This window comes from Malurus melanocephalus, unplaced genomic scaffold, assembly GCF_030028575.1.
Source record: "Malurus melanocephalus ecotype Western Australia unplaced genomic scaffold, MMel_1.1 scaffold_264, whole genome shotgun sequence".
Classification (NCBI taxonomy): domain Eukaryota; kingdom Metazoa; phylum Chordata; class Aves; order Passeriformes; family Maluridae; genus Malurus; species Malurus melanocephalus.
The window spans coordinates 413545-477046 of record NW_026623496.1 but is presented as its reverse complement, the minus strand read 5'-3'; the positions used below and the strand labels follow the sequence as shown (position 1 = coordinate 477046).

The 63502-nt window shown below is 38.2% G+C and overlaps 3 protein-coding genes across 4 annotated transcripts; all 3 read right to left on the bottom strand.

The window, feature by feature from the left end:
- Positions 1-17931: 17931 nt before the first annotated feature.
- On the bottom strand, positions 17932-35105 carry LOC130579257 (coiled-coil domain-containing protein 170-like). The gene is made up of 8 exons (XM_057375909.1): positions 35007-35105; positions 34426-34611; positions 27685-28002; positions 24760-24960; positions 23821-23994; positions 22820-23062; positions 21691-21927; positions 17932-18150 (listed from the first exon to the last, which is right to left on the bottom strand). Exons 1-8 carry the CDS (start codon positions 35103-35105, stop codon positions 17932-17934), a joined length of 1677 nt encoding a protein of 558 aa, XP_057231892.1.
- Positions 35106-36263: 1158 nt separating this feature from the next.
- Positions 36264-43435, bottom strand: LOC130579270 (coiled-coil domain-containing protein 170-like). The gene is made up of 3 exons (XM_057375929.1): positions 43309-43435; positions 40129-40385; positions 36264-36462 (listed from the first exon to the last, which is right to left on the bottom strand). Exons 1-3 carry the CDS (start codon positions 43390-43392, stop codon positions 36306-36308), a joined length of 498 nt encoding a protein of 165 aa, XP_057231912.1. The 5' UTR covers positions 43393-43435; the 3' UTR covers positions 36264-36305.
- Positions 43436-53482: 10047 nt separating this feature from the next.
- ARMT1 (acidic residue methyltransferase 1) lies at positions 53483-63399 on the bottom strand. 2 transcript variants are annotated; one of them, XM_057375927.1, is made up of 5 exons: positions 63316-63399; positions 61906-62011; positions 61129-61370; positions 59562-59727; positions 53483-58517 (listed from the first exon to the last, which is right to left on the bottom strand). In XM_057375927.1, the coding sequence occupies exons 1-5, from the start codon at positions 63363-63365 to the stop codon at positions 57753-57755; spliced, it is 1329 nt and encodes a 442-aa protein (XP_057231910.1). In that variant the 5' UTR covers positions 63366-63399; the 3' UTR covers positions 53483-57752. The 2 variants fall into 2 exon arrangements, with proteins under 2 accessions (XP_057231910.1, XP_057231911.1); XM_057375928.1 differs by lacking the exon at positions 63316-63399 and adding an exon at positions 62329-63152.
- Positions 63400-63502: the final 103 nt, after the last annotated feature.

The window sequence follows — 63502 nt, the reverse complement described above, 5'->3', positions numbered from 1 at the left end:
TCAGCACAAGGAGAAGTCAGATTTCAACTCAGGCAGTTATAGTTTGAGTACATAATAATCATCTGAAAACAAAGTCTGTAATGGGAAGTGTCAGACAACTTTAATAGGTGGGGCTGATACAGCCACCTTATCATAGGGAAACACACTACACATGCAGGGAGATCAGCCATAAAATAACCTCCTTCCCGTTATTGCCCTGCAGGTCCAGTAGCTCTCACACTTCAAGCCACTTGAATTTTGGCAGCCCAGTGACTAACAGCCAGAAGCACAATTTCAAGCTGRTGATAAAACACGGACCTCTCAAAACAACTCATAACGGCTTTTCCAGCTCGCAGTTTTCAGTGGGGGAAATTAACAGGAGTTGTACACTTGCTGCTACACTGTATGTTCTAAGTCATCAGTACTTTCTGGAAATTTCCCCAAATGCACACCTGTAGCTGATAGTTCACGATAYAATCAATAACCACACTGAACCTAAGACAACATTTATCACATATTACTGAGGGTAAGGTTATTTCACAGGTACCTCCCCAGCCCAGTGCACACTGTAAAAAACTGCTTTGGTGCCAATGGGTATTCCTGCATTTCTGCAACCTGGAACTTTACAGGGAGCTGCACACAATGTATTTTGCTTGGAGTACAGTAGATAAGCTGTCATTGCTGCTTTGGGAAAAGGGCACCCCACATCTCACTGATTATTGCTCCAAAAGCCAATTCTCCCAAAAGCAGGCTGAGACAGAGTCCTGCTCTCATAGTCTAGAACACAGAAATGCACAACAGGTATAGCACAGAAAAACCTACATTGACTTACTGTACATATAAATAKAGACATGCAATTAAGTCACAACAGATATAAATCAAAACAGAARCAAACAAAAAAAAATCATTAATTACCTACTTTGACAGATTCATACCTGCAGTCTTCTCATTCTAAAGCAAAGAGCCAGGAGAGAGAATATTCAAATTTCTTGTCCATTTGGGTGGCTTCTTTGCACATGTTCCTGAATTTTCAGCTATGATGAGATCCGCTCATTGGCAGTCACCAAGAGGCTGATATGACCATGAAATGAGGAAACACAGGGAATGAAAAATAAGGTACTAGCACCACCGTTTGCTGAGGGCTGGAAAAACTAGCAAAAACTTTCAGAGACCCTGTAGACCTATTTCTATAGTGCTAGCTGCTTTTCACTCACTTACCATTGCTGCTATTGGAGATGCTTGATCAAAACATGCTTTCAGCATTAATTACTTGCCAGGAAAATCTTAATGAAATCCAGACGATGACTTTTATTCCCAGCACTATAAATCTTTAGATGTAGACACAGTTTCAGACAGGGGGTTATTTTAGCAATTTGAGTTAAACAAAAACATAATTGAGAGCTAACCATATATTGGAAGTGAACACAAAGTGGCTGGCAGAGGTGGGCTGAGACAGTTCAGGACAATTACTTTTCCCCTGGTAAATACATATTTTATTGTCGCTCCTTTTCATTCCAACACTAAGAAATATGGGGTTTCTGCAAAGTGACCCTGGAAAGGATGAGCTCTCCTCRGCCAGTGGGGCCCTTCCCCACTGTCACATGGTGTTTTCATTTCTGCCTCCTGTTTCCTGAAGCAATTTAAGTTCACTTCTAAGAAAGAGGAGGTGTGTGAAGCAGAAAAGTAGTACGAATCTAATTTAAGCAATTTAAAGGTGCACAGTCTCATTTTAAAATAACACKGGTTAAGAAATAGATTTTAACACCTGCATTGCAAAGTGTAAATGAGATTCAGATAGACTTTTAAAAWCTAATTTGCTTCTGGCTTCTCTGCTGTCTTCTAGCTTCATTTTGTTCCTCTTGAGCTACAGATGTATACTTTACAAATGAGAACCATCAAATCAGTTCATAAAAATGGATGTATTACATTTTCCACAGTTTCAAAGAAAGTCTGATGTGGAGAAGGGATGCTTTAATGTGCAGCAAAAATAGCTCTASAATTGCTATTAAAAATAGATTTAAYACAAACATTTCTATTGCACTAACATGTTGACAAACTTTTCTGTTATCAAGACATTATTGTTAGTCCCAATTACCTAATACACATCCCTTTTACAAAGCTTTTTAAGTCATGTGTTGAATTCCTTGCTCTGATTTGTTGCTCCTTATTTAAAAAAAAAAAAATCTGTAGATTAAATTCTGTGAAAAACAAAGAGCAAGAAATAGCTATTCCATGTCATAATGATAGTATCTGATATTTGCCCGATGCAAGGTAAGTTCAGAAGGGGGTGAGGAAGAAAAGCTGAAGTGTACCTTCCTCCTCTTTTAACTCTTTCTTGAAAACTGTTTAGACTCAGCTCACCACTTTAAGATTATAATTGAAAATCTGTCATTTAGTGCAGCAGCCATCATCACTCTTAAGCATACTTGCTCAGAAGGAATTTGGAAATCAGGTTACAAATTGCATCATTAGGAGCTTCTGTGCAGTTGCTGGTTTTTCCTTTCTCACTTCAGTGTTTTTGGAGAGKCCATGTGTTCCTGAGCCTCTGGGATCAGTGAGGAAGATGCAATTGGACAGGTTCATTAGTCTCAGGAGCCAGCTTGTCAGTGGATCATGGYGAACAAGCCCTTCCCACACAGCCACTGGGGGTGAGTCCTCATGGGACAGAAACCAGGGTGCCAACATTCAGCTTCTCTCCCATACCCTTCAAAGCAGGGAGAGCAAGGAAGAATGATGGCACAAACCCCCAAAGGTCTGTCAGACAGAGGGAAGCCAGGGGAAGGCGAACTGCCAAACAAACATCCTCCAGGGACATTGAAATAAAGAGATTGATGTGATAGCTAAAGCTCTAGGCTTCGGGCTCCAAAACACTGCCACCTTGATTCGTTTCAAGCTACTGTAGAGCAGACAACATCTCCTTAGATAAGGCTGTAGCTTCACACYCACACATYYCAGTGCCACACAAATGCACWCAGGTACTGCCAATATCTGCTCWCGTGCTCCTCYAAGCACTCACAGCACAGTGGCACYRTGTAAACTGGGGGGAAATACCCTCTTGCTTGTGTGCAGCCCACAGGTATCAGCCCCTTCTCTACAGCAATACTGACATTAGTGATGATTCTGCTCAAACAAACACACAAACCGGAAATACTTCTGCTCGTCTACAGCTTAATGAGGGAACAGAAGTAGACAATAACACAAGGAGAAAATCAGGATTTAACAAACAACTATAAATTTGTGTTTTCAAGCTTCTGAAACTGGCACCATTTGAGAAACAGAAGAATTAGAAGCCATTTTCAGTATTCATTTATTTACTGGAATCATGTGAGCAGATATATTCAGCATATTGTAGAGGATTTCTGGRCAGTGCTTTCACACAGCACTTAGGTAATTTATTCTGAAACAAGCTATTCCCATCTCTATTAAGAAATTATTATATCCTACATTCAAGTCAGAGTAAATCTTAATTCCTTTAAGATTCCTTTTGTTTGAACACGGAGAACACGGATGTAAAAAACTATCATCCTTATAAAAGAAGTGACTGCAAACAACAAATGCCAGAATTGAAGCAAGTGAGACGACAAAAGAGCTAAGTGACTGAGACACGTGCAGCTTAGCAGGGGGAGCAGCTTCCCTCTTTCAAATAAAAAATGTACATGTCTGGTACTTTAGAAAAGAAAAAGGGATGTTAAAAAAATAAGTACATAATTTACCTATAAAGACAGAAGATCTAATTTGCATGATAGTTTTACTGGGAGATGTGAATTCCTGAAATATCTACCAAACCAAAAGGTACCTACACCTTGAAATGCTATTTGTTCCCTGGCATAAGGAATGCTGCAGCACTCAAAATACTCCCTTCGGGCAGACATGGCAGGRAGAGATTTAGATCAGTGTGGTGATGCAACTATTCAAGCTGCCTCCAAAATTAAACATGTGTCCAGCCAATAGTCTCGGAGGCAACTACATTTAGAGGATGACATCTTTTTTATCCTTTTCTCAGAAGGGATATAAGCAACATTGCAATAAATAAGTCAAGTCCTAACAAAGAACATAAGGGAATTTCTTTGTAGTGACTGATAAACTTTTCCAGTGTAAACTTCTTTGCATAGGAAAGTTGCTCTACAAGTGTTCCCTGTCTGTGGTGCCCAATCCTGGCCCTTTCCTTCAGTGACCATCAGCCATGAGAGCATCCATCGGTTCCATCGATGAGCCCACAGACACATTAGCCAGGTCAGCACTCTCTATAGAGTGCTACTAGAATATATAGAGAGTTAAACCTGCTGAAAATATTTTCATTCATTGTTAGGTAATTTGAAAAGAGGTAAACAACAGTTAAAGTTTTATTCTACAATTTAAAATGTAACTCTACCTAAAATAATTTTCTGTCTTAAGTATGGTGTCCATATTCCTCTTTTCTACCCCTGCCAGTTTTATTCTGTTTAACTGTTGGAAAGAGCTGTTTGACTAAATTAAAATTAAACCACATTTTAAAGTACTTARAACATATCATTTTATTTAAACCAAGTTTGTGTTGTCAAGATACCCAAAGAAGTCTCAGTGAACAAGGAGTATAATTAGGAAASTTGATAGTATTATTTGCACCATAAAATTTCATTAAAGGATTAGTAATTGATGCAAAACAGATGCATCTATGACAATAGTGTACTTTTCTTTCAAAACAACAAATGAACTCCTGACTGCCCAGGTCACTTAGTTTGTGTACTGACAGACTGGGTTTTCAGTAGTTGACCTTTATCAGATTGGCTGACTGACAGCAATTTGGTCGGTCATTCTGTTAAAGGCAAATGTGTATTTCTTGGCCCCAGAATAAAAAGGTTAATTGGCTAAWAGAATATCAAGCCCTATTTCATTTTTATACTCTTTTGTTGTTGTGATGTTGTTTGGCTCAAGTCTCTTTATCTTGCTATGTAGCTAAATCACTAGCAATCAAATGAAAGAAAATTTAGATCAATAGCTGTGTTCAGAAAATTTGTACTAAAGCTATAAATAGAGCCCAGTTCTATGATTGCTTCCAAGAGGGACTAAAGCTTGCAGGACACTCAAAGAAAATTTCTACTCCATTAATAACGGCTTTTCTTGTAAATGGCCACATTTTCTTAGCACAAGGAACAAGATTCCACCACTGGACTCTTTTTGATGCTTATATTAATGTGTAACACARTATAATGTTTTTGACAGGCTAAACTCACCTGGGCAGGGCAAATTCTGATCCTCTTGAGACTGACTGTGTTCAGCTCTTCAGGATATTGGTTTCCACAGGTACTTGCACTGAGCATGCAGCAACTGCTGGCTAACAACGCTGGACTCACTTCTTTGCATCTGACAGGTGACCTAAACCAAATGACATTGGAAGAGGCAGCTACCTGATATGCCATGTGAAATATGTTGATTCTTTAGTTCTGTGATAGTGACCAACTGACTGAATGAGTTTGTCAACCTTCTGAAGCCCTGACAGAGCATCCTCGTGAGTGCTGACATGAGAGTGCTCGGCAACAGCCTCCAAGTCTCGCTGCGTGACAGCAACAGCACTGGTGGCATTTTGCCTCCCGACTCTTTTCCATGTTTCTACAGTCAATATTTTCCCAGCAGTTTTTCTGAATTTGCATTCTGCCACTGACAATTTCTGCCTGCTTCCCAAAGAAAAGCATTACACTGACTTTCCCCTGTTAGCTAGGGCTTCTGAGTTGCAAATTGCCACAAATGTGTGCATCATCTCTGAAAATGTATCAGGTAAGAGTTCTCAGGCTTTTTCCTACAAAGYCAGCTTCTAAGTTGTATTATGCACTGGCATTCATCTTTCTTCATTATTTCTTACCTTGGTAACATTTGCCTGCTTCACAATAACTCTCCACATTAGCCTAGCCAGTAAAATACAATATCTGCAGTAAGTACCCATTTTCCTTCCTGCTAGTAATTAGTAATAGACTAAAACATACAAGTAGACATATAATATAATGTGTTAAAAAAACTGCWCTTGAGATTTTAAGCCATTTTTAAAATTCCACTTAATTTGGACTACTTAGGCTTCTGAAGACATGCAAGGGCATTTAGAAGCAGTTAAATAAGACATTCCACAGTAGCCAAAGTAGTTGACTTACTGACAGAATATAATTTCCTTAATTTTTACTTTGTCAGTCTCTTTTGTTGCTCTTTAAAAAGCTGCAGTGTTACTCTGTTATGGATAGACCTTTAAAAACAATTATAAATAAAATACTTAACTATAGCTTCTAACTGCAAAGCCGAGGACAGAAACAGTGTAGCAAAATAYTGCTGTAGCTATTTATATTGTTGAAAATATTACCAACCTTGGACAGATCTCTGATACATAATTATGTACTTCTGGACGGAAAAATAAACCCTGAAATCCATCTATTCCAATCCCTTTCTTGTTGCAGGAGTGATCAGATTCTCTCCAGGCTTGTGCMCATACGATTGTCCCAATGATAGTCCTGTCAAATCTGGACCACAGCTACTGCCACAGGTTTATGACAGATTTTCTCAACGTAATGACCTTATTTACCTTATTTCAKCAAATAAGCCCCTCCTTTTCTGCCTGTGTGTTACTGACCTACCCATGTGCTCTTTACCAATCTTTTTGCAAGCTCTTTTTACCATTGCTCTACCAGTGGACMAACAGGAACTGAGCCTTACTGAATGAATTGCCTTCAGTGGTGGGATGAAGCTCTACAAAGAACCACAATACACTGAAAAAAWTTCATTTGTTTCAAGCAGGCATTTTATCTGGATTTCAAGAATAATAAAACGCCATGAAACTGGCCTTACATGTGAACTGCCTATGAGTGATTCAATGTGGCAAACAKCACCTTATCCTATTTGATGAACACGCACCACAGACTTATGGCTGGGAATTGCTACATGCTGGAAAACAAAGATCATCATGTGCCTGGAATTATATAAGGCATATACATTATACCCACATGGACATCTCAGGGTGATTTGGGTGATTGTTCTACACCAGCATCACTTTATTCTACACCAGAAGCTCTTTACCAGTTTTCTATCTGGTCCCATTGCTTCATTGCACACCTCTGAGCCAACAGCATCCTGATCCCTCAGACCAATCATTTYCACCATTCCACAGCACTTATTAGAGGAATCAGTATCCACTTGGCTCCTGCTGACTGATACTTTGGGGCTACTACAACTCTTCTTTTTTTTATGGGGGATATTTTGATGTGGAAAAGGTATCCTCTCCTTTAAATTGAAGCTAAAAGTTTTGCAACTTATTTTTAGAGCTCATGTTGTTTGTCATGTGGAAGTAAAACAAACCTGTCTGCCTGGAAAATTATGGTAAACTTCCAGGAGAGGCAAAACCAAATAGATTCTGKAGCAATTAAAATATCTGGGATTTTAATATTTTGACTACTCTTAATCATAATTTCAAAGTCTCCTGATGTGAGTAATAAAATAGTACTCCAGATAGGACCATCCCACACCGGGGAGTTTACTCTTTGTTGTCACTTCCTGATTTTATTTCTAATTTCTCTGAGCCTACTGATGTCAAAAAGCACCATACATTTATCATTATTTAGAAATATTTGTGACAATGATACTCAGATATTTTACAAGGGAGTGTGAAAGCAATCTTAAAATTGCTAAATGTGATTCCTGCATGATTCCAACCCCCTTTCCATATGGTTATCAAACAGACTGARTTTAAGTGGTGGCATTCAAACTATAACTGAGCTGAGCTGCTTTTCATATGTTTTCTTCTTGTTTCAGAGAAGCAAACTTAGTTCCTTTAGAAAATGCTAAATTGGAGGGTTCTGTGTACTACAGGAAGATCCATATTTTGTCAGGAAATGCAGCTGAGAAATGAGYTCAGGAAAAGCAGGGAAGTATCAGGTCCAGCTGCAGCACAGATGTGCGGCTTGGCGCCAGGGCAGAATGAGAGGATGCAGTGATCCTTCTGCCTTGCWCTTTGCTGCATTTTTCAGCAAGTTATTTGTCTTTATTCTAGTTTCTCCCTATGCAGTGATGTTAACAAGAGGTCAGAAGCCCTTTGTCAGGCTTCTTTCTCTGTGTGAGATCTTACCATAGAAAGCATTATGCTGGAGCACAGTCTTATTAATAATAATAAATAAATAATATGTAATTATTAATTTTAATTGGGTGGTATTTAATGTAGTCGAATTGTATTTTTAGTTATTAATAATTTATTGGTTAAATACTTACAAAGAAATGTGTTCATTAGAAATAAGTCAGCATTATTATTTTGTTATCATCATCAGTATGACTATTATTAGGTGGCCAACACTGTTGTTTTCTGTTCAACATATCATAGCATTTTTGTATTCTGACACTTTTCTTTACAACCTCAATWTAATTTAACCTTAATTCAATTTAAGATCTACAAGACAGGCACTGATTAAGAATTTGACAGCATGATGTTCATYGGTCAGAGAATTGCTCTTCCCAGCAGGCTCTCAAAAAGTGATTKCTGTGGTTAAAAGGAAAATATTGTCATACCTGAGTCCCTTGAAAACCTTAATTTCTTTTCCAGAGGCAAAATTCCAGCTTCCCAAAGCACAAGAAGGAATRTCAGAAGTTTGGGCAATTGCACCACTGCTGCAATTTTTCACTCACGTAACACAATATGGACCCATCTTATCATGTGTTTTAGTCACATTAAAAAATGTGAATGTTATCATGAGAAAGCTTTTTCTGTTTAACACAGAATGACAAAGCCACCAACCTGTGCCCAGCTAAGAAACAGCAGAGTGGTAAAGCCAAAGAAGRGTTAATTCCTGACTACAACCCTAAGGCAAGCAGTCTCATATGGGAAATATTTATTCAAAGGGTAATAGGTTGAGGAATTTATTGTACAAGGTAGCTCTATTTGCCACTGAAAGAATGAGGCCAAAAGTCTCTATAAGAGACTCTGTAAGAGACTTTTCAAGATCACTTATTCGAGGATTCTTTAACATTACCAGATTGTACTTTTGGGGATGTGAAATTTACAATCCATCTAAGAAATAAATACCATTACAGTTCATTTTAAGCTAAATGAAAACCTGAAAGGAAATAACATAGAATGATATTTCCATTTTTTTCTAAAGAAAAAGTTYAACACATTATAGGGAGCCTTTTATGCAACCAAATATGAAATCATTACACTCTTGTGCTTCATCAATGGAAATTTTAAAGAACTTTCTTGAGGTGGATGAGCAACTGTAGTTATCTTCCTTTTAAACAGAATAAAAACATTAGTKTTTAACCTTTGTGAAACTGAAGTCTTGGATCAAAGAACAGAAAGGAACTTTCTTCTATTATAAAAATAACATTTTTCACTGGCAAAAAATATAGCTTKCAAATGTATTTTGGTTGTTTAACTATGAAAGAGACAAAGGCTAATGTATTTTTTAAAAGTTTTTGCACATTCTGAAATTCAAAATAATTCTGRTGTTCACAGGATTTTGCAGAATGTGATTTATGCAAGTGCTAATCAGCCATAAAACATAGCAATCTTGTAGGTTTTGGGATGGCAAAGGAGTTGTGTTTATTTGCTGCAACACTGGGGTTTGAAAACGGAACAATACATTACTAAATATTCATAAAATTTTCCTTTTCAAAACAGAGGTGCAAACAGTAATTGCATATTGAGAGAACTACACCTTTGATACTGTTAAGGATACATGGTAATCACCACCAATTTTTTCTTCATGTAAAAAGCACTGATTTACATTTACTAGTTTGTTTTTTTGAGTAAAGTCTTTGTACTGGCATAACTATAATTATCTTTCATTGATTTTGAACACATTCATTGAATACATACAGAAAAGGCATTTTAAATTTCTTTTTATTTAGAAACTAAAAACCAAATTTCTCTACCAGAGCAGACATGGGATTTCAGCTGCTATCCAAACCTCCAGGCTTATGGGTTTCACAACATAAAAATGGAGATSCCTTGGAGATCCCATCCAGTCAAAGCCAAACAAATTCACCAAGACACCAGCCACAAGCCCAGAGTGACATCTTTGCACTCTTCCTTCTTGACAACTTCTCCTACCACTGGAAATTGGAAGGGTCGGGAACTCTACCAGTGGGAAGAGAGACTTTTATTCATTGGCACTGTTTTTCATGGAAAAGGCCACCTTCTGAACATTTTGCAGTTTCCCAAATAGATTCACCAGTATTTTGGCTCCTGGGGAGGCTCCTCCCCTGCAAGGCCAAGCAGTGGAAGGCAGGGATGGATCAGAAGCATTGCTGGGGGAGAGTCAGACCACAGTGCCCTCCTACCATAAAGTGAAATTGTAGCTTAACCACCTTCTGAGGATTAATGGGTGAAAGACTCCTGATGGTGGTAGTGAGAAACGGGAGGGATTCCCAATGATTTCTCACTTTCTCAAAATCAAACAGCATTTGCCATTACAGTAAGCAAGAAGATGAAAAGTGTTAACGTGAGAAAAAAAAAGAATTGTCTTAGAATTCATACACTTCAAAAACTTATTTTCTTCTTTATATTTAGAACATTTTCAAACCAACTTTTTCTTCATACTTCYTTTTCCCCTTATTTTGACAGTATTGCTGAAGTCTCCCAGAGGCAAGCAGCAAGGCTAGTTTAGTTTTGATTGTATCTTTTTTCRAAATCCTKYCCYKRMMKTTWRRMMAWWWTYMMCYTYMWWACTCCAWTTTTTTTTTWAAGACATTCTGAGTTCTCCAAAAAGGAAATATGAATACCCTTCCCTACACAGAATGCATGTACCTAAACACAATGGAAGAAGTTCACAAAGACTKCACATCCCATCTCCTGCTGGCATGAAATGCTGGGAATATTTTGCACACTGATTCCATCCTGTGTTACCTTTCTTCCTCCCACTCTTCCTGCTTCATCTGGAGATGCAAGTGCTGATTTCTCATACTGCTCCTGGTCTTCCCATTACTGCACCCAACAGATTTAACCTCAGTCTCTCGCCCTTGGCTTCCCCCCTSTCCTTAATCCTGGTCTATGACCAGGAAGTTCTAAAACACTCCCATTCTCAACCTTATCCACTGCTCACTTCCCAATCTACAGGTCTCCCAAACACTTGTTCCCAAATCCCTACTCAACTGCTCACACCTCTCCCTTTTCTTTTTTTGTCTTACAGCCCACCTTTACCATAGCTCTCCCATTAAACTTCCTTTGTCTTCCCTTCCCTGTGAAACCTGCCATAACCAGCTCCTTCCTGGGTCTGTCCCTTTTCCTTATGGCTTGGAGATGGACCATTCCTTCCACTCCTGCTTGCTCCTAATGAAAAGAGCACTGGGAGTAATGAGGTGTCTTTTGTTCTGGCCCAGGGCAAGCCAGGAATGCTTGTTAAAAAGAAACTTAAGTTCTCACCCTGTCCTGAAGGACTCCAAATTGCCACATTTTTGTTTATGGATATAGGCGAATTATAGGTTTTCCATTRGTCTTGTTCTTAGGAAGGACTGAATCATTTTGGCTTGAATTTTCAAATAAATAAATTCTGCCATCTGGCATGGAAGATTTCACTCTTCCTGTAAATAAAAGCAAAGCATCGCATTGCATTACAGGGAACAATACTACTGCTACAGACACATATGAAAACTGAACTTCCAAACCAGTCTCGTCAAGAAGTTCTTAGGAAAACCACAGAGAGAACATTTTTTGAGAAATACAACCTCTTCTTTGACTAGGCCAGGAAGTCACCATAAAGAACTATGAAGTATTTGAACAAGTACTATTTAAGAATAAAAGAGTTGTTGTGAAAAACCATTATCCTGACTGGGGGGATTTTGGATCTCTGTCACTTGCTGGTACAAACATTGTCAGTTGTAGAGTTTTGTGAGACTGAAAGGAAGCTTACCTACCTTGATTCAAAAACCAGCTGGGCAGCAGTCCTCAGGCACTTAGCCAGTYTTTCCTCCTCTTCCAGCTTCCTTTTTTCCCTCTACATCACAGGCAGATTTCCAAGGGCGACTAGCTCCTCTTGTTTCTCTCCTGAAGTTCACCCACAAGTCAGGAGAAGTTTACAAAGCCTTGCAGCTAAGATTTATCACCAGAGGATTAGTCTGTGCAGCTCTGAACCCATGASATTATTTTCTGTTTAGGTCATTAGTCTAAATCCCTGTCTGTTTACTGGTTGCTTTTTCAAATATTTATTCTTTTTGATTCCTATACTCTCCATGGCCTCCCGTCTCAAACTGTTGAGATGAATAGTTGCTAACAGTAAATATGGGAAAATGTCTTCAGGCTTATTTTTAGCCACTTGAATCAATTCATTTTAGCTCCATGACTTTGCAAGATGCATCTCAGACACTCTCTGTTCCCAGCTCCTTCCACAAAMCCTCAGGCAGCTAAATGTCATCAATCAATGCTGAGATTTAGAKCCCTACATGTCATATGAGCCACACCACTTCTCCTCTCCTGCTGGACACACCCAGTTCTGTTGTCTGTCCTCTGTACAGCTGTTCCCAATCCATATTCTCAAAGGCAGCCAGGACTACATCGCGGTGTCACACGCTCGAGCGACACCACAGAAGTATTATTCTAAATTTCTCTAACACCAAACAATATAAAAAAAACATTAGACATCGATGTTGCTATGATTATCTCAGCRCTATCCTAGCAGTTTTCTGCACAGCCTGGTTTGGACCGGTCTCTAAGGAAAGCTCTAAGGGACTTTTATCCCATAATCTGCAGAATTCCATCCATCTACACTGATGACCATAGTGCTTCTGATATAAAAACCATTGCAGTCTGCTTCACAAGAATCTGCACCTGCCCTGCTTTCCCCGCTGCCATCATTTAACCCTGGTGTTGTTTCTCCCTCTCAGCTCCACCTCCCCTGCAGACCCCACAGTACATATCTGTCCCCTTGTGGCCGTATGCCCGACACAGCCTCGCTGCTTCCYAGGATCCTTCGGGCTGACCAAAGCCTTTCAGCTCCTTCTCCCACCCACACAAGTGCTTACTGACTGCCCCCATCTCAGCAGCTCCAGAAAACCACCTAAAAGGGGTAGGAAACATCTAAAAGGCTCTGAGGGATGGAAAGYGGCAGCAGAGCAAGAGTGGACAGATTTCTCCACCATCCTACACAACTCAGCTGACACTGGATCCTTGCAAGGCATGGAYGTGAAACCCTTCTGGATGAAGAATRGGGCTGACCACAGAGACTTTGCTGCAGGCCACTGATCTGTGAAAGATCAAGGTGAGAAAGTTATTGTGAAAGGCAACAAATCTAATGCAGCATGTAGAAACTAAGAAWAGAAAATGTCTTCAGATAAAGGTCGGCAAACTGTTGCCAGTTGGGTTTTTCTGCTAGTCCTGTGGGATCCCTGTTGGTTTAACCATGAGTCTCTGACCTTTTYCAAGGGCAAGAAGTCAGCCAGAGTGGTTGACCATATCAATTCATACTGCTGCTTCATAATTTATACTGCTTATTTTTACATTGTTCCAGAAGAAGGACAGAATGAAGGACACACAGAAGAAATGCTTTGAGTGAAATAGTCTCAGTGCTAGAAATCATCTTTGTGCTCCTTACTCCACGCCAGCTTGAGCCCAAGCTATCGATCAAAGCACAGGCTGCAGACACTCAATGTTGGGACCAGAGGTGGCTTTTTGCTGTGCCCAAATTTACATCCCCGTGTTCAAGGCTCCCCTTAATACCCTGCCAGAGCCCCCAGAGCCGCTGTRGCCGTGCTCTTCCTCTCAGCACAAAAATATGGCCAGGAGAGGAAAGGGCTGAGTCAGCTCTGCTGGAGTGTTGCTGCCATCAGAGCAGCCCTGGGGAAACTCTTCCAGCATTCCATGGGTACCATCCCATGTTTGTTTTGTTATCAGAGCTCCCAATGTTTTGTGGACAAGAATTTTTTTTTTTTTCAAATTAAATCACATTCATTGGCCTATTTAAAATTAATAGAAAATAGTATTACATATTAGATAATATAAATATTAGATAATAGAAATAGTATTAATAGAAAATTAAATATTTGGTTTATAACCAAGCACTCAAACACCAATTTATAACATAAACCTTGAAAGGTAACAAAACCTGGAGCCATAGCCTATCCAGTTCCCAGTTTGGTGAGACTTCCTGYTCTCCAGTGCCATCCTCAGCATTACCAGAAGCCATCTGACACCAGGTTTCTCTACCTAGGACTTGTCTGGAGCCCACTTGCTCACACTGCAATCCTCTTTCTCTTGTTTTTCCTACTTATCCAAAGCACATCCAACTAGTCACAGGGGAAAAAAATGAAATAACATATCTCAACTCTTTTATTTGTTCCCTTCTTAAAATAAGTGTTCTTCATCTCAGGACTCATTAGCTGACTTCAAAACTGACAGAAAAGTAAACTATTTTGTTCAAACACATTGTTATGTTTTGTAGATTTTTCTTTTCTGACTCAGTTATTGCTCACTAATTATGAGTGCAATCTAACAAACTCATCCTCCTTCCAGAAGAAAAAAAAATAAGTAATGCCATAGAGGATTCTTACTTGTTTTGACAAAAAAAAAAAAATCTGAAATCTTCCATTTGAAAAGGATTATCTTTGAACAATCTTTCCAATTTCTATTCAGGCAAGCTATCATTTTTTCATTTTCCACATAGTTAACTAATTTTCTTTTGTATGCTTCAGATATCAGAAATCCCTTTTCTCTAATTTCATAGAGAATTTCACTTCATTTTGCTTTATTCCTTGCCCTTTTTCTTTAAGATGGTCAAGAGAAATGGTCATCATCTGTAGTCTTAGAAAATACTTGAATTTCACATGAAAAATTTGGGAGAATACATTACCCTTTCTTTCAAAATGTACCTGATTCCTCATCTGCCTTTTTTTAAAAATAAAATHTATTGTGACTTGGGTCATTCACATTCCCCCTCTCCTGAACCATCGTAATGTGCAAAATAATCCAGTAACTGAACAGCCCTAGGAAAATGTGGATGACGCACACATCCACAGAAAATGTTAAAAAAAAAAAAGCAAGCAAACTGCTTTATTCAGAAATAATAAACTACAGAGCAATGGAAGTCAAAGAGTAATTTAATGTGATTTGTCTTTATGCATCTTAATTCTAATTCAACAAAGCATTTGAGTACTTTTGCACTTAATTTCTTTGCAGAATCATGGTTCTGCAAGTAGTGTGTTACCAATAATAAGATGCATATGCAGCAATTCAGTTCCATATACTTTAATACATAACACTATAAAATTAATTTTTCTATTTTCTCTGTGATTTTATTATTACAATGTTTATAGCATGTAAGTTATTTTACTTCAATATGAACAATTGCAACATTTTAATTTGCTGAGTTTTGCCCTAACATTTTGTAGTAAAGTTGTCTTCATTGGAGTTGGTTCAGCTGTTATTTGGAGAAAAAAAATATAGTTCTGTAGCTGTACTGTTCTGTGAGTTATCATATATTATTTCTATTTTAGTATGCAATCTGGTGATAAATCAAAAATCCTTTGCCATTATAAAAGAGTAATTATGAACAGAAAGATAACTCTTAATCCCACACCTTTTATTAAGACAAACAAACCTAGTAAAARTAATCTACAGAAAGAGGAGTGTCTGCTGACAAAACCTTAATACACACTTGCAAACCCTGTCTTGTGTTGAATGCATCTTAGTTTAAAAAAAGAAGAAAACATTTGAAATAAATATTGAAAAGATTTAGATTTAGATTTAGATTTAGATTTAGATTTAGATTTAGACAAATCCTTTGTCTAATTTTTCTTCAAAAAAAAGGACAAACTTCTATGCTGTATGAAACAAGCCTTAAAAATTGAAAGTCAATTTGTTCAGGGGTTACTTAAATTATACAGGCCAAAAATCAACWGAACTTTGTTCACATCAAATAATTTATTTTTTGTTTATTTATTTSCTTTGGCTAAATGAAGAAATATGTCAGCACTCTTCCAAAAATAAGGCAAATACAGGGAATATTAGTAATCAGACAATGTGCCTATTCCTCTATGAACATGGTGAGCATTAATATTTCAGAAAATACAGACCTGCTGTAAAAAAAAAAAAATTAGAAAAACTTTGTGATTTCTTCTGTCTTAATATTCAAGCCAGCAATCAAGCATTGCTGTGACCTTCATGTGAAAATCTGCCTCCTTGGAAATAATTTGAAAACTTTGCTGGTGGCTTCTGTGGGGCTGGAGTTTCACGGCTGGTGCTGTCACAGGGCAGTGGGGTACAGGGATAATGAGCCTGACAGGAGACTTCAAGGCTCCTGGCAGACATCAGGAAATCATTTCACAATGCAAACTTACTTTATAATGGTTAGAGACAATTTCTTAATGTTATKAATGTATTATCTGGGCTGAGTGGACCTAAATTTGTAATGCAATTTACTTAACTTTCAAAATATGGTAAATCATGCTTTGTATCATATTTATTAATGTGGATGAAGATAACGGGCTTTGTTCTTTAGCCATAAATCAAGCATAAGTCCTACAAAACCAATAAAACACAAAGTGACGTTGTTTGTATTATGTCACAAAGAATTAGAAAATTATTGCATCCTTTTCCATCCTCAAAATTCCCAATCAATTCCCAATATCATGCCTAAAAATTTCACTCATCCAGCCTGGCCTTGAACACCTGCAGGCATTGGAGAATCCACAACTTCTCGGTGCCACCTGTGTCTCACTATTCTCACAAAAAAGAATTTCTTCCTAATATCTAATCTAAACCTGCTCTCTTTCAGTTTGAARTCTTTCCCCCCAAAACAATATTACATTACAACACAAGAAATGAAATTGATTTTAATCCAGTTAGCCACAAGAGTGTAAGAATTTACACAAGATTTATCTTTATCTCCTCAAATGACTGATTTTGCAAAAGCTTGAGTGTTTATTTTTTTATTTTACAGCAAGTCACTGAGAAATGATTCTTCAGAAGCAAATGAAATAAAAGCATACTTTTAGTCCCTAGCCAGATACCAAAATTACCACWCTTACTTGAAAAAGTGTCATTTTTCTTAACATAGCATGTTCAGTTTTACTGACTGAGCCATCATTTGCTGAGATGCTGTAGAAAGCCCACAAATGGTCAGACATAAATAGGTAAATCTTTACTGTTCTATACATCCACACAAAACATATAATGGGAAGAGAAAATTAAAACCACACAATCAATTTTGAATGTGCTATCAAAACAGACTTGTCTGCATTTCTTGTTAAAAAATCATGAAGTTTAACAACACTCAGAAAGCAGTTTTTATGAGTAAGAAGTAGTATTGTACTCTTCATTGCCACCTCTCTGAAAATAAACACTTTAGTAGTTYATTTTCTGTAGTGAACAAGAATTTGAAAGTAATTTTTCAATAACTCAGAAGATTTGCCACTTATTTGCCCTGTGGATTAATTGCCSAAGGAATACATTAGCTAGAAGCAAAATTTTCAAGGAGTCATGACCAACCCTCAGTTTTACCAAATATATCTATGTGAGGCAATGACGGGACCCTGTGAGAAAGCCTTTGCTGCAAAAGTGAAATTTTTTGTTTTGCCATACAAGCAGACAAGAGAAACCAGCAGAAGAAATAAAAATCTCTTGTTCAAAAACTGAGATAATCCTTTAACTTGCAGATAACTTCCTTGAATCTAAGGCACTTATGTGTAAAAATGCAGAGAGGTGCCATGTGGCAACAAGAACAGCCACAGGACAAGGACAAGCTCCACTCTATGTCACTCCTGTCACCCAGAGGTGATGCACAAGGAATGCCACTGAAGCAGACATTCAGAAACTTCTCAAAACTGTGAACTGGCCTTGGGTGGCCCACGATTTCAATGCCTCTGCGGTGAAATTTGAGGGCATTTTTGATGTGTTGCCTATCGTTTCTGTAACTGAAGCATTAAGCTGCACAGGGATTTTCTGTTTGCTGTGTCCAGAGAACAGAAATCAGTGTCTGTTTTCTGTGGATGTCTAGCASGCAAGGAAGCAAACAGAAAATTTTAGTTTGCTCCATCTCCTCTTAGTGAAAAAGCTGGGTGGTTTCTCTGCTGCTCCTCTGGGGTTCTTGCCCCATCTTTGGGGCAGACAGAGGGGAAGAAGTGGTGCCAATGACAGTGAAGCAGCCCCTGGAGGCGTGTGATGATTTCATAGTCAGGAAGGGCCAGGCTGGCAGTGTCGAGCCCCAGCATCCGCGACACCACCTCTCGGAAATCCGCCAGCTGCAGGAGCAAGCAGAAAGGGCTAAATTAAATAGGAAACAAAGGAGATGATCAAGAAAACATGCACATATATGCACACAAACAAACACAAGCACTTGTATATCAGGGCTAAATACAGGCATTCCTGCTGTTGCTATAATACAGAGAGCAGAGGAAGACAGAAACAGCCCTTTGAGGCCTAAATCAAATCACAAAACACAAACATYTGACACATCAAGTATCTCAAACACAAAACTTTCAAATACAAAGTTTTCAAGAGTTTCTTTAGTATCGTTCACAGGCATATCTTCCCTGCTGACTCAGCTGCAAAAATTGAGGTAAACACAWTTTTACTTGACCTGATGACCACAACTGGTTACTGGTGGGCACATCCCAGAGCCCAGGCTAAGATGCTCATCCTTGAGCATGATCTGCCACTATCCCCTCCAACTTACATTTTCTTGAGAAAAACACAGCAGAAAGCAGGAAGTTAGAAGAAAGGTGGAAGTTTGGCCCATYCTGTGGTCTGACTTTGATTTGAATCAGGATATAGCCCAAATTCAAGATGCAGCTTAGAAGAATGSTTGTTTTTCTTCTGTGTGTAGTTGCTGAAAATGTCATAGGAATGGTATTTGGTAAAGTAATTAAAGACACTGKCTTTCTCTCTGCAGTTCCAAATGGGCAGATCAGATGTCATCACTGCTGATTTATTCTTCTCAACTCACATTATGGATCATTATCAGTCAAACTTCAAGGCCTCTTCAACTGACTATAAATTACACAGCCAAATGCCTTAATACTCCTTATCATCAACACACAAAAGATGAAAACATTACTATTAGAGGAAACATGCTTTTCTTGTTATCTATCTGAATGCCAAGATCCCCATTCCCAAGCATGAAAGAGACTCAAAAGACCACAGAATCATCAAAACCATCAAGAAACTGGACTCATGTTCTGGTGGGGCAGCATCCTCACTCCACCAATCATGCCAAGGGCTAAGGGTGAGATAAACACTCTCCTGAAATGTCTCCAACCCCAAGATCATTGTGCAGAATTCTGAAGATTCACAGATTCCTCACAGTTAGAATGTGTGAAAAAAAGGGGTTTGAAACTCTCCTGAAAACAAGGACTCAGTTCCAAGAYTTTGCCAAAGACAGTTTGTTTCAAACCCCAAGGAGCTGCTGTCATTTCAGAAACACAAATATGAAAACCAATACAGARTGGGGCTGARGRCTGGAGTCCTCRRCACAAGACAGACGTGGAMCTGTTAGAATTRTTCCTGAGGAGGGCTACAAAGATGATCAGAGAACTGAAGAACAACTTGTATGAAGTCAGGCTGAGAGAGATGGCATTGCTCAGCCTGGAGAAGGGATAGCTCCAGGGAGACCTCGTAACAGCCTGCCAGTACCTGAAGGGAGCTTATGAAAAAAAAAAAAAAAAAAAAAAAAAAAAGGGAGAGCGTCACTTTACACGGGCATATAACGATGGGAAAAGGGGCAGGGGCATTCAGCTAGAAGAGGAGAGATTTAGATCAGATGTTAGGAAGGAGTTCTTTACTGGGAGGGTGGTGAGACTCTGGAACAGGTTTGCCCAGAGAGGTTGTGGATGCCTCTCTCTGGAAGTGTTCAAGGCTAGGTTGAATTGGGTTTTGGACAATGTGGTCTAGTAGAAGGTGTCCCTACCCATGGCAAGTGTGTAGGAACTAGATAATCTTTAAGGTCCCTTCCAACCCAACCCATCCCATGATTCTGTGATTTGAGAATTCACTCCCAGCTATCTGTATTACCGAGGCACTGCAATGTCTCGGATCAAATGTTGGAACAAAGTTATGCCAAAACCCCAAAGTTCCCATATATTATCTTCTACAATGGTTCAGGAGGTCACTGATGCGGAGCTCTGGCAGTGTGCTAAGCAAGTGCTATTCAGCAGAAGCTAAAGATAGTTTTTAAACATCTGGATYGCAGACAGGATAAGGAGGCAGCAAAGCTGGAATTTGTTTCCACACAGACTTTACATTAAAAGATCAAGGCAGGTCTCTGCAAAGATACAGCCTTTGGATGAAGGAGAGAAATAATAAAGGATAAACATCACTAAAGACTCAAACATAAAGGCATGCTACAGACAACAGCACTCCTACTAAATTTTCTTTGAACCTTCAATAAATAAAATTATCAGAAGTGAAAAAACAGGAAATGAATGCAGTTTAGAGCATTAGCCAAAGATATTGGGATCGGAGAACTAAAAAGCAGATACTATATTGTCACACTGTAATTACAAGAAAGTAGAAGGGGTCTTACTCCAACAGAAAGAAAACCAAAAAAAGTCCAAAGTATATTGCAACAATATTCAAGTGATTTGAAATGCCTTGGATTCAGATAGTAAAAATTCAACACTTGTGTGCTTTTAGCAAAATACTTAATGTATGACTCCATGGAATAATTTCTTGCATGTAATTAATATCTTCTTCTCTGTGCTGGATGCTTTGTTTCCTTATGAGATGCATGAAGAAATTAAATTTTCCTGCCAAAWTTCTAACCTTCGTTATAAAACAAAACAGTGCTAAAGATTTCCAGGGGAAAAAAAGACCCCTAGGTTGCTGGCCTTTTCTCCATGTGAATAAAAACACTTTTTCTTTACTAATTTTCTGAAATARCATTCTTAAATTTCATCCAGAGTCATTGTTAGTGCCAACATACAGTATAAATTTTTTAGCTGGAAAATCTAGTGAAGTCCTAAGTAGCTAAAATAAATTTCAAATAACMAATTTTTTACTTTAAGGAAACATCCCATTTGCTTTCAATAATTAAGCCATCAATAACATTTCTAAAATACACAGCATGTAGGGCAATAGCATACATCCTTCAAAAGTTTTTGAAGTCTCACACAAACTACTTACAGACTCATTGAATCATTCTGTTTGGAAAAGGCCTGGAAGATTGTCAAGTCCTACTCTTAACCCACATTTCGAAGTCCATCACTAAACCACGTCCAGGTTTCTTTTAAGTACCTTTAGAACTGGTGACTCAACCACACCCCTGGCAACTTTTTCTAAAGCCTGACTACCCTTTCAATGAATAAATTTTGCCTAATACCCAATCTGACCCCCCCTCCCCCAGAATAATTTGAGACTGCTTCCCTTCATCCTATCATTTAGATTTGTTAAATCTCTTACAACTGGCAAGGAGAAGATGCAAGAGAYGGATGTGTGAGAAACAAAAGGAAAMWGATGAGAAGTTGGTAMRTTATACACCTAAGATATTCAGAAAAAAATACATACTTTAGGCTTTTATAGCATTTTAATACTTCTCTAAAAGGTGACGKAATATTTTGTGATGAGCAAAGAAAATAATGCCTATATTTACTATTCTTTTGCAAAACTTAACTTGTGGRATAGCTTTGCAATCACAATTGTCACTCCAGCTCACAAGAGTGAGCTAAAATTTCCTTGGTTTATAATGTTTGGAACAGTTTTAAGCACAGCTGGATAGCTGCTCCACCTCTACCATTTTCTTACATTCTAAGGGACACTTAGCACTTGTCAAATACCKATAAACCTACCTGTCTCTCTCTTTTTGCTACTTCTGCAAGGGTTGTTTTAAGCACCTTCATCTCACTGGTAAGTGCTTCTAACATATTTTTGTTTTTTTCTTTATCTTCAGTAGCTTTGCGCTCCTTTAAAACAAGTTCTGATTTGGCAGATCTAAGCTGTTTCTCAGCTTTTTCTTTCATTCTTTCCAATCTGTCTTGRGACTTATTGAGTTCCTCTATTGCTCTGTTCTGCTCCAAAGTTTTGATCTGCAAAAAGATAGGGAAGTGTTAAATACGTTGTCATCTAACTTGAACAAATAATAAATTATCAGGAGTGGTCACAAATAAGCACTTTAGTGTGGTTTCTTTTGGGTTCTTGACTAAAATATCACATGCACATATGAACTATAAAGTTATTAAAGGAGACTATCCCATTTCAACACAATTAACAATAATATTTTTCTTTCAAGATAGTTAATTCTCTACAGATTTTGTGAAAAGAGCTCTCTGGACAGAAAAGAAAATCCATGGTGAGCATTCACTCCATTCCAGCCCCTGGAAAAATAGCGTGAAAAAGAGTTGCCAAATGTTTTGCTGGCAAAAAATGGTTCAGTGGGAACACGCACATAGTTGTCTATTTCACTCCATCAGCCWCAAGACACAAAGTCACATAAAATCAATCTTTTTTGCTCCAAGTAGGGGCAGGCTGTCCACTGCAAAGGCAGCATATCAGGCTGCAAACTACCTGTGTTCACCTAAGTGAAATCAGGAAATGTATTACTACTGCAATGTAATGAAACATAGAAATAATCAAAATTTAGTARCTTGCCTTCTGTATTCCCCCCATATCTATCAGAACAGATCTTCTGTGAGCAACACTTGGGAAAATACAAGATGACAGTCATGTCAACAGGAAAGAAAGGGATGTGTATATTGTATTTTTCTTACACTAGCCTGAAAATTGACATTGTTTTTTGCAAATGCTACTTTGCATATCAAGAGAAGTTGCAAAATGCACAAAACCTTGTGATATTATACTTGCTTTTGCCACCTGGTTTTGAGCAGTTCTCCACGAACACATTTATTTTAAATGAATTCCAGCTGTATCCAACTGGAATAGAAAAATGGATAGAAGCACAAATGTAATCTTTTAACTCACCTTAAGTTCACTGGTTTCAGACAGCTTGGCTTTGAGATCAGTATTTGTTTCTCTYGCCAGATCAAGCTGCTTCTGTAGCCTTTCTATCATCTTATGTAACTTTGTGACAGTGAGATTGGCCTCGTCCCTTTCCGCAGCTAAGGCAGCCCTTACTTGCTTCTCTYCTTCCAGCTGAGTTATTTTCTGCCGCAGAAGGTTCATGTGCAGCTCTCTGCTTTCAAGTTTTTCTTTCTGAGCCTTCAACTTGATTTCCAAACAGAAGGACATTTGAAAAATTGCATGTGAAAGACAATGCACATAATTGCACATAATTGCMAATTTAATCGTCTTGTTGCATATATAACATGAACTCCTTTTCCTCTCTTGGAAACTCTGTGAAGTATCAGCATATAAACCCTAACTTGATACTTCTTGTATCACCAATTCATTGTGCTTCTCTGTTGTTTTAAACCTTAAACAGATCCAGTTCCCAGCTCTGTACCATTCTGACAAGCCTAAATCCAAAAGATTTCYCTATGTCATAACAGGATGACAGAGRGATGCTTGAACAATTTTGAGCAGACTTGTTCCAGCAGGAACAACTGAATGAAAAAACTGTTCTTGTTGGAAACATTGAAACTCCCAATGAAGTAACCCACTGGTTTCTAGAGAAGTTTGTGCAATGTGTCTCCCTCCCCGGCAGATCCTTTTACATTTAAATTTAATGGCAGTTGTTTACAGAATTACAAATGTGTATTAAAAACTAGGCACATACACAGACACACACCCAAAACTTCATAGTTTGTTCTTAAGAAGCTAGGAAAGAAGTATCGTATTCAACTAACTGGTGGGTTTAGTTATTTCAATGTGCAGACTTTCTGCACAGTTTGCATTCATTATCTTCTTTTTAAGTGATGGACATCTTTGAAATTCCTCACACAATACATTCTGCTGACTCTAGCAAGCCACTGCACAATTATAGCCATATGTTTATCTTTGAATGGTGTGCCTTTTTTCCTTACCTTCCTTCTGAGGCCATATGCCACGGTCTTGTTTTCAACCACAGCCTCACCTTCCAGTTTCACCAACTGCTCTGCCCGGGCCAGAATCGCATCCATAGTCATATCAAATCCAACCTCTGCTGCTACACTGTCCAGCTTCATCTTCTCATTAAGTTGCTCCAGAAACTTCAGATACTAAGATGGGGAAAAATAAGAAAACTTCATTAAAATTCATTAATTTAAATTAATGGCTTTTAAATTTAAAATTTAAATTTTAAATTTAAATTTTTAAATTTAAATTTTTGGCTACAGCAGCAGCCAAAAATACATAGCCAAGTACACTACCCACAGGAAATAATACTGAAAGGGTGTGTTAATAGGGCACCCTTCTGACACAACAGCAAATTCTCCATATGCCCTCTTATTTTAGTCAACACTTACTTTGTTTATTCATACAATTTTAAAAAATCCTAGTAGTCATGATYATCTAAAAACATAAAAGAATCAAAGACACCAAGATCTTGAGAGATTGCAGACCAGATAATGTTTTAGAGAAAGAAGTAGAAATGAGAGAAAGTTTTGATATCCGCGAATCATTGAGAGCTACTGATGCATTTACAAGGACTTCTTTTAAGCTGTTTGGGGTGCTTTTTGGTTTTGGGGCTTGGTTGGGGTTTTTACTTGGGTTTTTGGGGTTCTTGTTTTTGTTTTGTTGGGTTTTTTTTTGTTTTGGTTGGGTTTTCTTGTTTTGTTTCACAATAACAGACATGGAACTCAAAAGCTTAGCTACATTTTCCAACTGCAATTGTTGGTCAAAGACAAGATATTACAATTCCCTACATGATGTCTGACTTTGCTTTTTGCATTACTCGCTGTGCTCCAGGTAATCAAAGCAACACCACGAGCTGTGTCTCTGCCTTTAGTGACTTCTATTCAAAAGTAAATAATGTGTGCAACTACTTTTTGTTTCTCAAGCATCAAACCATCTTGCATCAGGTCTACAGTTAGTAATTCCTCTTCCAAGTGCTTCAGTTGATCGTGGAAATTCTCGCAACTTTTTTCAGCTTTCTGGCTCCTCTCCAGAGCTTCATGGTACAATCTGGTCTGATTTTCCAAAGCTTCAGTCAATTTAGCTAATTGGGTTTCAAGCTGAGACACCATCTAGGGAGCAAGCAAACCAACAAAACATATGGGGTTAGGTGGGTGTGGAGATGCTAGAAAGATATRAAAGGTATGTCAACAAATTATTAAAAATAGGGTAAAATATTTATCTCTAAAATAAATGCTTTTAGAGGACAAAAAGAAAAATCTGCTGTAACCACAAGGAAAAAATGTCAGAGGTGGTGATATGAGAAACCTAAAAGTGAACTGCAGATACCATACATAAGATGAATCAAATAACTAAAATGTATTGCTATCTATTAAAAAAAAACCCAATACAAATTAATTTAGACTCAAAAATTCCAAACATATGGGAACAACACCACCTGGCAGTCAGCTATCATTCTTTAAAATAAGCCAGTAAAGTCACTGTTCACTTGAGGAGCTGACTAGAAAAAGCATGCAAGTTATTTAGAAAATACATGCAGCATGTAGGGGAGAATGTAAATATGGATAACTAAGTCTCAGAGGAGCGTTTCTGAATGATTAACTGTTAAGCAGTGTTTAACTAAAAGATTTTGCTAAAAAAAGAAAAATAGTAATTTCTGYAATCAAGCCAGAGCCCAAGGATAAAAGGGTAAAATCTCATAAAAAGCAACTGAATAACTTTGAAAACGTTTCTAGTTTTTCACTATTAACTTTACAATACCTTCATACAATGTACAGGATTTTAAGTAGTAAAATATTTCTAAAACAAATGCTYGAAAGTGTCTGGTTACACTACTGCCAAATACTGAAAGGCAGTTCTATAGAYGAAGTTGCTTGTTTCCCTCTCTCTTCTCCTTATTGTCATATAATTATTTGGTTACATAATTAATTATATTGTATTTGTAACTCAGTGTTCAGACACTCATCTCCAAGCAGCCTCTTCATTTTTAGCATCTGGTTGGTTCCTGTTAATAAAATGAACAGTAAGTACACAAAGCTCTCATTAATTTTAATGGCACTGAAAGGTTTCCAATTCAAACTGCAATTAAATACAAACAATAGTTTTCACCCAGCTTGCCTAAAAATACTGAGAAATTACTGCTGCTTATATGGTAGACAACACTAAACAATATAAATCTACAAGACCCCACACACATTTTATGTTTTCTGCATCTCGCATTACTTAGCAGGAATAAGTGTCAGTAACTTGCTCCCCCAGAGATGCGCTGCTGCCTGAGAACCAGAGAACTTTTTATCAGGCTGCAGAGTGGCTGCAAGGGAGGTTTAGAGGTTTCAAACATCCATAGGCACAAGAAAGTGAAGGACCATACCACAGAAGCTGAGAGCACAAAACCACCAAGCTGGCATTTTATCATCCTGGTGTAACTTTCATTCTTGGCTTAGGGACAGCCCACAACGTAGGCATTTCCTAAATCAGAGTTGCACCCTTTTTACCCACCCATGCCTGATCCTTCCTCKTACAAAGGCTGCATTTTTGGTCTCKCATTTCTGACCTCCCCARCTKCTCATTCCTRWGACTTGAGCAGCTCARTCAGMCAGCCTGCAAAATTAAATCCCACTTCCAGCTTTTTGTTTTAATGTAGCTCCAGATCATTTCAAACTAAGACCATTTTAATATGACAGCAAGTTGGGTAGGAGTRTGGATCTGCTGGAGGGCAGRAAGGCTCTGCAGGGGGATCTGGGCWKGCTGGATCAATRGGCTGATGMCACTGGWGWGAAGTTCAACAAGGCAAAGTGCCAGGTCCTGCCCCTGGGTCACARCATTGCTACAGACTGGGCAGAGTGGCTGGGAAGCTGAATGGTGGAAAAGGGGGTGCTGGTCAATAGCTGGCTGAAACTGAGCCACCAGTGTGCCCAGGCATTTTGTAGGGTTTTTTTTAATACTTCATCAAAATGCACAGGGTATTTTCAAGAAGTATTTCCAGCCTTGGACAGAATACAAAACCACTTGCTATCATTAAAAACTCTCACATCTGCAGGAGATGCTGGAATTTTAAAATCTGGCAAGGACACCAAAGCTGGTTTTYAGTGTCTCACTGAAAGCAGCTTTTGATTTACTGTCTGACTTTTAATTTTATAATGGTCCTCACTGATGAAATTTAAAAATGTAAGCAAGTGAGAAACTTCAGTGCAGTGTCARACTGCATTCTGACTCACCTTCCCCCTGAGCTGTCCCTTCTCTATCTGTACATTCAAATACACCTTTGCAAACACTACCAGCCCAAACACCTCAAGACAGAGCCTTCCTATCACCCTCTCCTGGATGATGAACAATGTTCAGCTCTAAGTGTAAAAATACACTTTTATTTTTAGGTGCGGGTTTTGAGGAGTGGAGGGAAAGAAGTTGCCTGTGGCAACTCATCAATTATATCTGCTTTGAGAAAGAAGTCAGTTCTTGAAGTCACCATTGTAGCAGCAAATCCATACTTGTTCACATGTTTCACTAAATCATAGCAACCAAACAGCCACCTTGATGTCTGCTGGCGCAGAAACCAAATTTCAAGTGTTGGAACTGAAAGACCATTCCAAGTCTTTTCTTCTTAACAGCATCTATTATTATTTTAATCTCTGAACTCTTCCTACTTAGTAAAACATAGATGCTTTTCAGCTATTACCTTAAATCAATAGAAAACAAAATTAAAGGTTTCTGTAATTCCAAAACCTAAGCAGAAGGAATCAGCACTGTACCAGATGAATAAAATGAAACAGGATCCAAGGAGAATAAATACATACATTGGGCAATTGCAGTAGTGCTTTGAGTAGAAATAGACTTACTATGTCTTTATTCTCCTCTTTGCAATTTATTTCTCTGATCCTCTCCAAAATGGCCTTCTCAGAAGGTTTAATTATTGCAGATTCACAGTGGAGCAGGGTAGCAATTTCTTCTTTAAAAGCTTCTAAAGAGCTCTGAGCAGTCCTGGCCTCTTCTCTGCTGCTCTTCAAGCTTCCATCTAACTCCCTGGAAGAYTTCTTCAGATTGTGCAATTCCTGCTTTGAGGTGTCCAAAGCTTTCTGGTTGACAGCCAGYTTCTCTTGGAGGTTTCTGATCTCCATCTCTAAATTCTGTCTCTTTGTTATAGCAATGTCAAGATCCTAAAGTGCATGAAAAATTAAACCAGATGTTTTTAATCAGTTATAAACCCTCTCCACCATACACAAATTAAAGAATAACTCGGGAACAGGTACTGCAGACAGAGAACTAGGACCCATATTCCTCACATTTGCTCAACATCAGAGTTTCTTAGGATAACTGACACTTAAATTGATGAAAATGTGAAGCCTGCTGTGATCACACTAAAGATTAACCTCTTATAGTGACTTGAAATAAAGAATACATAAATAAAATTTGCAGGTGAGTGAAACCATTTTTTTTTTATTTTAAAACTATTGAAATCTTACTTTTCCATCCAGATAACAAGACCTGAAAAACAGGTAGCAAACAAGATGTAACACAAATAAAGCCAAAGTACTACAGCTTAGAGGGGAAAGGATAGGACAGGATAGAATAGAATATTTCAGTCAGAAGGGACCTGTAGTGATTATCAACTCCAACTGCCTGACAATTCAGAGATGATTAAAATAATGGACACAATCTCCCTGAGTATAGTGATAAGAGATGATCTCTGAGATCAGCTTATCTGAATGTGACAGCAATTCCTGAGATCATTTATTCACAGAAATGAGACCTGACCAAACAGATCAAGGATTGGTTGGGAAAGAATAAAATATAGCCAACACATATAAATCTGTATCAGTTGTATATAAATATTGAACCAACAAAACAGAGCAGAGAGAATTGTGTATCCTGACCCAGGACACCAAAACAAAYTATGAGAGAAAAGATAAAGAAATATAAACATCTAAACATAAAGAAATAAAAGCTTGTGAGCATCTTTYCTTTGCCCAAAATACCAATATTAAGAGTGCTTACACAAACACACACAAGAAAAATATTTGCAGCAAAACCAACAAAGTATGGCAAAGACTAAGCCTTCATTCCTCAAGGCTTTTCTGATTAGTAAGAACAAACGGAAAGGATATTCACACATGACACAAMAGGAAAGAATAATACTTCACAAAATATATTTTGTGAATAAGACACAAAATTATTACAGAGGATGGAATATTTGTCAGGGAGGGATTGGATTCCTCTAGAGGTCTCAGTGTTAAATAGAGGCTCAGTAAGTGCACTGATCTGAGTTAAGATTAYRCACACTGGAGTTAAAGAATTGTTCMTGGAATAGTTATGAATATGGTGATTACYCAAGGGTCTCTCAGGGWCTATGTGTGCTTGCTGTGGAGCATWGTATGTCATTTGTATTAATGGAATATTTGCCAAACAAGCAGTAAATTTGGAAGCATTTTTGTAGATCACCAGGGAGGATGGACAAAAAAAATGGAGTTTGCAGGGCACCTTTAGAAAATAAAATGTTAAAATATGATACTAAAAATACTAAAATTTTTAATAGCTGCAAAARGGAAAACATGCATAAACATATAAACACAACCCCTGTCATTTAGGAAATTATTTGTTATTACACCTTTCTGAAGTAATTTTAGAACTGTTTTAAAAACAAATGTTGGCCTGATTCCTTGCCAATTTCTCTTTTTCATTCTAGACAAGTCCTATTAATAGAAAATTCCCACCTGTGCTCAGAACTACATTATGGTAATTACAGCMAAGAATGAAGAGTCATTTATTTCAATTACAGTTCTCAGCAGTGCCTATTTTTCCTTTCAGAAAGGCAGTGCTAAAATGATTTGCCAGTACCAGGGAGCTTACCTAATCACCATCTTGTTAAACTGTGGACATCTGAAAACAAACATCGCTTATTCAAAAGATCAAGGCATAAAATAAGGAAGTGTAAGCCACCAAGCAGTGGCTGAAAATGGCCTGGCAGAAAAGGACCTGGGGGTGTTGGTCAACAGCAGCTCAACATGAGCCAGAAAGAAGGCCACTGGCAGCCTGGCCTGGAATGGGAATAGTGTGGCCAGCAGGAGCAGGGCAGGGATTGTCCCCTGTACTCAGCACTGGTGAGGTGTCACCTTGAGTGCTGTGTTCAATTTTGGGCCCCTCACTACAGGAAGGACATTGGGGGGCTGGAGCGTGTCCAGGGAAGGGCAACAGCGCTGGTGAAGGGTCTGGAGCACAAGTTTTACAAGGAGCATCTGAAGGGTCTGGGGGTGTTTAATCTGGAGAAGAGGAGGCTCAAGGGAGACCTTGTCACTCTGCAAGTGCCTGAAAGGAGGTTGGACCAGGTGGGGGTCGGTTTCTTCTCCCAGTTAAGAAACAGTAGGACAAGAGGAAATGGCCTTGAATTGTGTCAAGGGAGGTTTAGATTGGTTATCAGGAAAAAAAATCTTCATCAAAAGAGTGCCAAGCACTGGAACAGGCTGCCCAGGGAAGTGGTGGGGTCACCATCCCTGGGGATACCTGGAAGACTCGTAGATGCAGTACTTAGGGGCATGGTTTAGCAGTGGAATTGGCAGTGCTGGGTTAACAGCTGGACCCCATGATCTTCGGCTGGTCTTTTCCAACCTAAATAATTCCATTAATTCCAACACCCCAATCAGCATCATGGTCTCACTACACTACAGTCAACTACAGATCCATATACAGAAATGAACTCAYATTACTCAACAAGAAGATATTAAACAGAATGCAGGTATCTTCCAGATAAATTCTTACACCAGCTGCACTTCCAGTTACTACTGTTATACCATAAAGGCTGTAAATTAGTTTGCTCTTATCTCTTGTGTTCTCTAATGATTCAATCTGGAAACACCTGTAATGCCTGCTGAAACTTGTCTCTAATATGTATTTTCTTAATTACATCTTATAAATAAAAAAATAAACAAAAATMCAGGTTCTGGTAAGTTAATTCTTTTATTTATCTGATGGGACAAGAAAAACCTAAAATCCTTTGGTTGTCTGTCCTATTGTAGCCGTGTTTCTCAGGTTCATTCAATTTCCTTAAATAATATTTTCRTATTTTAATTATCTCTTTTCATACAGTCGGTTTGTTTTAATAAATTCATATTGATTAGAAACTACTTAGATCAATTTTATTCATTAAAAGAACAATATAAGTCAATATTGAATACTGAAGTGTATTTTCATGGTTAATTTTGCATCAGCAAATATATTTGTGTTAATTAAAATTGCTTGATTACATTTCAGGTATGTTCTTTAAAGATTTTTCATGGTGCACATCTTTGCRAAGCAGATATTTAAAATAATACTTCAGAGGAAAATTACAAATATTTCCAGGTTGAATCATCAGCAAAGATGTGAAACAGAACAAGACAGTTTACTAGTTCTTGTGGCTCATCAGGGCAACGCTGTGTTAGAATTAATCTGGAAGAATATATGCATCCTCTTCTATACCTTAGATAAATACCATAGAGGAATTGATTAAATACTAAAAAGAAACCTGGTTAGAGCAAAARAGATATTTTAAAGGACCTACAGACACTCTAAAAGAATATTATAATTCTCTAATTAAAATTATCATAATCACTAATCAAAATCATCAATAATCACCCTCTGGACACACAGAAAAAAGGATAGGTATTCTGATTCTCAGTCGAGAAACCTGGGCAACATTTAAAAGTTATTTTTCTCTCAAATGCAAATGTGATATCCAATGCAGCCATAATAAAGGTATGCACAATATTTACAGATCTCTAGAAGCAAAATCTTCCAATATTCTCTCAAAAACAWGGTAAATTCAGAAATAAATAGAATATATTCACAAATAAATATAATTAATAGATTACAAAGAAACAGCTTCTTGAATAGCTTTTTTTTACTTATATTAGTTTTAAGAACTTATTGGCTTTTATTCTTTGATGCTGGACATTGGCATAGAGTGAGACTGAGAGGGGAACACATAAAATTATTGTTCACTTGAATGAAGCCCAGTTAACTGAAACAAATACTCAAGTATCAAACATGCTAAAGAGCATGTTGAATAAATTAACCTTAAAACATACCTAATGRCTTCCATTTTAGTCATTAAGAATTTTGGAATACAGACAGCTACCTCCTCCTGGGACATAAAAACAAGCACYTGGTCAAGAGAAGGAGTTCATAGAAATGAACTAAGGAGCAGGAGTGGAGAACTGCCTGCAATTAGAACAGGTAATTGTTCAGAGGGGTGGCAGGGAACAGTGCAGCAGCTGAATCTTGCTGGAGATGACTGACAGAACAGTGTGATGACCTCTATATACTTAGGAAGAATTTTAAGAGAAATTTGSGGGCATTGGGCTGCCATTTCAATCTGTAATACTGAAGACAGCCAAAATGTTTGGCCCTGAGAGCTGTAAGCACAGGCAGGCAAGAGTCACTTGTACTCAGCCTTTGCAGGGTAAATTCAGCCGCAGGCAATCCCATTAATTAAGTCCAGAAACACACAGCCAAGTATGAGTCTTCTGGCACAGGAACAGTATGGATTTCTGCTTCTCACCTTAACAGGGGAACGTGCCACAACACGTGCAGCTCTGTTCATGTGCTTAAACTGTGCAGCATGAAGGACATGACAAARCCAAACTGACTCTGTGCCACTGGTRACCTTYCTATGACCAAGACACCCATCAAGGGAAAAGGGGATCCCACACATCACACCTYACATGTGAGGACTTAGAGAATTTTTTGTTTTCTATTTTCTTTTTCAATACTGAACTCCTTAATATGCTTTTGYGAACACAAAACCTTCTCAACAGATTTACTCAATGTCTGCAAATSTAAGTAGCTAAACTGAAAGAGCACTGGGGGAATCTGCATCCTATGCAGATGGAACTTTTCAAAAACAATGCTTTTGAAAGGCAATGCTGATCATTTAAAAAGGCATTTCTGTAAAATTGATTAAATAAATTATGTATTTGGCATATGCACAATAATGATAGGAAAATATTTTTCAGAAAACTAGTTCAACTTGGTAAATGTTTTGGCAGTCAGAGCAAACTTGAAAAACAAGTTACAAATGGAGCCTTGATSCTGGTTTAAAAAATCTCCTGATTCTGGCTTACTTAGTGAGTAAATTATACTCTGCTGTTCCTARCACACCTGTGTTTTAAGTGAAGCATGAAAACAAAATGTTCTCAAAAAGGACCTGTGTAAGTTTTTGGTGTGGGTTCTCTCTCAGTTCCATTGAGTATTAAAAACTTGTACACAGCTTGGTAAGAACTATTTTCAGCAGTAAGTAAAATTTATGACCCTTGTGGTACTTACATTTATCTTCCTCACAAATTCTTTCTTCTCCAGAGCACGCTGCCAGCTATTTCTCATCCCCTAAGTATTTTGCTTACAACCAAATCAGAACACTATATCCTTTAAAGTGTATGGTGGGTGTTTCTTCCTTCAGGAAGAGAGGAATGCCAGGGATGGGGGAAAATGCTGTATTGCATTTGAAAACTCACTTGCACAAGGTTGCCTTTACTTAAAAAGTTCCTTCAAACTCAATCACACACAACTYAGCTACATATTCAGCAGTCTAAGTTTCTTCTCTAATTTTCTCATGYTCTGGCCATCAGCTTTAACCACACAGTTTTACCTGCAGGAAACCTTCATTGGGGTTTTAACTAAACTGCTTCCTTTCCACGGATATCATTCAAAGTGCAAAGCAATAAGGAGAATTGCTACAGAAATGCACTTTGYTCATCCATCCATTGAAATATATGAACTCTTAATGGGGAGTTCTACTGGAGCAATTCAGTCCTTAAATCACATCCTTTTCCTTCACAGATCATAGCTAGGTGAATTTGGCAAGTACTTGACTTACAATTTAACTTACATTTCTCATCTGACCATCCTTCCCGCTGCACAGATTTAGTCTACAGCTTCCGAACAGTGAAACGGTGCTTTGCTGCAAGAACCATCCTGCTGCCTACAACTTTCTGGGAATGAGCCAGTGGTTATGAAATACAAATTTAGAGTGCAGTGAAAAGATAATCTAGGGTGTATGAAAGCCAAGACTCTTTACTTTCCACTTCCTTAAAAGAAAGGAAAAGAATAGTGTCCTATCAATTCCTTCCAATTCCTCATTAGAATTTTTGAAAAACTRAGAAGAAAAATTCTCAGAAAACTTGCAGTGTTAAATAAATGTTATTTAAAAGCACATTTTCCACCACTGCATGTTTGTGCCTCACATATTTAAAACAATATACGTTAACAATATACACATTGGTTTATTTACATGTTTGTGCAAGAACAAAGGCTACAAAACAAAGTAGAAAGCAAAAATAGAAATTTGCAAACAGCACTGAAGGACATCAAATCCACCTCAGATTTTTGTTTATGTTATTGTTTAATCTCCATATCTCACTTGCAAAAAGTTGAAAATAACCTTAGAAAAATGTTCTTTTTAGGAAAGACCCTAATCAACATAATTTTTCAGAAGCATTTTTGTCTCTTACAACTCCTATGAAAATTTGAAAAAAAAAAATTTGATTAATTTGAAATTTCAAGAAAACATTTCAGAACTAGACAAGCACATAAGCCATGCAATTATGTACCTTGCCAAGTTTTTCCATGTCTTGATAGTATCCTGCTGCCTTTTTCTGCTCCTTGCTCACTTCTGAAACCAATCTCATGATAGTTTCTCTGTTAGCTTTGGACTCYATCTCATGGACATTCACAGCTTCTTGAAGAGCAGCAACCTGGTCTTTTAGTGCCAGATTTTCTTTRCATATTTCAGAGACCTTGAGAAACAATTCAAATATTAGTAGCTTTTTAAAAGCACTTAACAATTAAATATATTCATCCCAGTTATACCTGCTCTTAATCATGGCAATAAAGACACGGTGTTTCTGGTGACTTATAGCTACTATTTTTTAATAAAAGGAGTAGAAATACAATTAAAATCATGGGATCATATTCTCCCTATAAACCCCCACTTTATAATACTGTGATTCACATTTACTCCCACACAGACTTCATGATGTATGAAACAGGTGGAGAGCTACTGCTGCTCCACATCAATGTTTGACTTGAAGCAGCTCAGAAAACAGCTGCAGCTGCTCCATGTGAAAATCAGAGACCATTTCAGCCTGGCTCTTTAGGATATGTGCCTTTCATTGGAACCAGAAAGCTGCACCTCATGCTCGAAACTTTTTAAGCACGGGAGATTTGAGTTGATAACAGATCTTTCATAACCACCTTCAAGGGCAGGGCCAAACRCCTGATGTGCTGCCATTATGAGCAGCCAACACCTTGGAAAAAGGAGTCCTTTCCTGGAGGGTTCTAGGGCTGGTTTGGTACATTCTGCTATTCCCAACAAGTGGAGCAGATGAAAGTGGGCACTTCAAAGAGTGAGCAAAAAATGTACCCTGATTCCTACTGGCAAGACATTTGTTAAGACTAAAGCAGATCAGTTCTGTCATAAATAAAACCATAATGTGGAAAGGAAGCTAAATAGATGTGCCAAGACCYCAGAAAAACTAATTGTTAAGTTTTACTAAGGCACAGTTTTCAGCAAAAACTAGATTTCCCAACTAGATTTATTACTACATTGTTAAAAGATATCAAGATACAATTTTAAAGCTCTAATTATTATCTATTAATTATTAAGCTATGCAAGAGTTCCTCTTGCTTGACAACTAGCCAAATTTTGTTAAAACATCAATTACAATTTCAATGTGCTTGCAATATTTTGTAATATTATGAGGGCGTACACTCACTGTGATACATACCTAGATAATCTTGATTTATTAAGACTGTGCTCTTACAAKGACATGAACATAGTGAGGCAGAATTTCCCCAAATTGCCATTGTGCTCCAAAGTGAATAAAAATAGGGGTATCAAAGAGTAGAAAAAAGACAAGTGAAATGCATCAAATTAGAAAAAAATGTCTTTCAGCAGCATTGATAGAGGTTAAAAGAATATACACATAATTTTCCCTTCCTAAATGGAAGCTTAGTTTTTGGAACTTCAGAAGTAATCTAAAGAGAAATAATAAAGTTTTATTATTAAGTCTCARAAACACCACAAAGTTACTTACAGTGTTTTATTACACAGTTAGGGTTGTTTTAGGGCATGCCATTTCAGATGTTTGTATTTAAGGATACATCAGCTCAAGATAAGAGTTAAGATCTAGTGCTACAGTTGACACATCAACTGTTGACCCCCATGTCAATGTTTGAGGAAAGTTTTCACCCCAATATCTAATCAGGGCTGTATGTGAGAACCACAGGCTGATAAAGTATTTCAGCTGATAAGAGCAGACTGAGTTCACTGAGGTCTAGTACTGTTCAGCACCTTTGAAAATTAGCCCAACATGAAAAAAATCTTTAAGTGATAGCACTGTCTGCAATAAATACAAAGATCTCCATCACTTGCTTTACTTCTGTGACAACTRAATATTTTTCTGTTAAATCTCTGTAGAGAAACATTTGCCTATACAATCACCTTTGATGTTAAATGTTCCTGTGGTTTCTCCTGTTCTCTGATGTCTATGTCCAAGAATTCAGAAAGCTGTGTAAGGAGCTCTTCATACTTTTTGCTGATTTTAGAAGCTTGAGTCATGTTTTCTTCACACTCATTCAAATATTTACTAATCAGATAGAAAAAACATATACACATCAGGGTGAACCCTGAAAAGGAATTCTAGCCAAAATACATTATCCCAAGACTATTGCTAGCTTCTGCATACCACCAAATGAATTTTAAAAGTTACATTTAATTCTCTATATCTGTTATGTAATACAGATTACTTTTGCWGTTGCCTTATGCGTAAACATTTCGTCATCTTTGCTTTTGATTAACACTATAAAAAATCTTCTATGATCCTGTTCTCATTCTCAGCATAAAATTTGAATAAAATACAATAACTGAGTGACACGAATAAATAGTGCCCTCAAGATACTAGAAGTGGAAAGTGCAAGCAAAAGCTTAGAAAAAGGGGGAAGTGAGTGATCAACGTTTAGCAAAAATATGCTAAAAGCACTTCACATTCCCTCCCTGAAGAGGCTGGCAGTGTTGATTAAAAAACTCCAAGGAAAGAGAAGCCTTTCTGGACTAATGGAAGTGTGAGCAAGCGCAATGTACATCCAGAGCAGCAGTGAARGGAAGTTTACCAGCAGAAGCAGAGATGTTTTGCTGTTTTGCTGTACATTACTCTGAGCCGAAGCCATGAGAGGGATGGATTAAAAAAGACAATATTTAGGGGCTACCACAGAGATATGAAAAAAAGGAGCTTCTTTCCAGCAAATTCATCACTCTCAATAGGTGCCTATCATGCAGATACATATCCTGTTCTCAGCCTTAGCAGCAGGTATCAGTTTGTAAATGCTCAGTGAGAACAACCAACAAAGAAGCAATAAAGAAGCAATGAATTTAACTCATCAGTACAAATGTGGTTACAGTCCTTTCCTTGCCAGGGACAAAGATGAGTCCAGCAAACAAAAATCAGCACCATAGGCTGCTTTAGTAGCAAACAGAGGAAAAATATTTTGCTCATGGTGCTCATGAAAAACTACAAAGAAACAGATTAGTAGAAACAGCAACCAAACAGAGCTCAAAATGACCACTAGTGTAATCCAAATATCAACTCCAATACCTCTCAGTAGCACCCACAAGAGAAGTACTTCATGGCAGAGTGTGAAACGTGGTAGATTGGTAGTGGTAGATTTGCAAGACAAATTATTATGCTTCCAGTTGAAAAACGAGGTTCTTTCTAAAGCAAGTTCTTTACTCTAGAATAACTCAAGACCTGAAATGTAACCAAAAAGCTGCCTAGAGCAAATATTTTATTGAAACTCGTTTGCTTGTGAGAGAGCAGCCCAATTCTCAGTTCTCAAGGTGGGGACAGTAGTAATTTCTTGACTCATTCGTTTCCATTTCTAAATTCTTCCTCTCTAGGCTGGCAGTCAAACAACGCACCATTCCATAATCACAGAGCAGCATCAGACTCCCAGAGTAAATGCACAGTGAGTGCAAACACAGTACATGGAATGGGTATAAATCAGTAAACCAAACAGTGAAAAGATTGAACACATATCCTTAGGAAGGAGCTCAGTACAGATGCTGTAAATGCTGCAAAGTGCATGGGAGTGCCAGAATAACAGAGAGGAATGGAAAACACTAGTTGTTACTCTGGACATTATGAGGACAGTTCCACATACTACTGCACAGCACAYACCGTGAGCCAAAAGAGCTCTGCCTTCTACAGCAGACACTGTCTCTCACACCACAAGCACCTCATAGCTTCCTCACCTCTGGACACCTTCCTTTCCTCTGTAGCCCCAGCAAACCTAAACCATGAGAAGGTTGCTAAACTGCTGTTCTGAGGAGGGACATGTCAGAGGTGAAAAGGTGTTAGGCTCAGGCATGCCATATATGCATGCCTACATGTCAGAATATCGTATAAGATTGACCATCAACCCCACAACTTTTCTGTGGCTCTAAAAAATTGAGGTATCCACACACAAAACCATGCCTGCTTCTAAAAATAAAAAATCTGAAGTACAAAGCACTCACTTGATAACTGAAGAATAACCTAATTACCCGCAGCAGGGCCATAAAGGTGTGAGCACCTAGAAAATAGGCAGTCAGGTACTAAAAAGTAGAACACAGCTTTTTCACAGTTTTGCCAGCTCTTCAGAACTAATGAGCAAAGAAAAGGGAAGGGAAAAGAAGAGAAAAGCTTTTGACAGTTCACACTCTAAAAATACCATGGCAATAGACCTGTTGAGTAGAAAAGCACCATTTTCAACAGGAGAGGTGCACRTCCTGGAAGCCCATCATAGAATTGATCAAACATTTCTTACTATATCCCCAAGGTATAGAATGTAAATAAGCACTTCATGCCTGCTGGCTTGCTCTTCCCCTCCATTTGTGGTTTTTAGCGAAAATCATTTTTTGAATACCTCATTAGGACTAGACACGTGCCAAGTACTACCAAGGTGGCCAAACTGAGTGACTGAATCAATGCATTGGTTCATATGAAGTGACACATGCAACCATTAGATGAGGATAAGAAGCTTTGAAAGCAAACATTGCACATTCATGACCAATCCAACATGCCTGTTCCTTCTAAATGAGCAGACTCACTCTCCCTTTTTCCCTCCTCTTTTGCCAGAGGTCCAGTGGCACACTCCAGATGCATAATGAACCAGATCTGGGATTGGTAGAGGCAGAAATCAAGTTTTTATTTTGCTCACTTCCCTTGGAGCAGTCCCCTCGTCCTGACCATCATGCATCAATATGAACAGAACTGATTACACAAATGTTGTGGGCCAAAGAGGGCAGCCAGGACTGCTCTGGGAGTGASAGCAGAGATTTATTCCCATAAAATTGATTGTATCACTATAATGACAAGCGTCATTATAGTATGAAAGTATGAAACACAGTATTCCAGCATTTTTGTCCCAGTGAGCTAGGCAAGCAAAGAGAATATAAGACTTTTCTTCCCTTTCTGTCTTCTCTTTTTTTTTTTTTTTTTTTTTNTTTTTTTTTTTTTTTTTCTATCAGAAATAGCATTTTAAAGAGCCTTAATATCCACTATGTCAGACGGTACTCTCCAGGCAAAGCTTTCACCAAATCAGCTGGTAATAAACAAGTGCACTGAAATGGTTTTCTCTAAAATCACTGRAATTGGTTTTCATTTTATAATTTAAAATTMATTTTAAAACKATTAAAATTACTTAATTACTTAGTTTCAATGCACAAAGCCTGGCAGAGCTGTGTGAAATACTGGTTTGGGAAATACATGCATCTGGTAAACACTCACCTTGCTCTTAACTAGACAATATTGATAAAGTCACAAATATTAGCCTGATAATGGGCAGAAAACTCCATTATAAAAGTCTATAGGGTGTCTATTAATATGACTGGCACTGACTTTGGAATTTTAGAGTTCAGKATATTTTCWTACCAATTAATTTTGCCATGAGTCRCCATCCTACAGACCCGAAACACGAGCACTTACATATAACTGGCAGATCAGTGCTCTGATACAGTTAAAGGATAACACCTTCATTAGTTTAATGCATTTCACCTTCAAAGTACAAAACACTCAAAGCTCCATTTATGAACTAACAGCCCAAAACAAAATGCAAATTTCAGCACCTTCCACACACTCAGGTACAACAGCTGTGCAAGGCACTGTAAGACAATTCAGAACTGCAAGAAAGTCTATCCACCATTGGATTCTGTATTGACAACTACACCATTCTGACCTCCCAAACAAAAATTATTTCTTATCTCCCATATCTCTTACTTAAGTTCCTCATTTTTCTCATGAAGTTCCTCCTTCAGCTCCCAATTTTCCTTGTGTGCCACCTGAGCTGTCAGCTCAGCCTGATTTTTGGCAGTGGCGAGCCCACACAGCTCTTCTTCCATCTCCTGGATTCGTGTTTGCAAGGAGAGGAGACGASACATCTGCCTGGCATTGTTTTCCTTGTAGCTTTCAGCTTCAGCCTTCAGCTCTTGAAAAGAAGCTTCTTTAGAGATCATGCTGGTCCTGAGTTTAAGAAGCTATAGATAGAAAAGGAGAAAATTAATGAAGATTTGTTTGCCTAGGCTGCAATAATATGACTGTGTTACAAGCTTAGTAATGTGACAAGAAACGTATTTCCATCACTGCAAGACTGAGYAGAGGGACACGATTTTACTTTCATATGACTGGGAAAAAGCAATAGAGGAGGTTTGCAAAAACAAAAGCTACTGCTGGGTAACAAAATACAATTTCTCAAGATTATATCTTATAAGGAGATAAGTTTATTTACTGATTCAGAATTTAGGAAAGGTCTAACTTAAGTTCTGCTGCMCAGCCTTTACTCACATCTCTTATGTATCTGCATTACAATAAAGTTATCAACGCCACTRTTCCCTCTTTTTTGCCTCTTTTTGCTGCCTGCCTGCCTTCAGTTCTGGTGCACAGTTCCACAGATAATCTATAGCTGCAGGGAGCTCWAATAGCATTCTGTTGTATGAGTGTGAAGACTTTTGATTATTTGAGGCATATTGAGAGGCAAATCAATTTTTGGAGGATTGTGTGGTAGGCACCCTCTTCTCATCTTAAACAAATTGTTATTTTTGGGAATGACAATCCAATTGAATGTAGCTGGATTTACACAGAAACAGCAAGAGAGCCTCTTAAGGAAGGGTAGGAGGAAGAGAATCAGCCTCAAATGCTAAAGAAGGATGATGATAGAGCTTTCCAAGAGTTCATGGAGTCCAGTAGTTTTTCCTCTCTCTTTTTGTTAAAAATACCATTTTCCATTGAACTACTTCTCTAGAGGCTTCTCYAGAAGACTGCAATTGAGGGAGACTCACCCAGCAAACAAAATTTTCATACAATTTTTTTTTTTTGTTTTTAGAAACAAGTAATTTGAAGTGGATTTTTTTTTTGTCACAAGAAGTCTCAAGGTATGCTTCAGCTTTCTTGAAAATTCCAGTGTAAGGCAGCAAGATGCAATCTGAAGGATTTCTGTCCTATTACATGAAATTAACAGGCAAACAATTAAGCCAAGGTAACTGCTCTTTATGATGAGTGATAGAACTTTTAAAGTGTGGCAAACATTTTAAGAGATTAAACTGCAGTTCAGGACAATGGGGAATTCACTTCTCTATTTGAGCCTTTCAGTATGACCAAACCAAAAAYACTMAGARAAATACTCAGWGCCAACAGAAAGAGCAACTGCCYTGGAAAAGAGAGGTCCTGCTTCTCYTCTTTCCAGCCACAYGTGCCTGTCCTCTCCCTTGCACCRGCTCTGTGTTTGTCTGACTCCTCCACAAACAACCTAAACAACAACTGATAGAAAAGAGTTCCCTTTTTCTCTGGCAGAGGAGAAAGTGTCAGCCTTTGCTCTGGCCACCTCGCAGAGCAAAGGCTGACACTGAGAAGCCAGGTAGGAGTATCACCCTTGCAGCAGAAGCACAGCCTTTGATAAGCTCATGATTCATGTGCAAGCGCTGGTTTTTCAGACACTCTGGAGCTGACACAAAGCAGCACTGACTGAGAAAAGCAGCTTGGCTTTTTCCTGGGTTCATGGGCTTCATTGCCATACTCCACCTCCCCTTGGTGCTAGAAGAAGCACTTATATGGCTATGAGGTGAAATAAGACTAGGAAACAGATCTGGCTAAARAGCAACTCAAGAGGAATTATTTTTTCAGTTGCACTGACACAGCAGTGCATCATAAAAACTACACACACATCTGTGCTGGCACCAGGGGTGGGGCAGTGTGGGGAAGGAAATGAGCAGCTRAAGGAACAATAGGATTGCTTTACTTGGCATCTGGACCAAGCTATGGTATCTTAGACTGTACATAACCTTAAAATTTCTCTGTGGTTCAACTCCCCATCTGATATTTTTTCCTCTGTCCATTGTCTTTGTGGTCAGTTCCAATAGCAGAAAAAGCAAGAATAATCCCATATCATGACTTTTACAGAGCACTCAGCAGAACAAAGCWCTGACCTCAGCTGGGTCATGAAGGTCTTTATTAACAAGAGCATGAACAGCTGCTTTTTTGACCATGCTTTTGCAAGCACAGTCTTGAAGAAGAAGAATTTATAAATCAGTCAGACATTCTGGCASTAAAGCCATTCAACATTTCCAGTAATAAATTCTTTGTATGAGAACATGAGATTCTGTATGGTCTTTTTAAAATTGAAATTTAAAGCACTGATTCAGGATAAATGTTAAATGTAGGGGAACCCTGCAGTAACGTCAGGACCAACTGATCCAGTTAAACCTCAGCCAATGGACACTTGTGCCTGCAGTTCTGTATGTAAATAAATGCAATGTAATGTAAATTTGACCACATTTGCAGTCAGTCCACATTGCTGACTTTGATTAAATCACACTTAGTCAGTTATATTTTTTAAAAAATACTGTGGAAACACTGAAGCTCTAAAAATTAGCCTTTAGTAAATCTTCTCCTGAGAAGCACCATCTACACAGCAGGAAATCATGTATACGTGTTCTTCAGCCTCTCTAGTTCTCCAATCAACCTCATTAGCACAAACACAGTTTCACTGGTGATGAAAGCAAAGCAAATTTGGGGAGCTGTTACTTGAATGAAGGGCAGAAATGAATAAAGATGAGCCGCTAGATCTTAACTCACCAGCAACAACAGGAAGGTATCTGTCAGAACTTTCACACAACCACAACTYAGAAACACTGATTTTCAGGTTTAATATAAAAAGATTGCACTCAGATGAAAAGCTAGACTGCTTCAAATCTTTCAAATATRAACTTATTATCAGTTCTTGATCACAGAAGGAAGCAAAATAAAAATCATACAGACATTCTAAAAACATTACAAAAGAAAATTCCAGAAGTTCTGCAGCAAAAGCAAGTTTTGGACTTTCTGCAAGCTTTCTATTCTCTACATAAAGTGACTGTAAAGAATCCCCAAGTTTGTAGAAGGATTTGAAATTATTTTTAAATGCACCTCTGACTTGGCACAGTCATACTTCACTGAAAGTGCTGCAAGTTCACTTTGAGCAGTTTCMGCTGCAGCTCGATAGTGATTCATCTGCTCTCTAGTGACAGGAATATCCAAAASAACGTGATCATGAGATTCCTGTGAAGACAGCATGAAAACAAAACCATCAGACATCACATTTTTTGGACATTTTTGCTTCAGAGCTTTTTTGTTTTAATCTGTATGATTAAGCTGCTCAAGGGCATTAGTCCAAATATGTTATTCCCAGAGTAATACACATTGAAATTTAGGTTAAACTGTCACTTTTCTACAAGTGACCACTTTCATCTGCAAGTTCAGTCACGAAAACCAGTGCTAAAGTGAGATATTCCACCTCAAAAATCCCATGACCACCAACTGTTTTCAGCTCTGGCTATTTCCAGCAGTTTCTGTGTCTTTAGTAACATTCGAAAGATTCCTATTCTACAAACTTATCCAGTCATTCTTTCAACCCATACAAACTGTAACCAAAGGGAGTTCTCACATGTCTCTTATGCAAAGAATCACTTTGGTTTCTAGACTTCAAGTATACTACACGTCCCTTCATTTTTATTTTAGAAGAAATGTTGAAAAAGCGATGGCTAACAATCTCCTTTGTGCCACTCATGATTTTGCAGATTTCTCATCTCCACAGTCTCTCTACCAKGTTGAAGAGCCCATGCCTACTCAGACACTTGCATCTGGTCCTCCAAGTCAGTTTTTGGCTTGTCATTTGCTCTTTTACTTCTAACCTGTCAAGGTTAAAGTCCTTTTGAACTCCGTTACCTGGACAAAATTTCAGCTTTCTGATGATGCTTTCTCATCCCTGGATATCACCATACTGACTTCCTTTCATTCTTTTTCAAGTCCTGATTCCATGGAAAGCACTGCCTCTGTCTTTCTAGTATGGTATCCTTCACACCACTTGTACAAGCCTTTCAGGAAGATACTGTAGAATCTAAAGGRTGCTTTTAGTTGTGCCCTTTAGATTCTACATTAGGCTTTCTCCTTTTTGTGCTGTTCTGCTYTTCTACAGCAGAGCAGGAATGCACTGGATTTCTTGACCTTTTTTACTTAAGACTTCCAAGAAGAAAATTCAGACCTGAAGTCTTGACAGAGTTTCATTAGACAGAACTTTTTTTTCCCAACCAATAGTAACTATAAAATGCTGAAATGTAACCTCTTCAGAGCATAACTAARTCTAGGTTATGCTCAGAGCACACATGGCCAAGAACCAAACATGGGACTTTTACTCCATCAGYTCTCACACAGGACTGAAATAAAACTGCAGTCCTCATACATTTGGGCATACATTAAAAAATGTAAAACACCCCCAGATAATGACTGCTGGTAGAAAAGTATATTCCAATGAAGAGAGAGAGATCTTCTCTTTATGTTTTTCTACATAAGCATCAGTTTCCATCCTGGCTGAKATAAATTACAAGTTCAGTCCCTACCCATTCTAAATAGGAAAAGAAAATAAGAGCTTGAAAATCTGTGAACATCGAGTAAAATAAGCCTTTACCATGAAGTGCTTAGAGAAATGTCTGATGAATAAAGAAAAGCTACTAGTTTAGACTGTAGCAGCAGATAAATCACCTTGGATTAGTTGCTATAATATCGCCAGCTCTATTCTTTAATCTTTCTACCCTGTGCTAGTTGACACTAGATTAGACCCATCAAGTTTAATTGCATTCATCTCCTTCAAAGACTCAGCTGTGCTCTTTCACAAAGGAGTTGCCACTTTCATCAAGCCAGACTGACACATGCAGAAAACTCACGGCCACCTAGAACACAGCACATAATCTTGGAGATAAAAGGGCTGCTGATTTTCTCAACACTTTATCACTGTTCTGAGGGAGTAAGGGAAAGCATGTGCCATCTCCTCACTACTTTTTTCTTACTTTTCCTTCACTTCACTTTTTTCTTACTTTTCCTTCACTTCACTTTTTTCACATGTACAACCATATGAAATTCTTTAATCTAGAGGGCATTTTTCTCATTCTGTAATACACCAGGGTTTCAAAACTATGGAGATTGCAAACAGGAAAACTGTCTATGCTGTTTCTGTATGTTATTACATTTGTAATACTGTATGAAAGTAGGTTTTTCCTTTTCTTCCCTAAACAAACACTACTTATGACTTTACAGAAAGAAGGAATACATTTCAAAACTGATTAAATAAATACATTTCAGAGCATAGGTGAAGAAAGAAGTCCCCGTTCAGCAACAAAAATCCATGTAACAGCTTTACAGCTGAAACTTCCAAAATTATGTTTTTCATGAAAACTAGATTTATAAATGATGAGCACTTTAAAGATGCAGCTAAACATGCAGAACGATTTAAAAGTAGTTTAAACGAAGCCAGGTGAAAAAGACAATGGGAATTCCTGTTTCACTTACCTACAGTCTTAGTGAGATTTATGGAGACAGATCTCTGTACCCTCCGGTGCCTTAGTAAATATAAAACTAATCACACATGGTAGTACCCACTAGGAATGTTGGTATTATCATCATACTTTCAGCAGTGAGTGTGCATGCTTTCATATTGAGAGTTTTCAATGCTTCTGTGATTTGCCATCAGTCAGTCACAAGACTGATCTTTAATCAGACCTATCAGACAACACAATCAACTTGGCATGACTGTACTACAGGGATAAAATTGGTAATGCAGGTGTGGCACTTTTCTATCTCTGGAAAAATTCAGATTTGCAATGTTTCGTGAGTGATATGTAATCTGTACTATGTAATACGGATTTTTTGTTAGGAAAATAGAACAAATGAAGTGTTAAAAGAATAAAAGACAGTAAATGGAAGAAGTCTTAACAGAGTAACATTCAATCAACTCTAAATAACTTAGGCTTTGGGTGTTACTCCCATTCACATTCTTATTTTTTTGATCTTTTTCCACTTACCTGCAAGAAAATGAAGYTTTCATTTAATTTCACATGCTAAACAGAAGCCAAGCCTATACTTACAATATTTAAGAGCAGTGTCTACTTGGACCTTCAGTTTTTTTTAGTAAGAGAGGTTCTAAAGAAGATCAACAATGGTCCATGTTATCGTTGACCTTTTTTTTTTTTATTTTTTTACCAAATAACTACCTTTATCTCCCTGTAATCCAGCCTTTAGTTGGCAAACTTCATTTGATTCAGAAACAACAAACATTCAGTAGTTTTATACCTATCCTTGTACTTTGAAATACGCCAACCATTCAAGTCACTCACTCCCATCCTGCTTTTGGCAGCTTTTCTGTGATTTCCTGCTGTGTTTCTTATTTCAACGCTAGCAAATGCTGGTACCACTGCCATTTCCTGCACATAGYCAAGACCCCTTTCCCAAAACATATATTTTTAAAAACTTTATTGAAACAGAAAGCCCCAGTAAGTATTTAGGCACCCATCACCACCCTGAGTGATTTGTCTGTGTACTGCTGTAGACCGTGCTCAGGGCAGGGATTTAATCTTCCCCTTCCCAAAGTACCTGAACACATGGGGGCTCACAAACCAAAAATGATGACTCACGAACCTTTGTTGACTTCATTCTTCCTTTGCTTCTACAGAACAAATGGAGGAAAGAGGGAAGAAAGGTTGAAAATTAAACAGATTTGTAATACGATGGCACAAGACATTATTTTTGCACAGACATGCTTTACTAAACTATATCATCGGTTACCATCAGCAAAGTTGGGCATGAAAGCAAGAACACCATGGAAAGGTTTCTCTGGCAGCCTGTGAGCYCTGATAGCCTCCACAGTATTCAAACACACATTTAACCCAAACAGACAACTTCATGGTGACTTGTCCAGATTACATTCACCAGTTCAGCTACACAGTCAGCCATTGTGCAGTGATTGCTTCCTTTGTTACTGCTTTTCAGGTGTTACAAGTTTTTATTTCACCTCTCCTTTTGTCCTGCATCTCTCCTACACTGTTATATTTTAAAAGGAAAAAAGTATCTAAGCAGTAACACAGGATCTATCTAAACTGAAATACATCTTTTTCCCCCCTCACATGTTAAGGTAATCAGTGGGCCCTGTTTACCTGCAAGTTTATACAGGAGTTCGTACACTGGTTGGACTCAGTAGGCTATTCAATGATTTCTGTAAATCCCAGCATCACAACTATCCCAAATCTGCAAGGTTTTTTCTTAAGACAAATCAATTTTTTTTTTCATTCATGAGTGCATATGTGCATTAATATGTTCTAACTTCTGAAAATACAATGAAGCAGCAGGGTTGTATTATTATTATTATTATTATTATTATTATTATTATTATTATTATTATTTGCTGCAACCAGAAAGAAGATGACATCCAACATGAAACATCGGAAGGAATGGGTAGTTGAAAAATTTCCACACCTGGCTACTGCAGATTTTTTCTTGGTAGCAGCAGCCAGCCAGCTGCACACAACAATGAGTATGAGAAGGTTCAGACACTATTCTACTGTTAGTCAGATTTTGTTAGCACATACGAAAACAGAATCACAGAATCAGTGAACTTGGAAAAGGCTTCTGAGAACATTGAGACCCAACAAGTGTCACCTCCAGCCTTTACTTAAACACTGCCAGGRATGGTGACTCCACCACCTCCCTGGGCAGCTCATTCCAATGCCKAAACMCCCCTTCTGTAGAGAAATTCCTCCTAATGGCCAACCCCAAAGTTCCCCTGGCACAGCTTAAGATTGTGTCCTGTTGTCCTGTCACTGGTTACCTGGAAGAAACCAACCCACTGATTGCAGTCACTTCGAGGGAAGGGAAAAAAGGGTTCACAAATTAACCATCTTGTATGTATATTTTAGTCTTCTTTATAGATAATGMTTTGCCAAATTTGACTGTCATGGACCTCAAAATGTATTGATTAAGATATATTAACATAAATCAAAATTATCAAGCGATATTTCACAACTATGTCAGCTCTTCACTTGCTCTTGCACATTAAAAAGTGCCAGAGATACCCGAATACGTTTGATCACTTTCCACTCAGTAAAGTCTTATCTGCCCTTGTTAATCCCTTCTTGTAACAAGGCCCAGCTCATTGATTGCAGTAGGTTTTTTGTTATTGTTATATTCCTGTGGAGTTTTTCTGYGTTTGTATAATGTTCCAGAAACATGTAAAACTAACAGCCCAAAYAAATTACCAAAGAGATTTTCTAAATTCCTCTCAAAAGGGTACTGCACAGCTCTACCCTCCTCCCTGTGCAGTAATCATTGAAAGGTATTACTGAAAAGATAAAAATCACTCCTCCTGGTATTCATCTGCTAACAGGCTAATTTCAAGCTTGATTAATGGGCCCAAATGAAATCTTCATTACAATCAAAATTTCAGTCTTACCCACTACTACTTCTACAAGCAGCATTAAAGCATTTTCATCTTTTGTTTTGCTGTTAGGATGAGGCGACTTTGCATCTAAATATAATAAATGCATTTAATATGATGAAAGACAGCAGTCATCTCAAGGCAATTAGAGAGACACATCACCCACTCTAAACATTACTTATCGTGCTTTCTGGTTTACTTCATTCTTTGTCTGTATGGACAAATTAAGGAATTTGGAACTCCCCTGACATTTTCTCTCACAGCTTTTCCAAAATGATTAACAAGGAGCTGCTGTGTTTAATCCCAAAACAATAAAAAGGGTAATTGCTAAGACAAAATTAAGTGTTTACGCAACGATTTGTGCAAACAACTTGTTCTACTGTTTTTGCTGTATCAGTGTTTAATAGAGTTAAATAACTTCTGTAACAATGGTAGATTTAAAAAMCAGACCATCATAAAATGCCAACAGCTGCAATTTTTACTGCAGTCAAAATAGAAATATTTAGAAAAAAACATTTGTGTGTGCTGACATATACACAATTAAAGACTGATTAATGCTGTGGTTTGATTTACCAGTTGTAACTCACATTTTATAAATATGTAATTTCTAGCATGTTTTTGAGTCCCAAAATCAACAATCACAAACTATTTCACTTCAGGCTGGTTASAATGTAGAGCAGGTTGCTGTCAACTCCATTACTAAATTATATTAACAAAAACGCTGTAATTAGATCATAAGAGTTGTATTTAATAAAATGGCAGTTGGTTTTGTCACCACAAACTACCAAAATTCTGGTTTTTTTTTTGTCTCTGAACAATATAACTTCATTACAAAACTGATGTTCAACTTTTCAGGAGAAAATKAACTGTTCACACACAGATAAATCGTTTATCCTTTGGAACATAAAACTGTTACAAGTTTCCTACTATATCTGTAATACAAGAGTTTGATCCTTCTAAGCAATATCCTCAAGTGTCTCCCTTAAACTCATATCAAAGCCAGCAAACCAGTTTCAAAGGAAGAAGAGATGCAAAGGAGAAATTCTTAGATAACTATAAATTCCTGCTCAATGAAAGCTACTCCCTTCCCCAGCACTTAGTAAGAAAAACCTTTCTGGCCTTGAACTTGTAAAGATAAGCTATAATGATCAGCTGAAGTTCATGGGGCTTCAGTTGCACCATGTACAGTTCTGCACCTGCAAAAGCTCTGTTTTGGGGTGGACGTTTTTGTTTTGTTGTTTTGTTTTTTGTTTTTTTGTTTTTTTTTGTTTGTTTGGTTGGGTTTTATTTTGTTTGTTTGTTTGTTGGTTTGGAGATTTCTTGGGGGGGAGGGGCGAAAGGCGAGATTAAATTTAACATTGCGAGGATGACTTGCAAGGCGGGGGTACAGCCAGCCTGCGTCAGCCTCTAGAGAAACTCCAACAGACAGAAACTATTGATAAAGCGATCAAGGCAAGGAAGGGGCATTTTTCCAAAGTCAGGGCTTTATCCTCTAACGGAGGAACTAACAAAAAGAACCCCCAAGCCCTAACCAAACCAAACCAAACCAAACCAAACCAACCCCCTGTGCCCGTTCTCCCTTTCCCGTCCCGGGTTACCGCGGTTCCGCCGCGCCGCTGCCCCCGCAGCCGCTCCTGGCCACAGCCGCGCCCCTGGCAACGCGTCCCGGGAGAAGGACAAGGGGGGCACGGCACAGGGGCCCTGGGTAGGGAAGGGCGACAGTGCTCCCTGTCTGCAAGTACACGGTCTTCACAAAGGCATGATCACAAGAAATGCAGGGGTTTGCTGCCTTGTGTTTGTTTTCACTTCAATAAACATTACGTGAGAAAATTTGCTCACATTTTTCCTCAAAAAAAATCAGAAGAGGCGAGCGGAGCAGATGGCACTCGAGCAGGAGCTCTGTTATCCAGACAGGCTTTCCTTTCCTTCCCCCCGCAAAGCTGCCAAAGGAGCACCCCCACAGCCCGGAGAAAGCARCCTTCCCCGCAGTGACTGCGGAACTGCCTCCCGCTGAAAGAGCACCGCCTCCTCTTCCTCCTCACCTTTCGTCCARATAAAGTGGACAAACATAAAGAGAGGAGTTGAAGGCTGCAGTRAAAGAAGGTTAGACCTGTGTGTGTATTCGGGCTGCACATGATTTTCTCTGAAGATTCTGTGAGTTCTGTGAGCTGTTAAATCAGCCTCTGGGGACAGTGCCATCGTGCACCGTTTCTGTACTCACAAGTCAAAAAGTCCCTCACCTTTCTCAGGAATGCTGACTTAATCATGTTTTCCAGAGAAGAAAATGAAAAAGCTACCTTTTTATGTCCATGTCCCTGTGTGTCATTTCACTGCTGTTGCCGAGGATGGCCCAGAAGTACCAAAACCACTGTTCTCATTGCACACAAATGCTRGTGCTGTAGCAGAGGAGTGAAACCCAGCAGGGCACTTCTGGTGCTGGAAATTACACAGTGCTGACAGAGCAGATAGGGGTGCAGAGAAGGAYCAAGCTGCTACCACTGCATCGGGCAAAACGCTGCTCCTCATTCTACAATTCCAATCTACAAAGTATTTTTGACGGGTTACATCTGTACTGGTGGTCTTATATAAACCCAGCATAAATCTGGCAGTTTTACTATCCACTGCAAATTTGAACAAAAAAAATCATCCTGGATTTGTCCAGCATTTGACTACAGCCTAATCTGTTCTACTACTGGAGCGGCGTGCAGATACAGGATTAAATGATTGCGAAACTTTCTCCTAACTTTCCTAAGCATGTGCTCGAGCACACTTCCCCATCCCTGGTCCTGCAGTGCCACGGCTGGTCCAGGAGTTACACTTCAGCTGCTTTTGCACCCTCGGTGATAGGAAGCGAATGCTTATGCAGCTGTATCTATCCGCAGATCTATGAAGTTATTTGCCTATAAAAAAACCACACTTGAATCTGATGAACTGTAGCAAGAGTAAAAACAAAGGAGACAAGGAAAAAAAAAAAAAGGATGAAGTGGAAACGTCGTGTGACACTGAAAAAGAACAGTGTTTTAGGCAGTTTTAGGGAGTGCAATGCCCACTCTTCGAGCCATTTGACTGAGAAAAAACTACCTTATTACACAATGCTGACATTTTAAAATGTTTTACTCGTTTGCTAGTATTTACAAGTAAAGTTCTCAAAAGAATTTCATGTTTCTTTGTCCTTAATAGGGACAGGAAATAACAATTTAGGAAGGGTTAACTCAGAATTTTTCATTATAAGTAATTTCAAGGAGTCCTTTTCAGTAAAAAATTCTTCGTGTTGTGTTTCATGGAAAGGATGTTCTCAGCCTTTCTGAGCAAAGAATGTATCTCAGCACATCTCTTGAATGTATGTATGTACCTAATAATGTCACATTAATTTTTGAAACAAAAAAAAGACAAACTTTCCCTTCAATGAAGGTGCTCAGTGTTAAAAAAGATGCTTAAATTGAGCTGTGTAATGAAACCCCAATTCCACTACACTCAGAAATGTACTAGCAGATATTCTGCAGGTGTTGAAATGGGAATGGATATGTAAAAATAATTTCAAACCCAAAAGTCACATGATGATGTCCCCATGATATGCCCATGTTGTGGGGTCAGCAATCTTCTGAAGGAAATAACATGGCTTTACAACCCTGGACCTGCCCCCAGGGACAAAGGGGATATTGAAAATGTAATGTGCATATGGGGGAAACTAGTCAGGCTTGGGAAAGAAGTGGGAATCTGTGTAAGTGAAAGCTGCTGCTGATGTATTGGGTCATTTTCAGTTTGAGCAACTTAAACCAAAAACAAAGTCCTTGCTAGTCTAAATTCAACTCATGCAGCTGTTTTGTAAATTCACTGTACGTGGAACTTAGGTTTCCACATATGTATGAAAACTCCCTGATTTGCAACTCCCTGGGCAACTAGCTCCTGCTAATGCTTCCATCACAATCCACTGCAGTAGYAGCAAAACTTCCAAGGAAGATTCATGGCCAATCTAACACCATGAATGCAGTCAAGGCTGCATATCCAATACAGGACAAAGGCACTCAAGTGTAGCTCTAATTCAGGATTACATGAAAACAAGAATACGGCCAACAACAGAAAAATGGGGATGTTCTTTATTCACATAAAGACATAGGAGCCCTCGCTGCAAGTTGTAGGCCCTTCTCTGTCCGTAGGAATTCACCTGTCTTCTGATTCCCTAACCTTAGCCCAGGGGTACACATAGTCCTGGAGTGGAAATAGGACCACTACACAGATATACAAGAGTCTATGGGCAGAAGGAGAAGTAGGTGGAAAGACCCTGCAGCTAGCTTGAGGGAGCACTCCTGGGCCCTAATCCTTTTTCCAGAACTGTTCTGCCTTTTACACAGATCATAGACTAAAACTAACAATTATGTGTGTAGATAAACCATCTAGGACCAGAGCTCAGTGTATATCCTGATCTATGACAATGGTATTTTCTTGGGAAGTGGGAGRTAAGAGCTGAAACCTATTCCAAATGCAACTAACTCTATGGTCAGGCCTTTTATCAAGAATCACTTGGAAAGCATCAGCCTTCCCATGGTAGTGCAAGACTAATCAATTAGTAAATATTAAGAAAGCAAATTAAAAACCCATAGTATATCATTTTATATATCTTACCTCAGCTTTTAATCTTTCACTTCATTAGACTTGGAAGAGGTGGTCAGGAAAAATACATTTCTACCACGATGAAATTTTTTTCAAACAGGGAGTTTGAAAGACTATGATTATGTAACTTACTGAAAATTGATACAACAAAAGCAGCATATGAGTACTGAATATGTTTATTCACTGTATATTATCATAATAGGACATTTAGTATTTATTTTYYWKTGTTTTAGAAACAAAGCCAGAAGAGCCAACCCTCCAAAAACCCTTCTCAAAAAACATCTGCAGAATTCACAACTGCAAAGCTGAGGCAGAATGTGGACCAATATCTATAAACTAGTTCTTAATTCATGTAAAAATATATGTAAGTGGACTTTTTCTTTCCAGGGCTGCTAGAAATAGAAGTGTATCAGCAAGATAAAAATGTACAGAAATTTTCAAAACTTTTTTAGAAAAAAAAMCCCAGCAAAACAGAACCAAACCAGAAAATATAAACAGTCCTTTGTATAGGACCTATTTTYCCTCACATGTGTTCTGCCACTGGCATTTGGGAAAGAAAGAAAATTACCATTTTAACCAGCACATTTTCACAGTTTTATTTTAAAATCCTTAGATAAGTGTTAGGCAAATTTCAACTTATATTTTTGCTTTAAATAAAAATAATTACAAACTTTTGTTCTGTAATTTTGGGTAAACAGAAAGCTGGTAAGCAAACAAACTTTAGTGAAAAAAAAAAAAAAACAACAGTTCTGTACAAGATTCCATTTTGGAATTTTTATTTTAGACACAATTAAGGGTTTCTTTTTAGATTAAAACCATTTCATAGAGTAACTTTCATGCAACAGAGGGAACTTTTTTCTATGCTGTCTGACAGCACAGGAGACAAACGTTCACATGGAACAAGTTGTCAAATAGTTAACCACAAGTGCAAATACACTATGAACTTTAAAGAAATTATCTCAACAACAACTGTTAGGGTTTATGATCAGCAAGGTGYGTAAACCAAAGTGTCTTGGAAATATTTAGTTACAGCAAAAGTAACACCAAAATATTTCCAGTTTGCTGAGAACACATGGAGCACCTCTTAGTTCTGGAAGTGATCCTGAAAATGACACTACCAGCTGCAACAACCTCAGTATATAATTACCAGATACATTTTAAGAGATTCTCAATGATTTTTAAGATTTTGAAATTTTAACAGGAATACAAGTAAACTAAAACTTAAGAGAATTCCTTATTATTTCCCTGTCTTGTTATAGAAGAACATTTTATGATACCTGTCTCTTGCATCTGTATCTTTCAAAACCTCATTGAATAAATATGTTTTACAAGTTTATGTACAAAATCTGTTTCAAAGAAAAAAAATTCAGGAACTAAGACATGCACTATTTTAAGCTGGCTTCCCCAGCCACTGAAATAGTGTAACGATGTTTGACTTGCACAAAATTATATAATTTATTTCAATATTCTTACAAGTTTGTAGTCATAAAATCAACTTACTTTCCTCATCAATCCATTTATCTTAAGAAACCTTATATACATAAATTATTGTAGATATCTTACATGATAACTTATCGAGTATTCAGACAGATGTATGTACTAGCTTCCACCGTTCCTGTAACATTACTTTCCTCCTACTTCATCAACAATGAAAGTCATCACCATCAAAAACTGACTTAGAAATGCAGTTCAAAAGGTAGAAGACAAAAATAAAAAGTACAAAATATTGTCTTATTGTGGTTGTCAGAATTACTGAAAATGSTTTTGTTTTTTTGCCCTAAGTATTCAAATAGCATATGAAATTAAAATCTCAAAAATTTGGATGTACAAATCAGTAGCTCCTGAGACATACTGCACAAGTATTTTGGGCAATCAGTTGTAACACAGATGTATAGAAGGAACTTTCTTGAATACTCARGTAAAAAAAATAATGCTATATTACAGCACTTGCTATTGTTCAAACACACTCTTTATGTTGTTTTAACAGTAAATACCACTTAAACACAAGAGGCTCATGCTGCCATTTCACAAAGCTGTATTACAAATGTAATTAACACTGAATAGCTACAAAAGCCTTTCCTATTTTTAAGTAAACTGTAGCAAACATATCAGCAGAGCACAGCCCTTTACTGGAATATCTGTCTTAACAATATTGGAATACGTGTCTTTTTATTTCATGTGAGACTGCAACACTGGCATTACAGCAACAGTGATGTGTTCTTTTTTTCATACAGTCAATCAAAATTTTACAAAAATATAGCCAACCAACAAACATAAAAGAATGTTGCCTGTTCAGCTCTGCCCAGAGATAGCACTTTGCAGTAACAACTATAAAAAGTCAAGGGTTTGGAAGTTATGGCTGTGCATTCCTTACATAGCCACACAGTCACACTGTGCATTRCCATATAAACTTCTCTTTGTGAAGGGTAAAAGAGGAAAAGTGAACTTTTAATCAACTGGAGAATAGAACTATTTTTTTTCAGCATGACATCATGTCTCACATTAGCATTCACATGCTAAGCTATGAATTAAATGTCATACAATACTCTTCAACATTCAGTAACACCATGCAAATGCCACTACATCTCCTAAGTGATTTTATAATTTCTAGGATTCTATTTATCGTAAGTTCGTAATATTAATTTTCACTGATCTCATCGTGAGTTCCCGAAGTAACAGCTTGAAAGCAACCTGGGCACAGGGACACACTAACAACCAGTGAAAAACAAAACCAAGTTTTTCAGCATGTGTAAGGACTGTGTAAGAGGCAAATCTATTTGTCAAGGGGGAGCCTCAACAGTGACTTTCTGACAGATTACACACTTTTAAACCTCTCCAGCAAATAAGGTCAGCACCTTACAAACAATCTGAGCACAGGCAAAGTGTGCAAAAAATTTTGTCTYGTATTCATTTTGGCTCTCTGAGCAAGGTATGATGTTTTCATTACATGTATTCCTCAACTTCCACTCCTCTGTTCTTGAGCCAATGTTGTTGCTTCAAAGTGCATTTGAAACAAGTTAACAGCATTTTCAGAGAGGAGGCACTGAGGCTCTAGTGCACAGATTCATCATGTCCTTTACCTATTTGTTCAAAGCACTAAAGCTGGAGTCCTGCTGAGCTCTCCAGTCAGAGAAGCCTTCAGCAGTTTGAACTTCAGCTTTCTTGACTGGATTTCTAATCTCTGCAGTTCAATCTGGTGCCTAAGGATGAGCATGAATTCACCCTGTAGGAGTACTAAGCCAAAGAAACACAAATCTCAAAATTAGAATCCTACCAACAATACCACACTGTCTCATGAAATTCCTTGCATCTTTATTTTTGAATATGTAACCTTGGAACCTTAAAACACTCTTTCAAATTTAAGAACAACACAAACAGAAATCATCAAAGTCATCAGCATTCAGAACATACTTGTCCACTGCATAAATCCTTATTGCAGAAACATAATAAGCAGCAGCTTTTGAGACCAGGGTAGAAGGGTAGAAATGGGCAYCTAACAACTCCAGTTAACAGGAAACTGTATGGCAAATGCTTCTCTAGCCTGCATTTCTCAGTGCACTGGGATTCTATTTCCRCCCTGAAAATTAAGGCATCCTTCTTAAAAAATAATCAAACAACAAAAACCGCCAAACAAATACATTTGAATAATAAAGAGAATTACAGAAGGAGCCAGCAGTGCTTAAACCTCTTACATACACTGCTGACAGGCCAACTGCAAAATCTGTATTAAATCTAAAATCAAGTTAGTGTAACTGCTTGGGTTCATTAATTGTTTGGGGAGGCTTTTTTGTGAGCTTCTTTTTGGTAGAGGTTCTTAAATAAACAATATCTTCAATATTCTTAAAATGAGATTGTCCTTTCTGCAACTTATCTTCCTACCAGATGGGACAACTTCTCTCCCACAGGCAAAGTAGCTAGCAACATTCACTTGTACTTGAAAATTGAAATTCCCTTTTCACTTCTAAATGAATGTTTACAAGCTGTCACCCAAYAACTTATCACTTAATGCAAAGCAAATTCAAAACATCAAAAGAATCTATCTGGAATTAATTTCTGAGTTCTCTAAAATASTAACTTCCATGCTATGCATGAAATGACACATGGAGCACAAATTATTGWAAAAAAAGTAAATTCACGATAATGTGGGACTGGGGAAATTGTTTCTGAAGCAATTTTTTCACTTGTTAAGCTTTCACTTGTTAAACTCATACCCACTGATGAGGAAAAAAACATTATGGACAACTAAATATTCATCTTAAAGATCTGCTGACACTGGACATTAGAAAAACAAAATCTATTGAAATGCAGATTGATTTACGTATACCAAGACAGTTTATAAATTTTCACACAACATTAAAGTCTTCTGTGGAACAAAAACAACAAATCACTTGGGAGGAAAAAAGTGCAAACAAAAAAGAATCTTTACTGAAGCCAAGATGGAACTGAGAAAGGAATTAAACTCAGACTAAATCTCCCTTTCAGAGTATTAGGAATCATTTAACTAGAGACCATCATCAAACTGAACTATCCCATATTTTCCATTTACCATCCACTCAGGTTCAGAAGCCTGAATTTGCTCACCTTGTCCAGGTTTTAGGCCAACCTGAGTGTCAGATTTCAGTGTTCTCAAACTACAGAGAGGTGCAGGATGAAATTTATTCAAGGCTTGATGAAACGGGACACTATATTCCCATTTTCTGTCTCCCGTCAATTTTCTATAGTTTAGATCACCTTTGAAAAGAAGCAAGTTTGACTTCTGTAGCTCAGCATAGAGGTCAGGAGCAACTTCACTCATACTGGAAAAGTCATGTGGTAAAGTCCAAAACATGTGGTCACAGAAAACCCAAACTCCCTTTTTCAAATTGCCCTCCCAGTTTATMCCACATCTGGACATCCACATATGATTAGCTGACCCCAATTGTTTAATAGTCCAGTTAAAATCATGCTTTGTGGTATCTGATACATACCATGGAATACGTTTTCCATGAAAACAGACTTCATCAGCTAGCTTTGATGATAACAAGAAATCAGCCAACACAAGATCACTTACAAGTTCAAATCCAGCATTATCCAGGATTATGTCAACTCTAACATTACTTTCTGTTCTTATTTTTTTGGCATTTACAAGTAGTGACCAAACCTTTTCCATATCATTCACTAAGATGTAGGGTACCATGTTTTCCAGTGATTGCAAAGGACTAGATTTCTGAGATCTGTCTTCACCAGCTGAAAAGGAAAGGTCACACTTATTGCCCCACAATGACACCTAGAAGGAAGAAAAAAATCAAAAACATTTGSTAAGTCTCATTGTAGCTACATTTTAAACTTTACATACATTAAAAATTTTGTTCCTTTGTTTTTGGTTTAGGTGATAAAGTTCTAACTCACATATTCTTCTAAGATTTTACAGAACCCAACTTCTTGTACAGATATCTTAACATAAAAAAAGATTTTGTGGAAGAAACCAAACAATGCTCTGTATTTACCCAGGCATYAGAAGTGACAAAGATGGAAGATTTAGATCAACAAAAATACAYTGAGCACAAAGCACAAAACATAAATATTGCCCATACTACAAATCAAAAAAATATCAGTGGTGATACAGAAAAAGCAATAATAAAAGCAGACTTATTTTTTTATTACACACAACTAAATAAGTATATTAACTATATATATTTTAAGTACTCACTAATGAGCTCCCTTTGTAAAAATTCATCAAATACTTGGTGTGCACTGTTGCCAGCTAATGGACTTATATGTAATCCTATGATACTTTGGGGTTTCTATCCAAAGCAACTCTATTGCAAGACTAATGCTGTTATGAAGCTTTTAAACCACTTCGGGCCCAGAATGACTTCTAATTCTTTTCTCCGAAGAAAAAACATTTTAAAAACATTCTAAAAACATTCTAAAAACATTTAAAGTGTCAATTAAAATTCACTGTTTTAAGAAATTATCGGTAAACATAAAAAAGTGATCTGGAATTTGACTTAAAATGTTTGAGAGATACTGGTTTTGAAGGAAGAATTGCTGGGTTTTCATACACACAATGAAGAGTATATGAGTATATACTCAGCAGCAGTAAATGTAAATGTCACATTTATACAAGTAACCAAAACTTGTTATAAAATATAAATATTTTCAGAATAGCAGCAATACAGTGTGGCTATTGGGATTCCATCATATTTTTACAACCAAAAGATGTATATTTTAATTTCCATATGAAGTTCACATTCTTTATAACCTCAAAGTTTTGTTTATTTCATGGGAGAGGTATTTTTAATTCTTGTGTTAAGCACGACCAGTTTACCTGAAATAGCTTAAAAAGTTCATCCCGAAGTTGCTTCTCATCTAGATCCTTGATGTTCTTAAGAAGTTCCTGAAAGTAAGTGCATAAGGCAATAACAGCCTCTTGGGATTCAAAGAAATTTTGAGCCTTTCCTTCCTTAAATACATCAAAGTTGTCAATAGGTGGGCTAAAAAGAGAAGGAGAACAAATATGTTGACATACTTCCCACAATCTTTCAGGACAGCACCTGCAAATGAAGCTCGAAGGTCAGCTTTTTCAGATTGTACTACAGGCCCTAGTTAGATTTTCCACTTCGAATTTGTCATACTAGATTTTCACACATCTCAGTAACAGCCTGATATTGCATCCTGCTGAAACAAACACTATGCAAGACACATTCATATTTCCAGCAATATATTCTGAGTGAACGACTGTTCAGTCGCAACAGTTCTGGAAATTGCCCATATAGTGAGCATTTTGAACGCCAATCTTCAGACAAGAGAATTAAAAATGTAACGTACAAGTGACGTAAGGTCAAGAACTGCTGGCCCAATTTTAAATATGTGTGCTAGAGTGTAGTTGCTATATCAAATTATCTTACGGTGATAGAAAGTTATTCCTATGGAAGTCTTTACTATGTTATTGGGAAATTACCATGACAAAGGAGAATGCTGTAATATATAAAAATTATAGATCAATCTATCATGAGACATATCTGCACATAGCCTGTTTGACAAATGACTGAACTTCCATCCAAGTATCTGCTTAAGAGCAACTAAATAATGGACATCAAGAAACTTAACGCTTACTAATGAAAAGTATCTGCTGATACTGASTCCCATTACTGTGTTCGCATCTCTGCAATACCAAGGGTAAATCATGGAGCTTTCAAATTTTTTTGGCAGCAAGGGGATCTTAAACTGTTCATTCCTATCCCATGGWGTTGTACTGGCACATCTCCCCAGTACCATACAAGTTTCTCCTGCCCAGTTATTTTTAACCAGTATCAGCTCCCAAAGYTCAGTGCAACACATGGTCTGCAAGCACTGCTGTAACTAAGAAGCTGGTGCAAAATGAACAACAGGGGCTGCTYAAGATGGGTCTACTACTGTAAGAAACAGTTCTCAAATGGTAACTTCAGATTTCAAGCACCAAAACCMGTCAGAATTCCTGACAAGATTTGTGGCTCTCATACTGTGTTTTAGGCTCAAGAAAAAATTCTAGACCAACAACCTTCTAGAAATGCTACATGATTTTCATATCTCAATTCACATYAGTCTGCAAGGTCAAGCTATGTAGTCAAGCTTAAGAGTCTTCACATAGACCAACTCACCAAAACTGAAGCATAAAAAAATTAACAAGCTTCAAATTCTGCTGAATGGAAGAAGTAAAGGTATTAATTTTAAATCTGAGGTGCAAGATAAAGGAATATGGCAAAAGCTTAAGATTTTCCTTTATCTTACTCCTCAGATTTTCCTTTATCTTACTCCTCCCTCTTTCTTTTTCAGTTTATCTTTCTCAGCTATCTTCTAAAAATGGGAAAGAGCAATGTTTTGCAAAGTAATATGCCAAGCTAGTAAATACCTACTTCTGTACTAATGCTGCATGGATTCTTCGATAGAGGTAACACTCTACATACAGCCAAGGGGACTGAAACCAACTTGGTTCACCATTTCCATTTGGTAAATTTCGTTGGTAGTCCAGGTATTGGTTCCAGAGCACAGCATCAGGCAGCTCATCCTCCAAAGGGGTCACTGGCTTGTCGGTTTGCAGCTCATTCCGCAGTTTGGAGAGGAAAGATATAGCTCTCTTCTCTGCTTCAACACCCTTCTAAAATAAGTGGAGAACAAAAGTTTCTATCCTGAACATTTATTCCTGTAGAGAYATAAATCRACTGTTCATGGAATGTGCGACATTTTAATTGCCAAATGAAAGTCCCTCACAAAAAAGAGCTTGATTCAACAAAATATATTTTGGTGAAAAAAGCTCATTTTAGACCCAATATCCTAGAATGAATTCCATATGGACTTTCTTCTTAGAYTGGACTTTTTGCTTATTAGAGGCAAAGAGTGTTGAAACACAGTCATGTTCAGAAGGTGTTACCATGTATCAAACACTACATCAACACAAAAACCGAAGTAAGTGATGCAGYTGCAGAAGTGACASATCAGGAAAAGGTTAGACAGAAAGRTGTGTTACAGAACTAATCAAAAATAGCTGCTAGAAATTATTTTTTAAAAAATSAGACCAAAGGATTAAGACAAATAATGATTGTATAAGACCCCAGCAAAAACAGGATAGAGAAGGGGTCGCAAGGGCTAGGGGGGAATAAACATTAGGGGAAAACAATAGACCTTACTCTTACCTCGCCATGTTCTTCAAAAAATTCATTTTTATGTCGATGCAGAGTATCAATAACTCTTGTGAGGATCTGGGGCAGTCTGTCTTTAATCGTAAAATATGCAAAGGATCTAAAAGAGAGAGGATCAATATTTTAATATTGTCAGCAAATTGTGAAATAGCTTCTATTTTTAAAAACAAACGCAAGATCTTTGTGCTAGTTTGGGCTGGAGTAGAGCTAATTTTCTTCACAGTAGCTGGTATGAGGCTGTGGTTTGGATTTATGCTGTAAATGGTGTCGATAACATAGGGATGTTTTCCTTATTGCTGAGCAGGGCTTCCACAGAGCCAAGGCCTTTTCTGCTTCACCCCACCCCACCAGCGAGGAGACTGAGGGTGGACAAGGCATTGGGAGAGGACACAGCCAGGGCAGCTGACCCCAAAAGACCCAAAGGCTATTCCGGACCATATGSTGTCATGCTTAGCAATAGAAACCAGGAGGAAAAGTTGGCCAGACAGCCACTGAACCAGCATCAGTCAGCTGATGGTGAGCAATTATTTTCATTTGCCTTCCTTGTTTTCTTGGGCTCTATTTGTCTTTGTTCTTTTTATTAAAATTTATTCTCATTCCAATTATTAACTGCTCTTACCTCAACCCACAAGTTTTCTCACTTTTACCCTTCCCATTCACTTCTCCCCACCCCACTGAGCTGTGTGGTACTTTGCTGCCAGCTGGGGTTATAACAAAACAGCATTGCAAACCGGYCAGGTTCTTGTGACTATTTCTGAAGAAAATTATAAACAGGAATCTTTTAAGRAAGAAAAGCTGAATGAATGGCCCTGCMAAAACAGTGAAAATTTGCCGTTTATTCTAGGCTAAAACGCGACCTCTATTGCTCAGATACCCAGACGCAAAAACAGGGAAATGTAAAACTAAAAGCACAGATATCTGTTTAAAGTTTATCATGTATCTCATATCAACAAGAAATGCACTCTCCCTTATATATTTTATATTTTCTCCAAACGCTGTTTATGTACGAGGACAACAAGCAGAACGCAGCCAGCCCCACAGAGAACGCAAACCCGGCCTGGAGGATGATTTTTATTGTAAGATTTCTGCCCGGTGGGTAAGGCCCCCGGCCGAGCAGGAGCACAGGGGGCACTGGGCCGGGACCGACACCGCCCCAGGGCCCGGATGAACCGGTGACTGCGGCGGCGGCAGCAACTCGCCCACAGCGCCGCCTACGGGTCCCGCAGCCCCGCGCCACGCCGGCGCTGCTGTCTCCGCCCGCCCTCCCGGGCCGAGAGCCGCCCCCAGGCCCCGCCCGGCGCCCGAAGACCGCCGCTCCCCGGTGGCGGGGCGCCGGACGGTCCCTCAGCTCCCACCCGCCGCCCGCCTCGCTGCCGGTGACGAGCGCGCCAGGCCGTGACGGACCCCTTAAACCTGCCCGACAGGGACACCGGGAGCGCCGGTACCGCCGCCATCTTGCTCCGCCCCCCCGCGCGCCGGCGCCCCGCCCTCCCCTTCCCCCTCCCGGAAGCGGGGCCGAGCGGCGGCCGGACGTTATTGGCGCGCGGGCCGCGCCCCGCCGCGCGGCGACGGACGGGCGGGGCGTGTCGGT